Below are 62,761 nucleotides of genomic sequence, written 5' to 3'. Positions count from 1 at the left end.
TAACTTCTTGACTCCTGTACTCAGTACCTTGATTAATGAAAGCAAGCATTCCATAAGCCTTCTTAACCACCCTGTCTACCTGTGTAGCCACTTTCAGTGAGCCATGGACTTGCACCCCAAGGTCTCTCTGCTCTTCAACACTGTTAAGGGCCTTGCCCTTTAGAGTGTACTGCCTCTTGACATTAGTCCCACCAAGGTGCAACACCTCCCATTTATCTGGGTTAAACCCCACCTGCCATTTCTCTGCCCACATCTGCAACTGATCTATATCCTGCTGTATCCATTGCCAGTCTTCTACACTATTCACAACTCCACCAATCTTGGTATCATTTGCAAACTTACTGACCCACCCATCAACATACTCATCCAGGTCATTGATGTACATCACAAACAGCAGAGGTCCCAGCACAGATCCCTGCAGACCACCACTACTCACACGCCTCCAGCCCGAATTAGTCCCTTCAACCACCACCCTGTCTTCTGTGGTGTACAGTTCTGTCTTGTGTGCAGTTCTAGTTGCCACACTACAGGAAGGATGTCATTGAGCTGGAGAGGGTGCAGGAAAGGATGTTGCCGGGACTGGAGGGCCTGAGTTATTAGAAGAGACTGGATGAGCTGGCACTGTTTTCTGCAGAGCGTAGAAGGCTGAAGGGGAGACCTTGTAGAGATTTATAAAATCATGAGGGGCATCGATAAGGTGGATGGTCACATTCCCAGGGTCGGGGAGTCTAAAACTAAAGGGCAGAGGTTTAAGGTGAGAGGGGAAAGATTTAAAAGGGGACAGGAGAGGCAAGTGCTTTACACAGAGGGTGGTGGGTTTGTGGAATGAGCTGCCAGAAGATGATGTTGAGGCAGGTATAATTGCAAAGTTTAAAAAAATACTTGGGACAGGTACATGGGTAGGAAAGGTTTAGAGGGACGTGGGCCAAACACAAGCAAATGGGATTAGCTCAAGTAGGTACCTTGGTCGGCGTGGACAAGTTCAGCTGAAGGGCCTGTTTCCTGTTTAACTATGATTTTACTCATGTCTCCTACTTGTGATCTTACAGACCTTTAACATTGAACAATGTGTCTTATGAGGAGAGGTTGAGCGAGCTCGGGCTTTTCTCTTTGGAGAGGAGGATGAGAGGTGACTTGATAGAGGTGTACAAGATGATAAGAGGCATAGATCGAGTGGACAATTTCCCAGGGTGACAATGGCTAACACGAGGGGACATAATTTTAAGGTGATTGGAGGAAGATATAAGAGGGATGTCAGAGGTAAGTTCTTTTTTTTTTACAGTGGTGGGTGCGTGGAATGCACTGCCTGCAGAGGTTGTGGGGGCAGATACATTAGGGATATTTAAGATTCCTAGATAGACACATGAATGATAGAGAAATGGAGGGCTACGTGGAAGGGAAGGGTTATAGATCTTGGAACAGGATAAAATGTCGACACAACATTGTGGGCCAAAGGGCCGGTACTGTGCTGTAATGTTCTATGTATGTGCTGTGCATTCTATACAACACGTAGTCCTGTGTCACATAGGCACTTGGAGTCGTCAATAATTCACCTCCTGTGGCAGTGATTGGTATGTGATGCCTCAGTTAGCACAAAGTACATTATTTAACAAATGACAAATTCATGGCAACTTTAGCAAACTAAGCAGTTGCTGAATGCAGTGTTGTGAATCCGATGCTTTCAATAAAATCCCGCAATTTATGAAACTGTTCCTTTCCCCACATCTCCCCTAAATATCTTGGCAAACGTCTGCGTTTGGGATGTTGCTTCCTTGAAGGAACAGTTGTTTTCAAGCAACTTCAAAACAAGCAGAATTGGTTCTGTAGTCCATCAGAAGACATCTGTCACACAACCCGATCACATACAAAGATATTCCAGCAGGACATCACTGGAGCATTTAGAATGCCATGCATCGTAACGGTCAGACCTGCCAAGTTCATCAAATTAATTCTCATGAGGTTGTTGGGTAAACTTGTGCTTCTCTCTCCTTGCACTCGAATGTCATAAGTGGATTCCTGGACTAAAGGCCACAAAACCCCACATTAACAGAGGCAGGATTGATGGGGGATAGTTGTTTTTGGAGTGTGGGACAGAGTCCCAGTTAGAGAGGTCGGTGCTGCAAGGCTGAGATTCAGCATGTCCCCTTTGGTCCACACAAATTTTTATCGATGCACCATAGAAACCATCCTATCTGGGTGCATCACGGCTTGGTACAACAACTGCTCTGCCTGAGACCGCAAGAAACCACAGAGTTGTGGACACAGCTCGGCACATCACGGAAACCAGCCTCCCCTCCATTGACTCTGTCTACATTTCTCGCTGCCTCAGTAAAGCAGCCAACATAATCAAAGTCGCCACCCACCCTGGACATTCTCTCTTCTCCCCCCTCCCACCGGGCAGAAGATACAAAAGGCTGAGAGCATGTACCACCAGGCTCAAGGACAGCTTCTATCCTGCTGTTATAAGACTTTTGAATGGACCTCTCATATGCTAAGGATGGACTCTTGACCTCAAAATCTACCTCGCCGTGGCCCTTGCACCTTATTGTCTACTTGCACTGCACTTTCTCTGTAACTGTGACACTATATTCTGCAATCTATTTTCTATTTACTACCTCGATGTATTTATGTATGGAATGATTTGTCTGGATAGCATGCAAAACAGAGCCTTTCACTGTAACTTGGTACATAAAGCACTACAGCACAGAAACGGGTCCTTTGGCCCATCTGGTCCATGCGGCCTGGTTTTCTGCCTAGTCCAATCTACCTGCACCCAGACCATCTCTCTGCATACCCCTCTCATCCACGCACCTATCCAAACCTCTCTTAAATGTTACAATGGAACCCACATCCACCACTTCTGCTGGCAGCTCGTTCCACACTCGCACCGCCCTGAGTGAAGAAGTTCCCCCTCAGATTCCCCTTTCACCCTAAACCTATGACCTCTAGTTCTAGTCTCACCCAACCTGAGGGGAAAAAGACTGCATGCATTCACCCTGTCTATACCCCTCATAATTTTGTATACCTCTATAAGATCTCCCCTCATTCTCCTGCGCTCCAGAGAATAGTCCTAACCTATTCAACCTTTCTCTATAACTCAGGTGCTCAAGTCCCAGCAACATCCGTGTAAATTTTCTCTGCACTCTTTCAAGCTTATTGATATCTTTCCTGTAGGTAGGTGACCAGAACTGCACACAATGCTCTAAATTCAGCCTCACCAACATCTTGTACAATTTCAACATGACATCCCAACTCCTGTACTCAGTGCCCTGATTTATGAAGGCCAATGTGCCAAAAGCTTTCTTAGTACAACCCTATCAACCTGTGAGGCCATTTTCAAGGAATTTTTGACCTGTATTCCCAGGTCCATGTTCACCGGCACATCTCAGAGCCCTACCATTCACTATGCAGGTCTTACCCTGGTTTGTCCTCCCAAAATGCAATACCTCACACTTGTCTGCATGAAATTCCATCTGCCATTTTTCAGCCCATTTTCCCAGCTGGTCAAGATCACGCTGAAAGCTTTGATAGCCTTCCTCACTGTCCACTACATCCCCAATCTTGGCGTCATCCACAAATTTGCTGATCCAGTTTACCACATTATTATCTGAATCATTAACATCAATGATAAACAACAACAGACCCAGCACCGATCCCTGCAGCACACCACTAGTCACAGGCCTCCAGTCAGAGAGACAACCATCTACTACCACTCTCTGGCTTCTCCTGCTAAGCCAACATTGAATCCAATTGACTACTTCATCCTGAATGTCAAGCGACTTAACCTTCTGGACCAGCCTCCCATGTGGGACTTTGTCAAAGGCCTTGCTAAAGTCCATGAAGACAACACCCACCGGCTTTCCCTCATCGACCTTCTTGGTAACCTCCTTGAAAGACTACAAGATTGGTTAAACATGCCCTGCCACACACAAAGTCATGTTGACTATCCCTAATCAGGCCCTGTCTATCCAAATACTTCTATATCCTGTCCCTCAGAATACCTTCCAATAATTTACTCACGAATGACGTCAGGCTCACTGGCCTATAATTTCCCAGCTTATTCTTAAACAACAGAACAACATTAGCTATCCAGTCCTCCGGCACCTCACCCGTGGCTAAGGATGTTCTAAATATCTCTGCCAGGGCCCCTGCAATTTCTGCACTAGGCTCCCACAAGGTCCAAGGGGTCACCTCATCAGGCCCTAGGGATTTATCCACCCGAATTCACCTCAAGACAGCCAGCACCTCTTCCCTAATCCGGATACGGTCCATGACCTCACTAATCTTTTTCCTCAGTTCTATAGACTCTGTGTCTATCTCTCGAGTAAATACAAATGCAAAAAATTAATTTAAGATCTCCTCCATCTCTTTTGGCTCCACACATAGATGATGTGACAAGAACAGAACCAAAACCCAATCCAATGGACGGTGATGGTTGCATAGCGCAGTGGCACAGCCTCACGGCTCCCACGGCCTGGGTTTAATCCTGAAATCACATGCCGCCTATGTGGAATTTGAACATTCTCCGTGTGCTTTGCCTCTGGGTGCTCCCATTTCCTCCCACATCCCAAAGACGTGCGGGCCGCTAAGTTAATTGGAGAGACGAGACTGCAAATGCTGGAATCTGGAGCAACACACAAGGTGCTGGAGGAACTCAGCGGGTCAGGCAGCATCTGTGGAGGGAAATGGACAGTCAAAGTTTCGGGTCGAGACCCTCCACCTGGACACTTGCCCTGGTGTGTAGGTAAGTGGTAGAATCAGGGTGGAGTTGATGGGAATGTGGGGAGAATATAATGCAGTGAAAATTAATGAGGGACCAGTTTTGTCAAGTGTAAATAAAATGAAACTATTCACACTAACAGGAGTATTGTTAACTGGAAAACACACAACCAGAAGGGAGATTAGGTAAATATTCTGTTGGGGAATGAGCTGTTACGAGTCGAATGCCTGATAAGGTAAAAGCAGATTCAATAGCAATAGAGAAAGGGAACTGTAATAATATTTAACCATTAATGTCAGAGAAAGGACTTTCCACTGGCAGGATTGATAACTATCGACCTGACTGGCTGGTTTTGGTGTAACTGGCAGAACCACCAACGACAGTGAGTTCTGAACAATGTCAAAATAGAGTGCTGATACTTTTCAAAAGGAAACCAGAGCAATACAAAAGACAGGGGAATGGGCCGTTCTTTTCAAGCTGTGCCAAATGGCTGCCTGTACAATCAGGCCCGAATCTTAAAACGTGCAAAGGTGCAGGTGAGAATCAGACAGGACAAGACTTGGGAACATTAGACGACAGGGGGGAATAAAAAAAAGCAGAGTTGGCTGCTGGCAGGAAGGCATGAAGTAATGGAGAATTATTGTTAGTTGTTCATGTGGTGTTGGCGATATTGGTATTTATTATCCATCTCTACGGAATTAAACCACATTTGTTGGTCTGGAGTAACAAAACCCAAATTGTGCAGAGATGTTCCCTGAAGGACACGTGTGAACTAGCTGGGTTTCAGCCTCACCTTCATTGATACTAGCTTTTTATTCTGGATTTAATCACCTGAATTTCAATTCCCCACTTGCCATGGTGAGATTGAGATTTGTATCAATGGTCCAACTCCTACACGCAACCAGTAACAACTGCTGTGCTATCTTTCTCTGCCTATCATTGTAGGCGCAAGTTTACCACAATGTTCAATGTGCTTTAAGAGCTTTTCGGGACTGAGAAAAGCTTTGTGTGCATTCGGAGAACCAAGATAGGCAGCAGAATAAAGTATACACAGGTCTAAAAATAATTCATTTAAACATGCTTCAAGGAGGTAATCAGATCAGTCGGCTTTCCTGAAGGTGTATTCACTGATCAAGAAAATTCCACACAAACTTGCAAGTCAAGTGTGAAACATCCAGTAAATAGCAAGCTGCTATCAACAGTAAATCTTTCAAATGCCTTCTGGGAAATTGATTTAAACACAAGTTATTGTAACCGTACATTGCTAATGGAGTACATACACAGTTTGTTGTCTATTTCACTGTGGAAAAGGTTGTCGATTGTAGGTAGAGCAAAGTGATGAGGATAATTTCTGGAGCTCACACAATTGAACTTACATATTTGATCTGAGAAAGGATCAAAACTGCAGGATATAGATTATGTGGGTAAAAGTACAATTCTTTTGTCTTGTACAACCAGATGGATGGACCCTTGACCTCACAATCTACCTCATTGTGGCCTTGCACCTTATTATTGTCTGCACTTTCTCTGCAACTGTAACACTTTACTCTGCATTATTTTCCCTTGTACTACCTCAATGCATTGATGTGATGAAACGATCTGTATGGATGGCATGCAAAACAAAGCTTTTCACTGTATCTCAGTACATGAGACAATGATAAACCAATTTACTTGTATTTAAATGTTAACTAAATGCAACAACAAAAGTAAATCTATCAGAGGGTTAAATTAAACTTAGGGGTAGCTACCGTACAAACTTTCTGACGACTCCCACCTCTCCCCTCCACCCCCCACTCACGTATTTATCCATCTCCCTTTTGAAAGCAGTTCCAACCATTCTGAAAGACTATGGTCAAAATAACTGAAAACCATTTATTATGCCAGTAATAAACATTTGAGCAAACCACACTTTCACAAGTATCTGCAGCTTCATCCTAAAGCAAAAATTTTTTCTAGGACCTGCATTTTAAGAGTTCCAACTTGAGCTGATGCTTGAACCGTGAACTTGTCAGCAAGGGGCTGGCCATTTGGCAAACATTCGACACACGCAGGCCTGAAATCCTCACTGTGGAATGATAGGCCAGCACCGACTCAATGGGCCAAACGGCCTCCTTCTGTGCTCCAGCGATCGAATGGAAAGGGTTCCTCACCGCCACAGGCAGGATCATCATTGTTCCAAAGCCGGCCAATCAACCAGTGGGAATCTCTGCTGAAACGCAACCCATTCCGGAGTAGAACCCTCACTGCAGATGAACAAGTGGATCATTGAGAAGCCCAAAAATCACTTGATGGTTGGTTTCTGTTCCAAGATTTGTTATTTTACGCCATCTGAAAGTTCCACTCGCATTCCCGTCGATTAATCCACCTGACATGCCAGGAACGTTGCCTTTGGCGTAGCTGCCTTCTGAGACTCGTGTGCTTAAACAGGCTCGTCAAGGTGAAGGGGCACTGGCAGAGTTCATTTGCCGAAAAGAGTTTCTTCACTTCCTCAGCAGAGATCTGCAGTCACCCTCTACTTTATCTACGCACAGGACAGATCGTTCACTGAGAGTGGAGCGGAAACCAAACAACTGGAGGAACTCAGCGGGTCAAGCAATATCTGTGGAGGCAGAGACTGCAGCATCTGTGCCTTCATTCACCGATAGTTCCCAGGTGATTCTGCAAGCCCCATCACAGGCTCTGTCGAGGTCCTCACGCCAGTATCAGCCTCAGGTCTGAATATCGATAAATACTCCAACTGGGAAATCTCCCCATGCTCGAAGAGGTTACCTCCAAAGATCAAAGCTTCTCACTGAAGGCTCCACATGTCGACACTTCCTTATCATTAGGTGGTGCAGGGATGTGAGATTTCCTTCACTGACTGCTGTTGTGGGCTAATCTCGCTGAAATAACAACAGTGATTCCAGTTCTCTGGACAGGAGGCACTATGGAAAATATTGGAAGCTGCAAATTTTATAAGAGGCAGTTTTTCTTTTATCCTTTGACAAACCTGCCAAGGATGCCCCTTGTGATACTCCTGCTCTGACAGATGGATGATTGTCTGGCTCTTGCCTCAGGATTTGCTGGTGTTTGTAAAAATTATTTCGTCAATGCCCCGCAAAGAAGATCCATTTGATGTGTTGACCGGTGTTTCCAATATTGCGACAAAACTTCACATCAAACAAAAGTCCTTCCTGCGATGATCCAGTGAGAAAAGCGGAGACACAGTCAGTGCGAGGCAAGTTGGGCAAACTCCTTGGCTGGTTGGTCATAGGATGGTTTTTGGCCGGGAGCGGGGGTGGTGAAAAGAGAGGGAGTGGGAGGTAAACCACTCTATCGGCACATGGCGTACCCTGGGCTAGGGCAGGGAATCATAGATAACTTGGGGAAATGGTGATAGGTTAAATCATTTGACTGCAGTCACTGAAGGGAGTTGAAGTAGGAAACGGAGAGCAGATACCAGTCAAGAGCAAGGGCAAGGACCCAAGGCTCAAAGAAGGTGGAGTTTGACCCCGCAGCAGTTGGGGAGGGGGTAAGGAGGAGGCAGAGCCGGGGCAATTCCCTGGGGAGAAGTTTCAAGAGCCTGGTTGGAGATGGAGTGGGGGCTGTGACTGAGCTGCAGGGTGTCGGGGGGGGGGGGGGGGCAACTGCTGGTGGGTCTCAGTGGATGTCTGAAGGGGCTGAGGGATGGGGGTGGGGGGCAGTGACCGAGCCAGAGGCTGCCCACTCGCCCAGGTTGGAGACCCCCCCCCCCCCATTCCCCAGCCTTTGCCCCCTGAGCCCTCATTCAAGCTCCTCCAGCACCCCCCCCCCCCCCCGGGGTCGGGGTCCCCCCTCACGCCCGGGCCCGGACCCCCGGCCCGGCCGCTCAGGCCTCCTCGGGCTTGTCTGGCGGCGGCCCGCACGGCTGCAGCATCTTCTCCATCAGGTTGAAGCGGACCCGGGCCTTGGTTTCGTTCTCGGCCACCGCGAAGTAGTTGAGCAGGTCGAAGTGGCCCATGTAGGAGGCGTACGAGTCGCGGTGCTGGTTGACCAGCCACTCCCACTTGGTGGTGTCGGCGTGGCCCGTCCCGATGTACTTGGACTGCAGGTGCTCCAGCTGGCTGTGGATGTTGTAGCGGTCCGTCATGGTGCTGCCCGCCCGCCCCGCACCGCCGCGCTTCCCGCCTGAAACCCGAGGCCGCCCGCCCACCCGCCCCGCCGGAAAAACAAAGATGGCGCCGGCCGCCCGCTCCGCCGCGCTTCCCGCCCTGCGCCTGAGGCCGCCCGCCGGAAAACCAAAGATGGCGCCGGCCGCCTGCCCCGCGCCGCCGCGCTTCCCGCCGGAAAACCAAAGATGGCGCCGGCCGCCTGCCCCGCGCTCCCCGCCCTGCGCCTGAGGCCGCCCGCCGGAAAACCCAACATGGCCGCCGTTACCATGGCCACTCTCCCGCCCGCCTTTTTTTTTAATCTCAGCCTTACAAATTGCAAACCGATCCCGCCGAATACACACACTGGTTTATTTCAACGGGGAAATATTATTTGCGGTGGAGAAGGCTGATTTCTGAAAAAATAAAGTTAAGCGCATGCGCATTGGGACCGGTCACGCTCGCTTGCTCTCGGCTGCCCCCTCGGCTGGAAGACCGGTGGAGTGTGGAACTGCTCCTCCACCCCTCACAGCCCACGCCCGGCCCCAGGGACCCTCCCACGGCCCGTGCCCGGCCCCAGGGACCCTCCCACGGCCCACGCCCGGCCCCAGGGACCCTCCCACGGCCCGTGCCCGGCCCCAGGGACCCTCCCAGAGCCCACGCCCGGCCCCAGGGACCCTCCCAGGGCCCACGCCCGGCCCCAGGGACCCTCCCAGGGCCCATGCCCGGCCCCAGGGACCCTCCCACGGCCCATGCCCGGCCCCAGGGACCCTCCCACGGCCCATGCCCGGCCCCAGGGACCCTCCCACGGCCCATGCCCGGCCCCAGGGACCCTCCCAGCGCCCATGCCCGGCCCCAGGGACCCTCCCAGAGCCCATGCCCGGCCCCAGGGACCCTCCCAGAGCCCATGCCCGGCCCCAGGGACCCTCCCAGAGCCCATGCCCGGCCCCAGGGACCCTCCCAGGGCCCATGCCCGGCCCCAGGGACCCTCCCACGGCCCATGCCCGGCCCCAGGGACCCTCCCACGGCCCATGCCCGGCCCCAGGGACCCTCCCACCGCCCATGCCCGGCCCCAGGGACCCTCCCAGAGCCCATGCCCGGCCCCAGGGACCCTCCCAGAGCCCATGCCCGGCCCCAGGGACCCTCCCACGGCCCATGCCCGGCCCCAGGGACCCTCCCACGGCCCATGCCCGGCCCCAGGGACCCTCCCACGGCCCACGCCCGGCCCCAGGGACCCTCCCACGGCCCACGCCCGGCCCCAGGGACCCTCTCATGGCCCACGCCCGGCCCCAGGGACCCTCTCATGGCCCACGCCCGGCCCCAGGGACCCTCTCATGGCCCATGCCCGGCCCCAGGGACCCTCTCATGGCCCATGCCCGGCCCCAGGGACCCTCTCATGGCCCATGCCCAGCCCCAGGGACCCTATCATGGCCCATGCCCAGCCCCAGCGACTCTACCATAGCCCATGCCCAGCCCCAGGGACCCTCCCATAGCCCATGCCCAGCCCCAGGGACTCTCTCATTGCCCATGCCCAGCCCCAGCGACTCTACCATAGCCCATGCCCAGCCCCAGGGACCCTCCCATAGCCCATGCCCAGCCCCAGGGACTCTCTCATTGCCCATGCCCATGGTGAACCTCTTCTCCATCCTCTCTAAAGCTCCACATCCCTCCTGTAATGGGGCGACTAGAACTGAATGCAATATTCCGGGTGCAGCCTAAGCAGAGTTTTATAAGGCTAAGAGATAACTTCCTGCCTCTTGAGCTCAATGCCTCAACCAATAAAGGCAAGCATGCCGTACACCTTCTTTACCACCCCATCAACATGTGCAGCCTTATAAGGTGAGATAAGATTTCTTTATTAGTCACACGTACATCGAAATACACAGTGAAATGCATCTTTTGCGTAGAGTGTTCTGGGGGCAGCCCGCAAGTGTTGCCACACTTCCGGCGCCAACATAGCACGCTCACAACTTCCTAACCCGTACGTCTTTGGAATGTGGGAGGAAACCGGAGCACCCGGAGGAAACCCACACAGACACAGGGAGAACGTACAAACTCCTTACAGACAGTGTCCAGAATTGAACCCGGGTTGTTGGCACAATTAGTTCAGCACAACTTTGTGGGCCGAAGGGCCTGTTCTGTGCTGTACTGTTCTGTGTTCTATCTATGCCCGTCATGATTTTATACCAGGTGTAATACCAGCTGCAGCGATCAGACATCGCCTGCTGAGACCTAGGGCAACGGGACGCACACAATTTATGTCTTTTCTTGTGGCTGCAAATTCACGAAGTGATAGGAGGTTTGCTCTTGCTTTTCCCGGCTGTTAGAAATAGATGAGGTCCGGAAAATTACCAGACTAATTTCCGATCAAGGAACAGGCAATGGCAAGAGCCTGTTTGCTAATTTATGCAAATTATCATGCCTTCTGGGTGACGCAGGAAGAACAGTAACTACACTTTCTCCCCTATTTAGTAAATTTGGAAAGGCTGGAAAGAGATCACTAGTACTTAGTCTCTTTTTGAACGTTGAAGAAAAGGTGGTGGCTCGATCTAAGTGAAATGTATTTAGCGGAGAATGGAGGGCAGTGCGGCGGTGGAGAAAGGGTAAGACTATACTTTTAAGGATCATTTCTATAGTCTGCGACTGAGGAATTATGTACTTAATAGTCCGGTCTCAACACCATGAGGAATAACTGTGGCGTTTCCTCTTGACTGGGAAGCAACCTGCAGGCTTTGCTCTATGGAAGGGCTTGCAGGCATTGATGACTGTTCCCTTCCCCTACTGCTGGGGTTGTGGAGGGAGGAAATGCTGTCTGAGTGGTTTCTCTTTAACTTTGAAAGAACAGATGTCAACTATCCTTCCCTGCTGATGTTTCCCTATACTATTTAAACTCTGTCTCTGCTTAGTTGCAGTTCCTGAATCGATTTTATTGGTAACAGCAATTCCTGCATCTATTATGATGATATACTCTGAGATTGTGGTTTATGTGACCCTCATTATCGAAATAGAACCATAGCACAATACAGGCCCTTCTGCCCACCATCTTGTGCCGCCCTTAATTAATTGAGGTTGTGAAATGAAAATCTTAACAACTTCTCTTTTTGCCTTCCAATATAAGATGTGAAACTGAACTAACCTCCCTAGTAAGAAAAATGCTCTTTGCTCTGCCCGAAACTTGTTGGTCTCCCAGCACTGTGAGATGTCCGTAGGGGAATGCTGCCGGCTGGCACATTCCAGGCTGCAGGAGTACGTACTGAGGGACGCACTGAAGCTGGGCGCAGCCAACGCAAAGGCTCAGTGGGGAAGGACGACAGTTTAGGGTTCTTCTGCCACTGGAGAGGGAGGGGCGGGGACAGGCGAGAAAGCCCCTAAATATTGTAAATACGGGACCGGGAAGCTTCCAGGGAGCCACACGTGTGGCATCGGTGCTGTTTTCTATATAAAAAGGTAACACTAATGAATTTCGGTTCGTAAGCAGGCCCAGCCCCCGATCCTACCACGGCGGCAGTACACCTTCTTTAGGACAAGAGTGAGGAAAGAGGCATGCATACATTGCTGATCCTGCATCTATTCTGATGATAGACGCTTGAGGCCATATGTAACTCTAATTATTGAAATACAACTTGATTTCGTTTTCAGTGAGCATGGAACAAGAGGCAGGAGATTTCAAAGGAGGTGAGTCTCTGGGCTTTATGTTCATTTTCAGTGAGAAGGGCCCTTAAAGAGCCACACTTGCATATTGTTAGATTGGCTAATTGGCAGCAGCCAATAAAAAGCTGAATGACACCCAGGGCAGTGGTGTGCTCCTCTTGCATGATGTGGTAAGTCCAGTGGCCCTCATCACTATATCTGCGAGAAGTGCATCAGGCTGCAGCTCCTGACAGACTTAGGGAAATGGAGCTGGATGACCTTTGGATCATTCGGGAGACTGAGGGGTTACAGGGAGGCAGTCATACCCAAGAACAGTCAGACCCAAGCAGTCCCGGCTGCAGGAGTACGTGCTGAGGGACACACTGAAGCTTGGAGCAGCCAATGCAAAGGTTCTGTGGGGAAAGTCCACAGTCTGGGCTCCTTCCACTACCGCTGTTACGGACTTGGTGAATGTCCCTTTAAGATAGAGCTAGTAGTGTGTGTGGAGTGCTTACGTCAACAGAAGATAAAGGACGTAATGACGTTGTTGAAGAAGTCAGTCAAAGTCAGTCAGAGGAGAGAGAGAGAGAGAAGGGAGTGAGACACCAGCCTGCTAGTTTCTCTATCGATGGATGAGAAACAATAACTGTGTCTGTCACTGCAATCCATGTATGGAAATTGGGAGTAATCCGGTGGAGTTCACTTTGTTGCTGACCTGTAGGGGGAAGCAGGTATTTGTGTGGACGGCCATGATACGGATGCTTTTCGGGGTGAGGAAGTCACTACCGAATAAACACTGATGTTCGTTTGGGTTCCATCGTGGAACACTTGGATTTCGTAATTTCTCTCTATGTTCTCTCTACATCTACGTTTTATCTTCAGACAACGGTGGTTGTTGAAGATGCCTTTGCTCATGTTTCACCTTATGGCTTGCGGAACTGAACTTTAATAACCATTCCTGGACTTGGAGTTTGGGACTTTGCCACACACACACACGACGAGTTTAGTTTTGGGGTTAATGTTCAAGGTTTAACATTTTTACTTCTAACATTCTAACATTTTTACTTTTATTTTTCTTATTATCATAAGTAGTGATTAATAAAATAGTTTTTAACACTGAATCATGACTCAGTGTGTTTCTTTTGTTGCTGGTTCGTACACCGCACATGGAGGGGCTGGGTCAGGTGGGGAAGCCCCTCGAACAATGAAAGGGGATCACCCCAGGAAGCCACATAAGTGGCTATCATGCTATGGTTTTAAAAGAATATGTTGACACCACTGAATGTAACAACCATGAATGTAAAAGTTTTGAACTGTTTCTTCTTTTGTATATTTTTTATTATGAATAAAGTTTATTTTTGGAATAAAGTTTATTTTTGAAATAAAAAGTAAACTTCTATCAGGTCTCCCCTCAGCCCCTGCTGCTCCAGAGAAAGTTTGTCCAACCTTTCCTTATAGCTCATGCACTCTAATCCAGGCAGCAAACCTCTTTCTGTTTTATGAACAATACAAAAGTTCATTCAATTAAAAGCACTACAGAAAGATATATATGCATAACTACATCAACTATTACAATAATCACAACAACAAAAGAACAATGCACACGTATAACTGCATTAAAAGCTATGCAGATGTAAACTACAGCACACCATGTACAACGTCAGGTTAAAATACAGTTAACGCTGTCTACAACACACTCGATCCCCTGGGGGGGGCCCACCGGTCCTGGAATTCTGCCAGGGTGCCTGCGGATACCACATGGTACCTCTCCAAGAACACCAGGGTGAGGACGTAACCCCAGAAGAGGGCGGCAGGCAGTCAGTTCAGGCAGAATCCCTGTCTGCCCGTCACCTGGACCCCTGAATGGCCAGCTTGGCCAGGCCCAAGAGCAGACCGACCAGGAGATTCCACCCCCCAACCACCCCCCCCCCCCCCCCATGCCGTCTTCTCGCAGCTCCCATCGGGCAGGAGGTACAGAAGCCTGAAGTCCCCACACCACCAGGTTCAGGAACAGCTACTTCCCTTCAACCATTCGGTTCTTGAACCAACCTGCACAACCCTAATCACTACAGTTTAGCAACACTGTGACCACTTTGTACTGTTTATGTTTTTCTTGTGAGTGCTGCTTATCTGATGCTCTGTGCCTGTGATGCTGCTGCAAGTAAGTTTTTCATTGCACCTGTGCACACACGGACTTGTGCATCTGACAATAAACTTGACTTTGATTTTGATGATCCTGTAGGCTGTAATTCCCCAAGTACACATCCCAGTCCCGCTGGTGATGGTTATTTCCTCCGTCACCCTTTTAGACTGTGTGGCTAAACACAGCTCAAACGCCATCTATAAATTTGCAGATGACATCACTGTTGTTGGCAGAATCTCAGATGGCGATGAGGAGGTGTACAGGAGTGAGATAGATCAGCTGGTTGTGTGGTGTCGCAACAACAACCTCACACTCAACGTCAGTAGGACCAAGGAATCGATTGTGGACTTCAGGAAGGGGAAGTCGGGAGAACACGCACCAGTCCTCATTGAGGGGTCAGCGGTGGAAAGGGTAAGAAGCTTCAAGTTCCTGGGCGTCAGCATCTCAGAGGATCTATCCTGGGCCCAACACATTGATGCAATCACGAAGAAGGCACGCCAGCAGCTCTACTTCATTAGGAGTTTGAGGGGATTCGATGTACAGTGGAGAGCATTCTGACTGGTTGCATCATCGCCTGGTATTGAGGCTCCAATGCACAGGATCACAAGAGGCTGCAGAGGGTTGTAGACTGAGCCAGCTCCATCACGGGCACAACCCCCCCCCACCATCGAGGACATCTTCAAGAGGCAGTGCCTCAAGAAGGCAGCATCCGTCACGATGGATCCTCACCATCCGGGACATGCCCTCTTCTCATGACTACCATCGGGGTACAGGAGGTATAGGAGCCTGAAGACCCACACTCAGCGATTCAGGAATAGCTTCTTCCCCACTGCCATCAGATTTCTGAACGGTCCATGAACCCATGAACACTACCTCGTTCTTCTTTTTTGCACTATTTAGTTATGTAATTTATAGATTTTATGTCTCGCACTGCACTGCTGCCGCAAAACAACAAATTTTATGTCATATGTCAGTGACAATAAATCTGATTCTGATAAAGCTTGGTCCCTTAGACGAAGAGACGGGGGTATTTACATTGGGGAACAAGGAAAGGGCAGAGACTTTGAAGGAATATTTGGCATCTATCGCAAAACCATCACAGTGATATTAGAAAGAGATGGGACAGACTTCATATGTTGTAACTGGTTGAGGCCCGAGCACTGATCCTGGGAGGGAGGAACAGAACACAGTCATTACCTCTGGAGAGAGGTACCGGCCAAATTGCTGGGATGGTGAAGAAGCTGTTCCTTAGTCCGCATGTCCGGGCTTTCAGGCTCCTGTACCTTCTCCCAGAAGGTAGAAGAGAGAAAAGAGAAGGTCCAGGGTGGCAGGTGTCTGTGACGAATCTGTCAGCCTTCTTGAAGCAACGCACGGTGAAGACAGACTGGATGGAAGGAAGTGACGAGTCTGTGATGGACTGGGCAGTGTTTACCCCTCTCTGAAGGTCCCGTCAGTCCAGGGCAGAGCAGTTGCCATATCAGGCTGAGATGCAACCTGTCAGGGTACTTTCTGTAGCCCATCTGTAGATGTTCGAGAAAATCCTCGTGGACAGGCTGAATCTTCTCAGACGCCCAAGACAGTACACACGCTGACGTGCTTTCTTCATCACTGCATCAGTGTGGAGGGGCCAGGCATGGCTGCTGGCTGCCAGGGAACTTGAAGCTGTCGACCACCTCTACAGCAGCTCTGTTGATGAGGATAGGGTTGTGTTCAACCACCCCGGCCCCTCCTCCCTCCCCTTGGATCAACGACCAGCTTATTCGCCTTGCTGACGTTAAGGGCTAGGTTGTTGTTCTGGCACCAGGTCACAACGTTTGCAGTCTCTTTCCCATGCTCTGTCTCATCATTGTTGTTGATCCCGGCCTGTTAGAATGGCGTCATCGGCAAAGGTCGAGTTGGTGCTGTATTTGCCCACACGGTCGCGGGGGTACAGGGAGTAGAGCAGAGGTCCGAGCACAATCCAATCCAATCCAATTGGTTTATGAGGTGTTGCCAGGAGTAGAGAGGATTGTGAGTCACATAAATCCATCGAGGTTTCCCCAGCGTGTGCCAGACCAGGCTCAAGAGCTTGGTTTGTAAGGTTAACGTGGCAGTGTGATGAATATTCATCAGATGCATTCCAGCACAGCGGTGCGGCAGGTAGTGCAGCTGCCTCGCGGCATCGGGTTATATTCTGACCTCTGCTCCCACCCATCTGCTGTTTCCAAATTCTCCCCATGGACGCCTGGGTTTCCCCCCAGTGCTCCGGTTTCCTCCCACATCTCTAAAATGCGCCGGTAGGTTAGCTGGTGGCAGAAAATTGCCCCTAGTGTGTAGGTAAGTGGTGAAGGAATCACGGAGATGGTGGATGTGCGGAAGAGAGAGAAAGTTGCAGGGTGCAGAGAGATGGGGCGAAGGGGAAATGGGATTAATGGGAGCTAGCATGGACCTGATGGGCTGAATGTCCTCCTTCTGTGTTGTAGTCCAGGGAATATCACAACCAATGCATCCATTACCTTTGCAGCCTTGAGACCATTAAACCACAAGACAAAGGAGCAGAAGTCGGCCATTCGGCCCATCGAGTCTGCTCCTCCATTCTATCAGGAGCTGATCCATTCTCCCATTTAGCCCCACTCCCCCGCCTTCTCACCATAACCTTTGGTGCTCTGGCTACTCAGATACCTATCAATCTCTGCCTTCAATACACCCAATGACTTTGCCTCCACAGCCGCCAAATTCCACAGATTCACCGCTCTCTGGCTAAAGAAATTTCTCTGCATCTCTGTTCTGAATGGGCGCCCTTCAATCCTGAAGTCGTGCCCTCTTGTACTAGACTCCCCTACCATGGGAAACAACTTCACCACATCTACTCTGTCCAGGCCTTTTAATATTCAAAATGTTTCTATGAGGTCCCCCCTCATTCTTCCGAACTCCAAGGAGTACAGCCCAAGAGCCGTCAAACGTTCCTCATATGTTAACCCTCTCATTCCTGGAATCATTCTAGTGAATCTTCTCTGAACCCTCTCCGACGTCAGCACATCCTTTCTTAAATAAGGAGCCCAAAACTGCACACAGTACTCCAAGTGAGGTCTTACCAATGCCTTATAGAGCCTCAACATCATATCCCTGCTCTTATATTCTATTCCTCAGTAGTTTGCCTGGTACCTCTCTCCAGAGGTAATGACTGTGTTTTGTTCCTGCCTCCCAGGATCAGTGCTCGGGCCTGAACCAGTTCCAGTATATGAAGTCTGTCCCATCTCCTTCTAATATCACAGCGATGGTTTCGCGACAGATGCCAAATACTCCTTCAACATCTCTGCCCTTTCCTTGCTCCCCAATATTAATTCCCCTGTCTGAACCAGTCCCCTCTCTCACACCCCCTTCCCGGTGGCGCTGCCACGTTCTCGGACTCTTAACCCTCCCTTCTCTCGGTTATTGTCACTTCATCATTTCTTTTTTGCACTACCTCAGACTGCACTGCAGTCTCTGCACCCTTCTGCTGTTTTGCTCTCGTTGCTGTGTTTCTTGTTGCATTTATTGTTTAAGCTGTGAGCTTCACACGAGCAAGGAATTTCATTGCAATCCGGCGTATCTGACAATAAGCTCACCTTAATCTGAAGCCCAAGTCCCCCAGTTGCGTCCTCTTTAGCTGGTTGGAAGCAGCTAATCGGTCAGTGTAGTGTGATAATACAGGTTCTCTTTCAAGGTATCAATTTCACTTTAATATCACTTCAAAGAAAGCAGGAAAATGCATACATTGAGTTGTGGAAAAGTACGATGATTACCGTATAAAATTATTGAATCTGGTGCCAATATGCATTCATATTGCAAATCGGAACAGACACCACCAAGGAGAAAGAGCAGATGTTGTGGAAAGGTAACGCCGTACAGATGTTCTTTGGGAAATCTCGTCACTGTCTCTGTCAGTGACATTCATTCCAAGAGCAAGCACAAACAACATTCTGGGCATCGCTGGCAAGGCCAGCGTGTATTACCCATCCGTAATCGCAGCTGGTAGTGCTGCTGCCTCACCCCTCCAGTGACCCGGGTTCGATCCCGACAACATGCAGGGTCGGTGGGTTAATTGGCCGCTGTAAATTGTCCTTGGTGTGTGGGTGAGGGGTAGAATCTGGGGGGAGTTTCTGGGAATGTGAGGAGAATAAAATATGTGGTTAGGTGTGAATGGGTGTTTGAGTCAAGCAGTCATGATGCATCTCTATAGAACTCTGGTTAGGTCGCATTTAGAGTATTGCCTGCAATTCTGGTCACCTCACTACAGGAAGGATGTCGAGGCTTTAGAGAGGGTGCAGAGGAGGTTTACCAGGATGTTGCCTGGATTAGAGGGCATGTGCTATCAGGACAGGCTGGACAAACTTGGGCTCTTTTCTCTGGAGCGGTGGAGGCTGAGGGGTGATCTGTTGGAAGTGTATAAAATTATGAGGGGCATAGGTAGGTTGGACAAGCAATATCTTTTCCCCATTATTGAGAGATACAATACCAGAGGGCATGCATTTAAGGTGAGAGAAGATAGGTTCAGAACAGATGTGAGGGGTAGGTTTTTTACTCAGAGAGTGGTGGATGCCTGGAATGCGTTGCCTGATAGGGTGATGGAGGCAAATTCATTGGGGGCATTTAAGAGGGGCTTGGATGGGCACATGAATGAGAGGAAAATGGAGAGATATGGGCATTCTGTAGGTAGGGGGATGAGCTATGTCGGCACAACATTGTGGGCCAAAGGGCCTGTTCTGTGCTGTACTGTTTGATGTTAATAGGTGAGGGGGAAATGTGGGGGAATGGAACTGATGAGATTGCTCAGGCAACTGACATAATCTTGATGCTCTGAATGGCTTCCTTCCATAAGGAAGTATCAGAGTTCCAAAGGCTCATGATGTGCAGAGAGAGAATTTCAATCATTTCCATCTTGTGTGGACAACCCCTTGTTTTTAGACAGTGACCTCTTGTTCTAGATTCTCCCACAAGAGGAATCATCCTCTCCGCACCTACCCTGTCGAGACCCCTCATGATCCCATGTTTCAGTCAGTCCTCCCCCACTCTTCAAGCCCCAGCAACCATTCAGTCAGCAGCAACACTCACCAGTGGCTGGAAGAGTGCTGCCGGCATTGTGGTATATCACTTTACAAGCTGGCAGCAGAGATTGCACCTGCAAGACGAGCTGCGAGAAGTTGCACTAGGGAACGCAGTGTTAAAACTGATGCAGCGACTCTGTCTACACTTCTCACTGCCTCGGTAAAGCACCCAACATAATCAAAGACCCAACCCACTGTGGGCATTCTCTCTTCTCCCCTTTCCCATCAGGCAGGAGATACAAAAGCCTGAAAGCACGTACCACCAGGCTCAAGGACAGCTTCTATCCCGCTGTTATAAGACTATTGAACGGTTCCCTAGTACGATATTTATTTACTAATCAAATGTACATCAAAACACACAGTAAAATACGTCTTCTTGTGTTGCTAAGAATGTGCTGGGGGCAGCCCACAAGTGTCGCCACTCTTCCGGCGCCAGCACAGCATGCCCACAGCTCCTAACCCGTACGTCTTTGGAATGTGGGAGGAAACTGGAGCACCCGGAGGAAACCCACGCAGACACGGGGAGAACGTACAAACTCCTTACAGACAGTGGCCGGAATTGAACCCGGGTCGCTGGCGCTGTAATAGCATTACGCCAACCGCTATGCTACCATGGACTCTTGACCTCACAATCTACCTCGTTTTGACCTTGCACCTTATTGTCTGCCTGCACTGCACTTTCTCTGTAACTGTAACACTTTATTCTGCATTCTGTTATTGTTTTCCCTTGTATTACGTCAATGCACTGATGTGATGAAATGATCTGTATGGATGGCATGCAAAACAAAGCTTTTCACTGTACCTCGGTACATGTGACAATAGTAAACCAATATTAACAATTGAAATTATCTCTGAACCACACAACTGAAGATCTTGACTTTTATGGGACTTGGAAAGGATTATTAGGATGTCACACAAGGGCAGGAAAGCAAATTCTCAGTGTTCATTCTCGAAAAAGGATTGAAAATCCAGGGAAGCTGGATTCCACTTGCAGATGTGAAAGTTAAACATTGTAAAAACCAGAAGCTGTATGGACCACAGACACCAATGTCCATCCCTGAGGAATATGGTCGGGAGAGAGATTGGAGGTAGGATATCCAGTCATGGAACAAAAAAAAACTCAGCAGGTCAGGCAGCGTCTGTGGAGAGAGGAACAGTCAATGTTTTTGGGTCTGTGACCCTTTGTTAGACCCCAAAACATTGACCGTTTCTCTCTCCACAGATGCTGCCTGACTCGCCGAGTGTTTCCAGCAGTTTTGGTTTTTGTTTCGGATTTCTGGCATCTGCAGTTGTTTTTGATTTTCGTTTCCCATCGTGGGTTAGTGCAGTTTATACTTTATTCATTCAAGGGTCACGGGATTCACAGGCTGAGCCAGCATTTAGTTGCCCGTCCCGAACAGAGATCGGTGGAGTTGTGGACAGTGAGGAAGGTTGTCAAAGGATTCAGCAAGATATACACCAGGTGGGTAGAGAAGTGGCAGATGGTGTTTACTCCTGACAAGCGTGAGGTGTTGCACTTTGGGAGTGAAATGTAAAGTATACAGTAAATGGCAGGACCCTCAGGAGCACTGATGTACAGAGGGATGTTGGGGTGCAAGTCCATAGCTCCCTGAGGCAACACCAGTGGTGAAGAAGGCGTACGGCATGCTTGCCTTCATTGGTCAGGGTGTTGAGTATAAAAGTCAGGGAGTTGTGTTGCAGCTGTATACAACTTTGGTTAGGCTGCATTTAGAGTATTCCGTGCAGTTCTGGTCGCCTCATTACAGGAAGGGTGTGGAGGCTTTGGAGAGGGTGCAGAAGAGGTTCACCAGGATGCTGCCTGGATTAGAGAGTATGAGCTATGAGGAGAGGTTGGACAAACTTGGGGTGTTTTCTCTAGAGCACGGGGGAGACCTGACAGAAGTTTATAAAATTATGCGAGAGAGTCAGAATCTTGTCCCCAGGATGGAAATGTGAAATATTAAGAGGGCAAAGGTTTAAGGTGGGGGAGGGGGGTGTGAGTTTAAAGGAGATGTGTGAGGCAAGTTTTTTACACAGAGAGTGGTGGGTGCCTGGAACGGGCTGCCGGGGTGGTGGTGGAGGCAGATATGATGGTGGTGTGTAAGAGGCAATTAGACAGACACATAAACAGGGAATAGAGGGATAGGGATCATGTACAGTACAGACATGGTGGACTGAAGGGCCTGGTCCTTACTCTAGTGATCTATAGTCCCTGATGAGGATTAGTGCCTGAACTCCTTCCCCCCTTGCAAATTTCTACAGATGTACGGTGGAGAGCATTCTGACTGGTTGCATCACCGCCTGGTATGGAGGCTCCAACGCGCAGGATCGAAAGAGGCTGCAGAGGGTTGTAGACTCAGCCAGCTCCATCACGGGCACAACCCTCCCCACCATCGAGGACATCTTCAAGAGGCGGTGCATCAAGAAGGCAGCATCCATCACTAAGGACCCTCACCACCCAGGACATGCCCTCTTCTCGTTACTACCATCGGGGAGGAGGTACAGGAGCCTGAAGACCCACACTCAACGATTCAGGAACAGCTTCTTCCCCTCTGCCATCAGATTTCTGAACGGTCCATGAACCCATGAACACTACCTCGGTAGCGTAGCGCTACTACAGAGCCAGCGACCCGGGTTCAATTCCCGCCGCTGTCTGTAAGGAGTTTGTACATTTTCCCCGTGTCTGAGTGGGTTTCCTCCGGGTGCTCCAGTTTCCTCCCACATTCCAAAGACGTACGGGTTAGGAAGTTGTGGGCGTGCTATGTTGGCGCCGGAAGCGTGGTGACACTTGCGGGCTGCCCCCAGAACACTCTACGCAAAAGATGCATTTCACTGTGTGTTTCGATGTACATGTGACTAATGAAGATATCTTATTTATTTTGTAATTTATAGTAATTTTATGTCTTGCACTGTACTGCTACCACAAAACAACAAATTTCATGTCCTATAAGTCAGTGATAATAAACCTGATTCTGATCTCTCGTCTGTGTTAAGAGTGAATTTCAATACAAGTGTCTGTCAAATTTCAATGCAACACAAGGCTGCTGACCGCTGAGAGTGGAAAGGGGGGAGTACACCAGCGGTGGGAGCATCAAACCTGGAGTGAGAGGTTGACAGTGAGGAGGCAAAGGGTGGGCTTGACATGAGGAGGCATTCTGGGTGTAAGCTGCACTGGGAATCGTTAGCGACAGGGGCGAAATGAACACCAGCATTTGAAACCAGAAACCAAGTCAATGAAGTGATGAAACATTCGGATCCCATTATTGTCCCACACGTGATCAGATCACTGCCGGAGAGAGAAATCCATGCAGACAAAACAGAATTGCACTCTTTAGCACACCTGCAAAGAGCCACATTGAAACTTGCCTGATGTTTGTGCGATACTCCCTCGTGTGTTGTTTGTGAGCCTTTCCTACTTATTGTACAAGGCTGAGATAAAGTCAAGGAAAGCACAAAGTATCCGCTCAAAAAAAAAATGCTCAGCGGGTCGGGCAGCATCTGTGGAGGCAAAGGGACAGTCGACGTTTCGGGTCGAGACCCTTCACCTGGTCCAGACTGTCCCTTTGCCTCCACAGATGCTGCCCGACCCGCTGAGTTCTTCCAGCTTTGTGTTACTCCAGATTCCAGCATCTGCAGTCCCTTCTGTCTCCAGAAAGTATCTGCTACTGATTTAACCCGTGCACAGGTGTAGTGTGTCAGACTCCGTCCTGCCAGGATGGATTAAGAGCTTTACTGAGGGCCGTGTCAGTTCAACTCCCTGCAACTCCGCTTCCTAACTTGCATTCTTCTCCAGAAGGTGTTGACTTTTCTCAAGGGGTGTGGGCTTCGCAGGCGGAGCCAGCGTTTAATTGTCCGTCCCCTGTTGCCCTTGAGAAGGTGGTGGTGAGCTGCCTTCTTCAACCGCTGGTGTCCGTGAGGTGTGGGTGCACCCACAGTGCTGTTGGGGAGGGAGTTCCAGGGTTCTGACCCAGCGACGGTGAAGGAACGGCGATATATTTCCAAGTCGGGACGGTGTGTGGCTCGGAGGGCAACTCCCAGGGGGTGGTGGTCCCCGGGCTTTTGCAGCCCTTGTCCTTCTAGCTGGTAGAGGTGGTGGGCTTGGAAGGTGCTGTCTGAGGAGTCTCGGTGAGTCGCTGCAGTACATCCTGTAGATGATACAAACTGCTGCTACTGTGCGTCGGTGGTGGAGTGGGTGTGGACGGGGTGCCTGTCAGGTGGGCTGCTGTGTCCTGGATGGTGTCGAGCTGCTTGAGCGTTGTTGAAGCTGCCCTCACCCGGGCAGGTGGAGAGTGTTCCCTCACACTCCTGGCTCCAGCCTTGTAGATGGTGGACGGGCTTTGGGGATTCAGAAAGTGAGGTACTCACTGTGGGATTCCCAGCCTCTGACCTGCTCTTGTAGCCACACTGTGTGTACAGCTGCTCCAGGTCAGTTTCTGGTCAGTGGTAACCCTAGGATACTGACAGTGGGGGATTCAGTGATGGGAATGCCACTGAGTGTCAGGGAGTGAGAGCTGGATTGTCTGTTACCGGGGCTAGCCAATGGTTTTATTGTTTGAGTATTCTCCTGGATGCTTCCCCTTCATGTAGAACTCTGCAGCCTGTCCTCGATCCCACAGGGAGTCCCCGCACTGCTAACCCTCATTGCCTCTCAGTTAGACAAGGCTTTACGATTCTCATCCTTGGTTTTAAATCCTTTCATAGGCACACCGTCCTGACTTCAATCACTGCTCACCGGCTGGCCATCCCGACAGCTCCCCGGACCCTGAGCCCTTCCCAAACATCCGCCCCTCCCACCACTCCTTACACCCCGCCCTTGGTCACCTCACCCACTACCACCCCATGCGGCAGGCAGTCAGATCATTTTTGATAATGCTTTTCATATTTCATATTGACATGGGAGGCCATTTGGCCCATTGAGTCTATTCTAGCTGACTGAGCAAACCACCCCCCCACTTATTTTCCCTGAAACCCATTCTCCCCACATTCCCATCAACTCCTCTCAGATTCTACCCCTCACCTACACACAAGGGGCAGGTTACAGCAGCCAGTTAAACCTACCAACCAAATACATGTCTGTTGGGACATTTTGCTGTGTTAAAAACACAGCATAACTACATTGTTGTTGGAGGCTGCTCCCAGACTGCCTCTCATGTCCACACCACACCCGTCTCCACCGGGGGACTACAGTCCATGGGCCATCCTGTTACCCAGTGTTGGGATATCCACTCGCCAGTGTAGACTGGGTCATGGTGGAGAAGCACCAATCAAATCCCGTCTCACCATGACACATTCATCAGGAACTGCCTTCGTCATCCCTCACCCCCTCCCCCCCCAAGTCCCAACCAAACCTTATTCCCATCGTGACACTGCTATCCTCCACCACCAGTAGACAGTCTCCCCACACACTAGGGATCAAACCCCATTGCATCACCACATTTGTCTGTATCAATGGTGCTGAAGTGGAGATGGTTGAGAGCTTCAAGTTCCTAGGTGTAAATATCACCAACAGCCTGTCCTGGTCCAACCACGTAGAGGCTACAGCCAAGAAAGCTCACCAGCGCCTCTATTTCCTCAGAAGGCTAAGGAAATTCAGCATGTCCCCAATAACCCTCACCAATTTTTACAGAGGCACCACAGAAAGCATCCTATCCGGATGCATCACGGCTTGGTACGGCAACTGCTCTGCCCAAGACCGCAAGAACTTGCAGAGAGTTGTGGACACAGCCCAGCACATAACAGAAACCAGCCTCCCCTCCATTGACTCCATCTACACTACCCACTGCCTCGGGAAAGCAGCCAACATAATCAAGTACCCCTCCCACCCCGGATATTCTCTCTTCTCCCCCTCCCACCGGGCAGAAGAAATAAAAGCTTAGAATACGTACCACCAGGCACAAGAACAGCTTCTATCCCGCTGTTACCAGACTCTTGAACAATAAAGGTGAACTATTGATCTCTCAATCTACCACATCGTGGCCCTTGCACCTTATTGTCTGCCTGCACTGCAATTTCTCTGTAACACTATATTCCGCATTCTGATTTCCTTTTGCGGCATCTCGATGTACTTACGTATGGAATGACCGGTCTGAATGGCACACAGAACGAAAGCTTTTCACTGTATCTTGACACACATGACAATAATAAAGCAATTACCAATTCCATCAGGAGCGCTGAGGTAACATTTTGAGTTTCCCATCCAGCGTTAGATATTCCTGCAGAAAGCTTCTCACTCCGATGTTCCTCAACGATTTGAGGATTTACATGCAGTTCTGTTTTTCCCTCAGCTTTCTCATTGATAAGTCTGGTCAGTTCGGCCTAATTTCCCATCCAATCCCTGGAGCCTCCCCGGTATGAAGACTCCCTTAATCCTGCTACAGGAGAAAAAGCCCTTGCTTGTCAGAAAGCAAGCAGCAGTGAGCCCTTTCCACCACCGACTGGGCTCCATCTGATAAGGAGAGCGAGATAAGTGGTCTTCAGCTCAATGCAGAGATCCTTCGGGGTCTGTGGTCTCCTTGGCTCCCTTTGCCCAGTGAGGTTTGAAGGCAGGGGCATCAGCAAGGGCTTCTTGCTGCTGCCAAGTATCCAGGCGTTGCCCCCGTCCCTTGGGGAAACCAACAGCCTGAGCAATGAGGGGCAGGTTGGTGATGGCGCACATGGTTGAACAGTCTACTTGTATTTACAGTCGTACGAGGGGGCAGGCACTCAGGTGAGGTATAGAGGGGGTTGGGGAGCCACAGCCCTGTGTGACCCTTCACTTCCCTCCCTATTCTGGGGGTGGGGTGGGGGGGGAAGAGGTTGGGAAGGGGCAACATTTTCACACAGAGGGTGGTGGGTACATGGAACGAGCTGCCAGACGAAGTGGTTGAGGCAGGTAGGTACAATAACAACACTTAACGGGTACGTGGACAGGTACACAGACAGGGAAGGTTTAGAGGGATATAGGCCAGATGCGGGCAAATGGGACTGGTTTAGTTGGCATGGACCAGTTGGGCCGAAGGGCCTGTTTCCATGCTGTCTGACTCAGTGACTCGACGAGCGTGTCCTGCCCACTCTCACAAGCGTGTTGAGATACAAAGGGTAACGTGCGGAGAAGGCGACCATTGCAGGCGAGTTAACTGGTGACCAGCTAGTTCTGGAGTGGGTCACCCCCCCCCCCGCCGGCAGTGATCACCGCTAGCCTGCTTAGGCGGTCACAGCCCGGTGGTGACCTGGGTGAGCTCGGAGCTGAGGTCGTCTCCAGGGTGGGGCTCCAGGGCTGACCGCACTCCTAGTCATACCTGCTGGTTAGTCCTGTCGGCTGTGTGGACGGTGGAGGGGTGCTCCTGAGCCTGGCTCCTCGCCCGCTTGGAACCCTGGTAGGGCAACGAGGAGGACGAGGGCAGGCAGAACTCCCGGAAACACCGCTTGAAGTTCTCGTCCAGGTAGGCGTAGAGCACGGGGTTGAGGCAGCTGTTGGTGTAGCCCAGGGCAATGCAGAAGTGCCAGGCCACCATGTCCAGGACGGTGGATGGGATCTTCACCAGAGCCCTCAGGATGACGTAGATGTGGATGGGCGTCCAGCAGACAATGAAGACCACCACCACAACCAGCACCATCCTGGTGATCCGCCGCAGGTTCCTGTCCTTCCCCTTGGAGCCTGACAGGATCCGGACGCTCTTCAGCCGGAGGATCATCAATCCGTAGCACACCGTGATGATCAGGATGGGCATGACGAAGGCGAAGATGAAGACGCAGATCTTCAGGAGGTTGTCCCAGTACCAGTAGGGATGTGGGAATTTCAGCGTGCACTCCAGCTCCCCTGAAGTGGGAAGGTGCGGGGAAGGGAGGAGTAGGGAAGAGGGATCAAGACAAAAGGTGATCACATTCCAGCCAGATTAGATTACTTAGATTGAGATTAGTTTAGATTAATTTAAATTAGATTCAGATTGGTGAAGCAGCCAGCATAATCAAAGACCCCACCCATCCGGGTCATTCTCTCTTCTCCCCTCTGCCATCAGGTAGAAGATACAGGAGCCTGAGGGCACGTACCACCAGGCTCAAGGACAGCTTCTACCCCACTGTGATAAGACGATTGAATGGTTCCCTTATACGATGAGATGGACTCTGACCTCACGATCTACCTTGTTGTGACCTTGCACCTTATTGCACTGCACTTTCTCTGCAGCTGCGACACTTTACTCTGTACTGTTATTGTTTTTACCTGTACTACATCAATGCACTCTGTACTAACTCAATGTAACTGCACTGTGTAATGAATTGACCTGTACGATCGATTTGCAAGACAAGTTTTTCACTGTACCTCGGTACGTGACAATAATAAACCAATCCCAATACCAAATTCAGATTAATTTAGATGAATTTAGTTTATATTAGGTTAGATTTAGTTTAGATTAGATCAGATTAGAATTAGATTCAGATAGTTTAGATTCAGAAAAACTTAGTTCAGATTAACAAAGCCAGGGAGCACACAGCACAGAAGCAGACCCTTCGGCCCATCTAGTCCATGCCAGTCATGCTGTAAGGTCAGTCCTCCAGAGAGTGAACCCGAGGAAAGCATCTGGCCCGATGGTGTCCCTGGCCGTGAGCTCAGGTCTTGTGCTGATCAGCTGGCGGGAGTATTTGCAGACATATTTAACCTCTCCCTGCTTCAATCTCAGGTTCCCACCTGCTTTAAGAAGACCACTATCATCCCGGTACCGAAGAAAAACAAGGAACATGCCTCAATGACTACCGACCGATGGCTCTGACATCCACCATCATGAAGTGCTTAGAGAGGCTGGTCATGGCACACATCAACTCCAGCCTCCCGGAAAACCTCGACCCACTGCAAGTCGCCTATCGCCGAAACAGGTCTACAGCGGATGCCATCTCCCTGGCCCTACACTCAGCCCTGGAGCATCTGGACAGTAAAGACGCCTACGTTAAATTATTGTTTATTGACTACAGCTCTGCCTTCAATACGATAATTCCAAGCAAACTCATCACCAAACTCCGAGACCTAAGACTCAACACCTCCCTCTGTAACTGGATCCTTGATTTTCTGACCAACAGACCGCAATCAGTGAGGATAGGCAGCAACACCTCCGGCACGATTATTCTCAACACTGGTGCCCCACAAGGCTGCGTCCTCAGCCCTCTACTCTACTCCCTATACACTCATGACTGTGTGGCCAGATTCTGCTCTAGTTCAATCTACAAGTTTGCAGATGATACCACCGTTGTAGGCTGTATCTCAAACAGCGATGAGTCGGAGTACAGGAAAGAGATAGAGAGCTTAGTGGAATGGTGTCATGACAACAACCTTTACCTCAATGTCAGCAGAACAAAAGAGCTGGTCACTGACTTCAGGAAAGGGGGTAGTGTACATGCACCTGTCCATATCCGTGGTGCTGAGGTCGAGAGGGTTGAGAGCTTCAAGTCCCTGGGAGTGAACATCACCAATAGCCTGTCCTGGTCCAACCACATAGATGCCACGGCCAAGAAAGCTCACCAGTGCCTCTACTTCCTCAGGAGGCTAAAGAAATTTGACATGTACCCTTTGACACTCACCAACTTTTATCGATACACCACAGAAAGCATCCTATCTGGATGAATCCCGGCTTGGTACAGCAACTGCTCTGCCCAGGACCTCAAGAAACTGCAGAGAGTTGTAGATCACGGACTCCAGCCTCCCCTCCACGGACTCTGTCTTTACCTCTCACTGCCTTGGTGAAGCAGCCAGCATAATCAAAGAACCCACCCACCCGGGTCATTCTCTCTTCTCCGCTCTCCTATCAGGCAGAAGATACAGGAGCCTGAGGGCATGTACCACCAGGCTCAAGGACCCAGCTTCTATCCCACTGTGATAAGACTATTGAATGGTTCCCTTATACGATGAGATGGACTCTTAACCTCACACTCTACCTTGTTATGACCTTGCACCTTATTGTTTACCTGCAATGCACTTCCCTGTAGCTGTGACACTTTACTCTGTATTCTGTTATTGTTTTACCCTGCACTACCTCAATGCACTGTGTAATGAATTGATCTGTACGAACAGTAAGCAAGACAAGTTTTTCACTGTACCTCAGTATAAATGACAATAATAAACCAATACTAATAAACAACCTGACCTTCTGCCAATTCCCATCTACCTGCACCCGGACCATATCCCTCCAAGCCCCTCCCATCCACGTACCTATCCAAACCTCTCTTAAATGTTACAATGGAACCCACCTCCACCACTTCTGCTGGCAGCTCGTTCCACACTCGCACCACCCTCTGAGTGAAGAAGTTCCCCCTCAGATTCCCCTTTCACCCTAAACCTATGACCTCTAGTTCTAGTCTCACCCAACCTGAGGGGAAAAAGCCTGCATGCACTCACCCTGTCTATACCCCTCATAATTTTGTATACCTCTATAAGATCTCCCCTCATTCTCCTGCACTCCAGAGAATAAAGTCCTAACCTATTCAACCTTTCCCTATAACTCAGGTCCTCAAGTCCCAGCAACATCCGTGTAAATTTTCTCTGCACTCTTTCAAGCTTATTGATATCTTTCCTGTAGGTAGGTGACCAGAACTGCACACAATGCTCTAAATTCAGCCTCACTAATGTCTTGTACAACTTCAACATAACATCCAAACTCCTGTACTCACTGCCCTGATTTATGAAGGCCAATGTGCCAAAAGCTCTCTTTACGACCCTATCTACCTGTAGTGCCACTTTCAAGGATCAGTATTACCAGGTCCCTGTGGTCTACCACACACCTCAGTGCCCTACTGTTCACTGTGCAGGTCTTACCCTGGTTTGTCCTCCCAAAGTGCATCACCTCACACTTGTCTGCATGAAATTCCATCTGCCATTTCTCAGCCCATTTTCCCAGCTGGTCAAGATCACGCTGAAAGCTTTGATAGCCTTCCTCACTGTCCACTACATCCCCAATCTTGGCGTCATCCACAAATTTGCTGATCCAGTTTACCACATTATTATCTGAATCATTAATATAGATGATAAACAACAACGGACCCAACACTGATCCCTGCGGCACACCACTAGTCACAGGCCTCTAGTCAGAGAGACAACCATCTACTACCACTCTCTGGCTTCTCCTGTTAACCAACTTTGAATCCAGTTGACGACTTCATCCTGAATGTCAAGCGACTTAACCTTCTGGACCAGCCTCCCATGTGGGACTTTGTCAAAGGCCTTGCTAAAGTCCATGTAGACAACATCCACCACCTTTCCCTCATTGACCTTCTTGGTAACCTGCTCGAAAGACTATAAGATTGGTTAGACATGACCTGCCATACACAAAGCCATGTTGACTATCCCTAATCAGGCCCTGTCTATCCAAATACTTCTATATCCTGTCCCTCAGAATACCTTCCAATAATTTACCCATGACTGACATCAGGCTCACCAGCCTATAATTTCCTGGCTTATTCTTAGAGCCTTTCTTGAACAACAGAACACCATTAGCTCTCCTTCAGTCCTCCAGCACCTCACCCATGGCTAAGGACATTTTAAATATCTCTGCCAGGGCCCCTGCAATTTCTGCACCAGCCTCCCACAAGGTCCGAGGGGACACCTCGTCAGGCCCTGGGGATTTATCCACCCTAATTCGCCTCAAGACAGCCAGCGCCTCCTCTTCCGTAATCCGGATACGGTCCATGACCTCACTACACTTTTGTCTCAGTTCTATAGTCTCTGTGTGTGTCTCCAGAGTAAATTAGATTAGTTTAGATTCAGATTAGATTTGATTCAGATGAGTTTAATCATCATATACACCAGGGTGCAATGAAATTCCTTGCTCGCATGAAGCTCACGGAGTAAACAGTGTACACGGTAATAATACAGCAATAAACGCAGCAATGAGCACTAAACAGCAGCATGGAGTAGAGACTGTAGTGCAGTCTGAGGTAGAGCCAAAAGAAATGGTGAAGTGATAATTACTGAGACAGGGAGGGTTCAGAGTCTGAGAACATGGCAGCACCACCAGGAAGGGGATGTGAGAGAGGTAACTGGTTCAGGAGTCTGACAGCAGTGGGGATGAAGCTGTTCCTGAGTCTGGACGTTCGGGCTTTCAAGCTCCTGTATCTTCTCCCAAAAGGTAGCCTCAAGGAGGAGGCATCCATCACCAAGGACCCTCACAACCCAGGACATGCCCTCCTCATCGGGGAGGAGGTACAGGAGCCTGAAGACTCACACTCAACGATTCAGGAACAGCTTCTTCCCCTCCGCCATCAGATTTCTGAACGGTCCATGAACCCATGAACACTACCTCACTATTCCTCTTTTGCACTATTTGTTTATTTTTGTAATTTATGGTAATTTTACGTCTTTGCACTGTACTGCTGCCGCAAAACAACACATTTCACGTCATCTGAGTCACTGTCAATTAATCTGATTCTGAGAAAAGGGTTACTGAGTGTTGCATCCTCTCTACACAGTCCAGGGGACCATCACACCAAGGACTGCCAATGAATGGAGACCCCAGTCCTGGAGTCTTGACCTGAAGGACCCCAAACCCAACTGTTCCTGTGCTATGAACCCCTCCGAGATGAGCCACATCCCAATCCGACACAGCTTGCGTTCCCAGTCCCAGGAGCACCCATGTTTGCAGTTAACCATAGAACCATACAGCACAAAACAGGCCCTTCGGCCCACCATATTGTGCCGTCCATCAAACCACCCTCACACTATCCAACCCTTTCCTCCCGCATATCCCTCTATCCCACATTCCTCCATGTGCCTATCCAACAAACTCTTGAACCTGTCCAATGTATCAGCCTCCACCACCACCCCAGGCAGTGCATTCCATGCACCAACCACTCTCTGGGTGAAAAACCTCCCCCTGACATCTCCCCTGAACCTCCCACCCATAACCTTAAAGCCATGCCCTCTTGTCTTGGGCATTGGTGCCCTGGGAAGGAGGCGCTGGCTGTCTACTCTATCTATTCCTCTCAATATTTTACATACCTCTCTCATGTCTCCTCTCATCCTCCTCCTTTCCAGTGAATAAAGCCCTAGCACCTTAAGCCTCTCCTCATATTCCATACGCTCTAATCCAGGCAGCATCCTGGTAAATCTCCTCTGCACCCTCTCCAATGCCTCCACATCCTTCCTATAATGTGGCGACCAAACCTGGAGGAATGGGGAGTTGAGAGATGAGATGGGCTTGGTGCTGGCTGGGGGTGTGGCAGGGCTTGGGGACGGGTGTGGGAGCTCCTTGCTCCAAGTGGAGGACTTTCAGCCATGAGGAGCAGACATTGGATGCGTGACACAAGAGGTGGGCTAGTGGGGAGTGTGGCTGGAGGACTCGTCCAACAGGGAGAGGAGAGGCAGGGGGTGTAAGGGCTTAAGTAGGTATAGTTACCTTCCCAAACCTGGGCTCAGGACCTCTGCGTGGAGTAAGGGGTTTTTGGTGGAGCCTTCAAAAGCTTTCCCCAGCCCCAGGGCTCAGATTTCCCCAGGGTTGGGACCCATGCCCTGGACCATCCAGTCTCTGACCTGACTGACATGTGACAAGAGTTGGGGATGGTAAATTGGTAAATAGATTTATTATTGTCACATGTACCGAGGTACAGTGAAAAACTTTGTTTTGCATGCTGTCCTTACAGATCATTTCATCTCGTCAGTGCTTTGAGGTAGTACAAGGGAAAACAATAACAGAATGCAGAATAAAGTGTCACAGTTACAGAGAAAGTGCAGTGCAGGCAGACAATAAGGTGCAAGGTCATAACAAGGTAGATTGTGAGGTCAAGAGTCCATCTTATCGTACTAGGGGACCGCTCAATAGTCCTATAACAGCGGGATAGAAGCTGTCCCTGAGCCTGGTGGTACGTGCTTTCAGGCTTTTGTATCTTCTGCCCGATGGGAGGGGGAGAAGAGAGAATGTCCAGGGTGGGTGGGGTCATTGATTATTGTTGGCTGCTTTACTGAGGCAGTGAGAATTTTGGCTGCTTTACTGAGGCTGGAGTATTGGTGGGGAGGGTTTAGAAGGGACAAGAAGGAGACACATTGAAACTTGTAAAATGCTCAGGACTGGATGGATGCAGGGGGATGTTCCCAATGGCAGGAAGGCTGGAACCATGGACCACAGCCTAAGGATAGTGGGATGGACCATTTAGGACTGAGATCCGGAGAAGGTTCTTCACCCAGAGAGTGGTGAAGCTGTAGAATTCTCTCCCCTGGAGACCAGTTGAACGATAAGGGTCTGGGGAGAAAGTGAGAGCAGAGGAGTGAAGTTCATCAGTTGCAGTCATATTGAATAGCAGGGAAGCCTCAAAGGCCTCAGATCTGTGTGGCCAGTTTCTGCTCTAACTCCATCTACAAGTTTGCAGATGACTCCACTGTAGCCGGCCATATCTCAAATAACGATGAGTTGGAGTACAGGAAAGAGATACAAAACTTAGTGACATGGTGTCATGACAACAACCTTTCCATCAATGTCAGCAAAACAAAAGAGCTGGTCATTGACTTCAGGAAAGGGGGCGGTGTACATGCACCTGTCTACATCAACGGTGCTGAGGAAGAGAGTGTTGAGAGCTTCAAGTTCCTAGGAGTGAACATCACCAACAGCCTGTCCCGGTCCAACCATGTAGAAGCCATGACCAAGAAAGCTCACCAGCGCCTCTCCTTCCTCAGGAGGCTAAAGAAATTCTGCATGTCCCCCCTTTGACACTCACCAACTTTTATAAATGCACCATAGAAAGCATCCTATCTGGATGTATCACGGCTTGGTACGGCAACTGCTCTGCCCAAGACTGCAAGAAATTGCAGAGAGTTGTGAACACAGCTCAGCGCATCACGGAAACCAGCCTCCCCTCCTTGGACTCTGTCTATACCTCTCATTGCCTTGGTGTAGCAGCCAGCATAATCAAAGACCCCACCCACCCGGGTCATTCCTTCTTCTCTCCTCTTCCATCAGGCAGAAGATACAGGAGCCTGAGGGCACGTACCACCAGGCTCAAGGACAGCTTCTATCCCATGGTGATAGGACTATTGAATGGTCCCCTTATACGATGTGATGGACTCTTGACTTCACAATCTACCTCATTATGATCTTGAACCTTACTGTCTACCTGCACTGCACTTTCCTGTAGCTGTGACACTTTATTCTGCATTATGTTATTGTTTTTACCCTGTACTACCTCAATGCACTGATGTAATGAATTGACCTATACGATCGGTATGCAAGTATTTCACTGTACCTCGGTACAAGTGACAATAATAAACCAATACCAATACCAATGGGCTGAATGGCCTCATCTGCTTTCGATGTTTCTGTTACACAGAGTGCAAATAGATTAATGCATGTGGGGTCTGCGGTGACCTGGTCGATTGGATTCAGAATTAGCTTGTCCATAGGAGACAGAAGGTAGTGGTGGAGGGTGTTGTCCTGACTGGAGGTCTGTGACCAGTGGCGTTCCACAGGGATCCGTACTGGGAACTCCGTTGTTTGTGACAGATACGAATGACTTGGATGAAAATCCAGATATCCCATCAGCTGGAGGGTTGTGAATCTCTGAAATTCTCTCCTCCAGAGAACGGTGAGTGCTCTGAATCAGGAACCGGGATAGAGAGGGAATGAGGAGTCAAATGTAGAACAGTCCGGCACAGGAACAGGCCCTTCGGCCCACCATGTCTGTGCTGAACAGGATGCCAAATTAAGTTAATCCCCTCTGCCGACATATGATACATATCCCCCATTCCCCGCCTGTTCATGTGTCTGTCTAACAACCTCTTCAAAGGCTCTATCGTATCAGCCTCCACCACCACCCTTGGCAGCACATTCCAGGCACCCACCGCTCTCTGTGTAAAACACTTGCCTCGCACATCTCCTTTAAACTTTCCCTCTCTCACCTTAACTGCATGTCCCCTAGTATTTGACATTTTTACCCTTGGAAACAGATACCAGCTGTCTATATCTATGCTTCTCATGATTTTATAAACCTCAATCAGGTCTCCCCTAAGCCTCCACTGCTCCAGAGAAAACAACCCAAGTCTGTCCAACCTCTCCTCATAGCTCATGCCCTGGTGAACCTCTTCTGCACCCTCTCCAAAGCCTCCACATCCTTCCTGGAATGGGGTGACCAGAATCGAATGCAGTAGTCCAGATGTGGTCTAACCAGGGTTTTATAAAGCTGCAATTTAACTTGAACGCAATGCCCCAACCGATGAAGACAAGTGTGCTGTACGCCTTCTTTACCACCCTATCTACTTGCACGGCCACTTTCAGGGGGCTGTGGGCTTGGACCCCAAGATCCCTCTGTACATCAATGCCATTAAGGGTCCTCCATTAATTGTGTCCTTTACTCTTACATTAGACCTCTCAATGTGTATCATCTCACACTGGCCCGGATTAAGCTCAGGGCAGAACGGGATTCACGAAGCTCAGGAGCCACGGCAACACTGAGTGGTGGAACAGACTACTTGTGAACAGGGAGCAGGAGGGGCGGTTCATCCAACCATCTCAGTGACCCCGAATTTGGCCAGAATGTTGCGTGCACCCCTCCAGGGAGCTCACGACCCCACCCCGGTGGGGTCACTCACCTCTGCTGACCATCGTGTTGGCCATTATCATCACGGGCAGGCCAATGGCGGATGACAGGATCCAGATGCAGACATTGATGATCTTGGCGTTGTGCGGGGTGCGGAAGTCCAGGGCTTTGACGGGGTGGCAGACGGCGATGTAACGATCCATGCTCATGGTGGTCAGGGTGAAGATGCTGGTGAACATGTTGTAGTAGTCGATGGACATGACGAGCTTACACAGCAGCCTGCCGAAGGGCCAGGACCCCATCAGGTAGTTGATGTTCTGGAAGGGCAGGGTGCTGGTGGCCAATGCGTCTGCCAGGGCCAGGTTGAAGATATAGATGTTGGTAGCGGTTTTCATTTTGGTGTATCTGCAAGTGAACGGAGGCAGGAGAAGGTCAGACCAGGAGGAACTAGTCCGTCCAGGAGGGATGGGTCAGTCCAGCAGGGACAGGTCAGACCAGGAGGTCAGTCCAGGAGCGTTGGGTCAGTCCTGGAGGGATGGGTCAGTCCAGGAGGGATGGGCCAGTCCAGCAGGTCAGTCCTGGAGGGATGGGTCAGTCCTGGACGGATGGGCCAGTCCAGCAGGTCAGTCCTGGAGGGATGGGTCAGTCCTGGAGGGACGGGCCAGTCCAGCAGGTCAGTCCTGGAGGGATGGGTCAGTCCAGGAGGGACGGGCCAGTCCAGCAGGTCAGTCCTGGAGGGATGGGTCAGTCCTGGAGGGACGGGCCAGTCCAGCAGGTCAGTCCTGGAGGGATGGGTCAGTCCTGGAGGGACGGGCCAGTCCAGCAGGTCAGTCCTGGAGGGATGGGTCAGTCCTGGAGGGACGGGCCAGTCCAGCAGGTCAGTCCTGGAGGGATGGGTCAGTCCGTCGGGCAGCATCTGTGGGGGGAGAAGGAATTGCCGATGTTCCAGGTCGAAACCGTGAGTCAGGTCCAGCATCTGCAGCGCCTTCTGTCTCCACTAAAGTAGGGAAGTCAAGTGGGGTCGGTGCAGATGGGCGGAAGGGTCGGCAGGGACGTGATGGGCCGAAGGGCCTGTTTCTGCGCTGTATCACTCTATGAAGAGGGTGGCAGGAACTACGAGGCCACGGGAGGGAGTGGGTGGGGGGGGGGGTGAGACGGGGACGTGCGTTCACGGGCAGTGAACCCACCGTCAGGACCGGGGTGGGCGACCCCCGGAGACAGGAGTTTGTGGAGTCACTTCGGGGAGCCGCAGTCCCGCGTCCGGCCGGCGGGTGGCGGCGCCTGAGCGCCCGGTGCGGGCGGCGGGGGGCGAGCAAAATCCCGACCCGGGAGCGCCCGGACGGGGCGAGAGCCGGCAAGAACGGCTCGGAGCACGCCGCCGGAGCGGTGCAGATCACGCCTGGCACCCCGCACCGTTGCATTCTCCTTCGCCTGGACTAAATGCATTGGTCAAAGTGAACGCAGTGGGCGCGCATTCTGCAAACGGGGACATGGGGGATGCATTGAAGTTTTTTGGGGGGTTGCAGGGGGTGGGAGCGATTGCATTTGGAAGGCAGTTGGGTCTGGTGTCTTACCTGATGATGACAAACATAACGAGGACATTGCCGACCAAGCCCAGCACACACACGATGGAGTACAGGGCCGTGATGATTATGGAACTGATGACTGAGGAGGGGGTATTGCCCAGGAGGCTCTTCTCCGTGCGGTTGCACCGGGGTAAGGACCCCTCGGGGCACGGGGCGGAGGAGTCGTCCAGGCTGGAGTTGTCGGAGGTCCCGGGACCCTGGCACCAGTGGGAGCCGTTGGCAGCCAGCGCCAGGCAGGTCTGCAGGAGCAGGTCCATCGCCAAGCGTCCCACCTCCCCGGGGCAACGGAGGCGACCTCGCTGCAGGAGGAGGTGGGTGCGGGGGCTGGCGAGAGGGAGGGGTGGTGGGGGAGCTGGAGGGAGTGTGGGGGCAACCGGCTGGGTGCAATCTCCTCCCCCGCCAGCCACCAGCCCGGGCCGGGCGAGGGGTTCGCTGAGGAAGCAGCGGGCAGAGTCTCCGCCGCAACCGCTCCGCCCTCTCTCCAAGCGCACGGTCCGCGCTCGCCGCCCGCCTCTCGCCGTTTTATTGGCTGGCGTGACGTCAGAGTCCCCCCTCCCCCTCCCCCCGGCCACACTCCCCACCCCCCCTCCCCTAAACCCAACCCCGACCCACCCTGTGACCGGCCAGAGAGAGGAGGGAGAGACGGGAGGCTGGGCGGGAGGAGCTGACCAGCGTGCTGAAAGGGAGCGGGAGCCAGGAGCTCAGGGCGGACGCTGGACAGATATTACTGGACAGACGTCACTAGACAGATGTTACTGGACAGATGTCACTAGACAAGTGTGCTGGACAGATGATACTGGACAGATGCGCTGGATGAATGTTACTGGACAGATGTCAATGGACAGATGTTACTGGACATGTCACTAGACAGGTGTGCTGGACAGATGTTACTGGACAGATGTCACTAGACAGGTGTGCTGAACAGATGTTACTGGACAGATGTCACTGGACAGGTGTGTTGGACAGATGTTACTGGACAGATGTCACTGGACAGATGTCACTAGACAAGTGTGCTGGACAGATGATACTGGACAGATGTCAATGGACAAATGTTACTGGACAGATGTCACTAGACAGGTGTATTGGACAGATGTTACTGGACAGATGTTACTGAACAGATGCGCTGGACAAATGTTACTGGACAGATGTCACTAGACAGCTGTGCTGGACAGATGTTACTGGACAGGTGCGCTGGACAGATGTTACTGGACAGTGTGCTGGACATGAGACTGGACAGGTGCACTGGACAGATGTTACTGGACAGTGTGCTGGACATGACACTGGACAGATGTCACTGGATTGGTGCACTGAAGTAATGACTTTGGGCTGATGGGACTACACTGCTTTGTTCTTCCAACTGATAACTGACTGCCCATTGTGCCTTGCTCAGAGTGGCAATGTCAATGTCCAGCTGCCTGCGTTCCTGAGCTGAACCAGTGGAGCAACCTTCAGCGTCTCTCACTGTGCATGACATTCCAGTTCCAAAGTTTCACACCGAAGAGCAGAGGTTGTGCATGGTTTCACGGGACGAATAGCACAGAGTTGACAGCACAGCAAGATGTGGACAGGGTTGTAGCACAGGGAGCAATTTCACATTCAGCTGTCTTAAAGCAAAGTCAAGTCATTCTAGAGAGCTCCACATACCCGTGAGTAACCTGCATAAAGTTTAGCGGCAGACTAGTTAATGTGGTGACCTCCGGTGCTGTTCTATCATGGTCAGTCCGGAATGCAACTGATAGGAATTTGACATGAATTCCCACTGGAGTCTCAGTCTGGCCGGATACTACAGCCACTGGACTAGATACAGATGAGGTGTTATGTCACTGTCCTGACAGTGATGATCCATACAGAGTAAACATAAGTTATTGATAATTTGATCATTTAGAGGGGAGACGCTTAAGAAAAAAATTCATAAAGAAATTGCTAAATTGCAAAAGAAGTTTAAAATATTATGAGAGGCATGGATAGGGTAGACAGTCAGGGTCTTTTCCCCAGGGTGGAAATGTCAAGTACTAGGGGACATTATTTTAAAGTGAGGGGGGAAAATTTAAAGGAGATGAGCGGGGCAAGTTTTTTACACAGAGACCAGTGGGTGCCTGGAACGGGCTGCCAGGGGTGGTGGTGGAGGCAGTTACGATAGTGGTGTTTAAGAGGCATTTAGACAGACACATGAATATGCAGGGAGTGGATCACGTGCAGGCAGGCAGAAGAGATTAGTTTAATTTAGCATTTGGCACAGACATTGTGGGCCGAAGGGCCTGTTCCTGTGCTGTACCGTTCTGTGTTCTATGTTCTATGTCCAATGGAAGTTTGAACTCCTGTAACTCTGTTGCACCTTCTGGCATCTCAGGGAAACACTTTACAGCTAATGACGTACTTTTGATGTACGGCTACTCTTGTGGTTTAGAAAACTCAACAGCCAACTAATGGGTAGCAAAACACACAGGGAATCTGCCTCATTTTAGTCCGGTTCACGAGGAGAACTCCCTTGTACGCTCTTAAGGGCAAGACCCTAAAAAGTGTTGAAGAGCGGAGAGACCTTGGGATGCAAGTCCGTGGCTCACTGGAAGTGGCTCCGCAGGTAAACAGGGTGGTTAAGAAGGCTTATGGAATGCTTGCATTTATTAATCAGGGTATTGAGTACAGGAGTCAAGATGTTGCGATGCATCTCTATAGAACTCTGGCTAGGCTGCATTTAGAGTATTGTGTGCAGTTCTGGTCGCCTCACTATAAGAAGGATGTCGAGGCTTTAGAGAGGGTGCAGAGGAGGTTTACCAGGATGCTGCCTGGATCAGAGGGCATGTGCTGTCAGGAGAGGCTGGACACACTTGGGCTCTTTTGTCTGGAGCGGCAGAGGCTGAGGGGTGATCTGTTGGAAGTGTATAAAATTATGAGGGGCATAGATAGGGTGGAGAAACAATATCTTTTTCCCATTACTGAGTAATCCAATACCAGACGGAATGCATTTAAGGTGAGAGGGGGTCAGATCAGAACAGACGTGAGGGGTAGGTTTTTTACTGAGAGAGTGGTGGATGCCTGGAATGCGTTGCCTGATAGGGTGGTGGAGGCAAATTCATTGGGGGCTTTTAAGAGGGGCTTGGATGGGCACATGAATGAGAGGAAAATGGAGGATATGGGCATTCTGTAGGTAGGAGGGAATAGCTATGTCAGCACAACAATGTGGGCCGAAGGGCCTGTTCTGTGCTGTACTGTTCGATGATCTGTGTCTGAAACTGCAGAAATACTTCCATCCAGCTAGGAAGCTCTAGACCCCAGAGTGGGGTTTGAACCCACAACCTTCTGACTCTGAGTGCTACCAACAGATCATCAGTTAATTCTTTGCAAAGTTCCCTACCCTCCCGAACCTCAGTGAGCTGCCTTTTTGTCTTTCCATGTGTTCTCTAACCTGCCAATACTTTCTGTTTTCATCCTTCTGCTATGGATTGCTTCTCAACGGTTCCCATGGAAAGTCTCACAAAACAAAGGGCTGCAGATGCCGGAATCTAGATAAAAAACACGACGACGCTGGAGGAACTCAGCAGGCCGGGCAGCATCCGTGGGGAAAAGCAGGCGGTCAACGTTTCGGGTCAGGACCCTTCTTCAGGACTGAAGATAGGAAAAGGGCGAGCCCAATATATAGGAGGGAAAAGCAGAGCAGGGATAGGTGGACAAAAGAGGGGAGGTGCGGTGGGCACAAGGTGGTGATAGGTAGATGCAGGTAAGAGATAGTGATAGGGAGGTGTGGGGCAGGAGGGGAGAGCTGATCCGCCAGGGTATGGGTCAGAGGTAAGGAGAGAAAGGAAAAAAAAGGTAGATAAACGAGAGAGAGGCTGGGGAAGGGAAGAAGAGGAGCGTGGTGGGGGGGTGGGGGGGGTGTGGGGGGAAGTGGGGTGGGGGTTACTTAAAGTGGGAGAATTCAATGTTCATGCTGTCAGGCTGCAAGGTTCCAAGATGAAAAATGAGGTGGTGTTCCTCCAGCTTGCGCTTGCAATTCTCCTGGCAGTGGAGGAGGCCGAGGACCGACATGTCAGTGGTAGTGTGGGAGGGGGAGGTGAAGTGACCGGCAACGGGGAGATGCAGGTCGCGGTTACGGACGGAGCGCAGGTGTTCTGCGAAACGGTCACCTGGTCTGCGTTTGGTCTCGCCGATGCAGAGGAGGCCACAAATTTTCACAGGGTCTTTTCCCTGGAGTGTCAGAGGCTGAGGGGGTGACCTGATAGAAGTTTATAAGATTATAAGAAGCATAGACAGCACAGATTGTCGGAATCTTTATCCCAGGGTGGGGGTATCAAAAACAGGGGTTTAAGGTGAGAGGAAGGAGATTTAAAGGGGATCTGAGGGACAAATGGAATTGAACTTAGGAGCTGAGAGGTATTGTTGCAGCTATATAGGACCCTGGTCAGACCCCACTTGGAGTACTGTGCTCAGTTCTGGTCACCTCACTACAGGAAGGATATAGAAGCCATAGAAAGGGTGCAGAGGAGATTTACAAGGATGCTGCCTGGATTGGGGAGCATGCCTTATGAAAGCAGGTTGTGTGAACTCGGCCTTTTCTCCTTGGAGCGACGGAGGATGAGGGGTGACCTGATAGAGGTGCATAAGTTGCTGAGAGACATTGATCGTGTGGATAGTCAGAGGCTTTTCCCCAGGGCTGAAATGGTTGCCACAAGAGGACACAGGTTTAAGGTGCTGGGGAGTAGATACAGAGGAGATGTCAGGGGTAAGTTTTTTACTCAGAGAGTGGTGAGTGTGTGGAACGGGCTGCCGGCAACGGTGGTGGAGGCGGATACGACAGGGTCTTAAGAGACTGTTAGATCGGTACATGGAGCTGAGAAAAATAGAGGGCTATGGGTAAGCCTAATAATTTCTAAGGTAGGGACATGTTCGGCACAGCTTTGTGGGCCGAAGGGCCTGAATTGTGCTATAGTTTTCTATGTTTCCACAGTGGAACTCACTGCCAGAGGAGTTGGTGGAGACATTTAGACAAGGCATAGAAAGATCCAGAACCTTCTGTCTTATGAGGATAGGTTGAGTGAGCTAGGGCTTTTCTCTTTGGAGAGAGGGAGGATGAGAGGTGACTTGATAGAGGTTTACAAGATGATATGAGGCATAGATCGAGTGGACAGTCAGAGACTTTGTCCCAGTGCAACAATGGCTAACACGAGGGGGCATAATTTTAAGGTGATTGGAGGAAGGTATAAGGGTGATGTCAGGGGTAAGTTTTTTTACACAGAGAGTGGTGGGTGCGTGGAACGCACTGCCGACAGAGGTTGTGGGGGCAGATACATTAGGGACATTTAAGAGACTCTTAGATATACACATGAATGATCGAGAAATGGAGGGCTATGTGGGAGGGGAGGTTTAGATAGACCTTAGAGCAGGATAAAATGATGGCACAACATCGTGGGCCAAAGGACCTGTACTGTGCTGTAGTGTTCTATGTTCTATGTAGAACCTAATGCAGGCACAAAGTTCAGCGTGGACGAGGTGGTCCCATCTCTGTCCTGTACAACTGTGTGACTCTACAGTGGGACTTCCTGAGGCAGTCTTGAGAACCTTGTAAAGGTCTGGATTTGTTGCAAGGTCCCTCCTTCCCCTTTAGAGAAACTACAGTAGGTGGTATTGTGGACAGTGAGGGAGGTTATCAAGAATTGCAGGAAGTGGTTGAGGCAGGTATAATTGCAGCATTAAAATGACAGTCCGACAGGTGTATGGATAGGGAAGGTTGAGAGGGATATGGGTCAAATGTGGGCAAATGGGACTGGTTTAGATGGGATACAAGAGATCCTGCAGATGCTGGAATCTGGAACAACACACACAAAATGCTGGAGGAACTCAGCAGGTCAGGCAGCATCCATGGAGGGAAATAAACAGTCGACATTTCAAGTTGAGACCCTTCATCAGGACTGAGATGGGGATCTTGGTCGGCATGGACCAGTTGGGCCGAAGGGCCTGTCCCCGTGCTGTATGGCTCTGTGACCCATTCACAGGACTTGAACATCACAGACAGGTCCCATGTTACTGTCCACTTGGAATTGGCTACTGAACTGGCTACTGAAACTACTTGCGGTGGGCAGGTTAGAGTTAATGGCATCAGTAGGTTGGGAGTCACATGTAGGACAGGCTCTGTGAGGACAATAAATTTCCTTCCCTGGAGGACATTGATGAACCAGATTGGCTTTATTACAACAATCCACTGTTCTGTCATTTCCAATGCTGAAACTAGTTTAATAGACAGCTTTATATTCCAGCAGTTTTATATTCCAATGTTGAAGCTGGTTTTATTTCACTACTTAAATTTAAGATCCCCGGCAGTCCTGCATGTGGGTCAAACTCACATCTGTCAAGCCATGGCCCAGTGTTCTGTGTGCTGATCAAAAGAGGCTGCAGAGGGTTGTAGACTCAGCCAGCTCCATCACGGGCACAACCCTCCCCACCATCGAGGACATCTTCAAGAGGCGGCGCCTCCAGAAGGCGGCATCCATCACTAAGGACCCTCACCACCCGGGACATGCCCTCTTCTCGTTACTGACCATCGGGGAGGAGGTACAGGAGCCTGAAGACCCACACTCAGCGATTCAGGAACAGCTTCTTCCCCTCCGCCATCAGATTTCTGAATGGTCCATGAACCCATGGATACTACCTCGTTATTCCTTTCTTTTTGCACTATTTATTTATTTATAGTGATTTTTGTGTCTTGCACTGTACCGCTGCCACAAACAGCAAACTTCACGGTGTATAAGTCAGCGATAATAAACCTGATTCTGATTCTGAACTTAACCACTGTGTTACTCGTGGGTCATGGTCTGTTAAAGAAATGTGTGTGTGGGAAGAGTGTGGATCCCTGTGTAGTCCGTCTGAGTGAAGCAGTCTGAGGATCAGCTCTTTGGAACCCAAGCGATGAATCTCTCCCCCCCACCGTTCTCCCATTAAACGTCCTCCAATAACAACAGAAAATGCTATTGTAAATGAAAATCAAATAAACTGCGGATGTTAGAACACAAACAGAGAATGCTGGAAAAACTCAGCAGGTCAGACAGCATCTGTGGAGGGAGAAACAGACGTAACATGTCAGGTTGAAGACAAAAGTTCTAAAGAAGGGTCTTCGACCTGAAATGTTCACCCTGCTTCTCGCCCCACAGACGCTGCCTGACCTGCTGAGTGTTTGCAACATTTCCTGTCTCTATTTCAGATTCCCAGCAGTTTTTTTTTCCCGATTATCCTCATTTTCCACACTTCAAGAAGCCATTCGGCCCACCAAGAATCTGCCGGCTCCTGGAGCAATCCCATCAATCCCGTTCCCCCCCCCCCCCACTTTATTGCCTGCAAGCTTTTCTTTCTCACAAGCCCATCAACCTGCCCCAGATTTTTCCAGCCACCTACACCGGAGCTGATTTACGGTGGACAGCGGGCGGACTTACCGACCCGAACGTCTGGGGGATGTGGGAGGCAAGTGGGGAATCCGGGGAGGAATGGGGGGGGGGGGGGTCCAGGTGATCGCAGGGAGAAGGTACAAACCCCACACAGTCCCCGTCCCTGACGACACTGACGGGAGTTTTCAGGAGGAGCGGAGAGATGAGGAGAACTTGCTTTATGAATTTCTATCCCCTGGACAGATTCAAGAGCAGCTTTGGAAAGGAAATTGGATTACTACTTTATCTGGAAAATTCACAGGGCAATGAGGAAGCAAGGGTGGCGCAGCGGGTAGTGCCTCTGTCTCACAGCGCCAGAGACCTGGGTTCAATCCCGACCTCCACTCCTGTCTGTGTGGAGTTTGCACACTCTCCCTGTGACCGCGTGGATTTTCCCTTGGGTGCTCCGGTTTCCTCCTGCATCCCAGAGATGCACTGGTGGGGTAATTACCCCCTGATGTAGTTAAGTGGCAAAATAATCACACGAGGCTGAATGAGCTCGTGACTGGGTAAGTCGCAGGGGTGCAGGGGAATGAGGAGGGGGGGATGAGACTGGTGGGATTGTACCCCTGGGAGCCAGCACGGAACTGAGGGACTGAGTGGCCTCTTTCTGTCTTAATAAGTAAGAGCGATGCCATTGTGGGGTTGGGGGTGGAACTAAGTAGTTGTCCTCTTGGCAGTGATCAAAAACTTGGCACAAGTGGTGCAGCGGGTAGTGCCGCTGCCTCACAGCTCCAGGGGCCCTAGTTCGATCCCGACCTCCGGTGTGGGGTCTGCACCTTCTCCCTGTGACCGCGTGAGTTCCTCACCCCCCGGGTACTCCGGTTCCCTCCCACATCCCAAACGACGTGCGGTGTCGGTGGGTTAATTGTCCGCTGTAGATTGCCCCCGGTGTGTGGGTGAGGGGTAAGAATCTGGGGGGGGGATTTGATGGGAATGTGGGGAGAATAAAATGGGTTAATGTAGGATTGGTGTAAAGGGGTGGTTGATGGTCAGTGCAGGTTCAATGGGCTGAAGGGCCTGGTTCTATGTTCCAGTGAGAACAGTTGCATGTGGAATATGTGGGGTCACAGGTTGACTCTGTGGTAAAGAAGGCATACGGTGTACTCTCCTTCATCAATCGTGGAATTGAATTTAGGAACCAAAAGGTAATGTTGCAGCTATATAGGACCCTGGTCAGACCCCACTTGGAGTACTGTGCTCAGTTCTGGTCACCTCACTACAGGAAGGATGTGGAAGCCACAGAGAGGGTGCAGAGGAGATTTACAAGGATGTTGCCTGGATTGGGGAGCATGCCTTATGAAAAAAGGTTGAGTGTACTCGGCCCTTTCTCCTTGGAGTGACAGAGGATGAGGGGGGACCTGATAGAGGTGTATAAGATGATGAGAGGCATTGATCGTGTGGATAGTCAGAGGTTTGTCCCCAGGGCTGAAATGGTTGCCACAAGAGGACACAGGTTTAAGGTGCTGGGGAGTAGGTACAGGGGAGGTGTCAGGGGTAAGTTTTTTACTCAGAGAGTGGTGAGTGTGTGGAATGTGCTGCCGGTAACGGTGGTGGAGGCAGATACGATAGGGTCTTTTAAGAGACTGTTGGATAGGTACATGGACCTGAGTAAAATAGAGGGCTATGGGTAAGCCTAGTAATTTCTAAGGTAGGGACATGTTCGATACAGCTTTTTGGGCCGAAGGGCCTGTATTGTGCTGTAGGTTTTCTATGTTTCTATGTTTCTATAACGTTCCTGCATTGGTTTGGAGAGAAGAGGGGGAGGGTTTGATGTTAATGTAATAACCCTCGGACTGACCCACCTGCATCTCAGGCAAAAAATAGGGACACAATTTTGTAAAAAACAGATTGAAGAATGTCTGCTGTTTGACTTGGACCTCACACTGGGATACTGAACGTTCACCAGAGTGCAATGAAGAAGGGAGAAAGAGCCAAACTTTGTACATACTTTAGCATCATGTTTGGCATAGACATCGTAGCCCAAAGGCTCTGTTCCTTTCTAAGCTCTTTGTTCTTTATTCTTTGTTCTACATCTTTTGTTTGATGCGTGATTGAGGAACATTTGATGGCTCTGGGCCAGTTCTCGATGGAGTTCAGGAGGATGAATTGGAATTGGAATTTGTTTATTATTGTCACATGTACTGAGGTAAAGTGAAAAACATTGTTCTGCATGCCACCCATACAGATCATTTCATTGCACAGTGCATTGAGGTAGTACAAGGGAAAACAATAACAGAATGCAGAATAAAGTGTTACAGTTACAGAGAAAGTGCAGTGCAGGCAGACAATAAGGTGCAAGGCCATAATGAGGTAGATTGTGAGGTCCAGAGTCCATTTTATCGAACTAGGGGACCGTTCAAGAGAGAATGTCTGGGTGGGTGGGGTCTTTGATTATGTTGGCTGCTTTACTGAGGCAGCAAGGTTCAGAGTCCATGAAGGGGAGGCTGGTTTCTGTGATACGCTGGGCTGTGTCCACAACTCTCTGCAGTTTCTTGCGGTCTTGGGCAGAGCAGTTGCCGTACCAAGCCGTGATACATCCAGATAGGATGCTTTCTATGGTGCATTGATTAAAATTGGTGAGGGTCAAAGGGGACATGCCGAATTTCTTTAGCCTCCTGAGGAAGTAGAGGCGCTAGTGAGCTTCCTTGGCCGTGGCGTCTATGTGGTTGGACCAGGACAGGCTATTGGTGATGTTTACTCCTAGGAACTTGAAGCTCTCAACACTCTCTTCCTCAGCACCGTTGATGTAGACAGGTGCATCCGCACTGCCCCCTTTCCTGAAGTCAATGACTAGCTCTTTTGTTTTGCTGACATTGATGAAAAGGTTGGTGTCATGACACCATGTCACTAAGCTCTCTACTCCTTCCTGTACTCTGACTCATCATTGTTTGAGATACGGCCCACTACGGTGGTGTCACCCATGAACTTGTAGATGCAGTCATGAGTGTACATGGAGTAGAGTAGGGGGCTGAGATCACAGCCTTGTGGGACACCAGTGTGGAGAATAATGAGGGGAGATCTCATTGAAACCTATCAGATACTGAAAGGCTTGGACAGAGTGGATGTGGAGAGGATGCTTCCATTAGAGAAAGTGCAGAGCAGGCAGAGAAAGTGCTAGGACCATGATGAGGGAGATTGAGAGATATTTATCGTACGAGATCTGTTCAAGAGTCTTAAAATTCATCCCTTCCCCACCCTTCTGCAACTTCAACTTTTCCTTCTTCCCAGTTCTGATGAGAGCCTTCGACCCGAGAGGCTGAGCCTGTTTCTCTCTCCACAGGAGCCGTTTTCCCTGGGGTCACCATATTCCACCGAGCTCAGGAAGGAAGGACCATCACTCACCTCGGCCAAGGTGCCAGGGACAGCTGGAGAGGCCCTGGAATTTTCCGTGATTCCTTAGGGGAGAGAAGACAGATTTTAACCTCAATGGCTCAGACAGAACTTGCTCCCCCCACAGTGCGGCACACCCTTACCAATTCACTGAATTTTTGTTGGGCAGAATCTGTACCTGCCGGTATACAAGGGAGGGACTTAGAGTCATAGAGTCACAGAGTCATACAGCACAGAAACAGGCCATTCGGCCCAACTGGTCCATGCTGCCCAAGATTCCCATCTAAGCTGGTCTCATTTGTTCATGTCTGGCCCAAGTCCCTCTAAACTTTTCCTATCCACGTATCTGTCCAAGTACCAGGAAGTCAAGATCTCCTTAAGAGATTACACCAGAGCGAGACTCATGGAATTTCCAAGGATAACAAATATTGTCTGGCGTTTGGGTCACAGATTGAGCAATGTTCTCTTCAGCATTAGATCCAGGTTGAATTGAATGGGCCTGTCCTGTTCCTATGTTCCTGTCATCCATCTACAGAACGTTATACAGTTGGCGTGGGATCGCGCGTAAAACTCTGTTTTGAATTTATTCATGTTTATAACTTTGCTACATTACTTTTGACGCTGTTCTTTGTAACGCCAAGTCTGTCCTGTTACTCCAGGAATTGTCATTGTATCTGTGGCACCGGTTGCTTGGATACTTGTTTCCATGATAACAAGGCATGTTTCCTTTCTTCCAACTTAACATCAGGACAAAAAGACATCGCAAGGGAGGGAGAAGTGCTGGATTTCCATGAGTTAAGGTCCAGCCATTAATGTTCAGTTACAGAGACTGTGGGCTTCTGTGCAATGGATTAAACAAGGGATGAATTAAGTGTACACATTGCAGGGCACGTTCCTCAGTCCAGACGAAATGTCGAATGTCCATTTCCCTCCACAGATGCTGCCTGACCCGCTGAGTTCCTCCAACACTTTGTGTGTTGCTCCAGATCCCAGCATCTCCATAAACAACTTCAACCCTCAGTGAGACACACCCCTCACTGTAAGACACCCTCAACACTGTATAACCCACCTAAACCCTCAATGAGACACACCCCTCACTGTAAGACACCCTCAACACTGTATAACCCACCTAAACCCTCAATGAGACACACCCCTCACTGTAAGACACCCTCAACACTGTATAACCCACCTAAACCCTCAATGAGACACACCCCTCACTGCAAGACACCCTCAACACTGTATAACCCACTTCAATTCTCAAGCGGTTACGTGCCTCTACTTTCTAAGAAGGCTAAAAAAATTCAGCATGTCCCCATTGTTCCTCACTAATTTTTATCAATGCACCATAGAAAGCATCCTAACTGGGTGCATCACGGCTTGGTACAGCAACTGCTCTGCCCGGGACCGCAAGAAACTGCAGAGAGTTGTGGACACAGCCCAGTGCATCACGGAAACCAGCCTCCCCTCCATGGACTCTGTCTACACTTCTCACTGCCTCAGTAAAGCAGCCACATAATCAAAGACCCCACCCACCCCGGACATTCTCTCTTCTCCCCCCTCCCATCGGGCGGAAGATACAAAAGCCTGAAAGCACGTACCGCCAGGCTCAAGGACAGCTTCTATCTCGCTGTTATAAGACTATTGAATGGTTCCCAAGTACAATAAGATGGACTCTTGACCTCACAGTCTACCTCGTTATGGCCTTGCACCTTATTGTCTGCCTGCACTGCACTTTCTCTGTAACTGTAACACTTTATTCTGCATTCTGTTATTGTTTTCCCTTGTACTACCTCAATGGACTGATGTGATGAAATGATCTGTATGGATGGCATGCTTAACTTTTCACTGTACCTTAGTACATGTGACAATAATAAACTAATTTACCAATTAATTTCATTTATAGAATATAGAACAGTACAGCACAGGAACAGGCCCTTCGGCCCACGATATCTGTGCCAACCACAATGCCAAATTAAACTAATCCCTTCTGCCTGCACGTGGTTCATATCCCTCCATTTCCTGTGTGTCTGTGGTTCTAGACACCATTTCTGTTTCTTTTGTCTTCTTCCTGTGGTTTATTTGCAGGTTAATTCCTTTCAGATCAGCGATGCCCCCGTCGGATTGAACAAAGGAGGTAGCGGGGTGATCCGATGGAGGGACTTAAAACCACCAAGCAGGTAGATGAGCAGGTACTAGGGGACATATAGTAAAGGTGACAGGCACGAGAAGCAAAAGTGACCTCGAGCCATAGAGTCATACAGCAAGTACACAGGCCCTTCGGCCCAACTGGTCCATGCTAAGCAAGGTTCCCATCTGAGCTTGTCACATTTGCCCAAGTTTGGCCCATATCCCTCTAAACCTTTCCCATCCATGGACCTTCCGAAGGTCTTTTAAATGCTGTTAATGTACCTGCCTCAACCACTTCCTCTGGCAGTTCGTTTCATACACTGACCACCCTCAGGGTGAAAAGGTTGCCCCTCAGGTTCCTATTAAATCTCTCCCCCCTCACCTTCTGCCAGTTCCTCTGCCTCTGCCACATGTTCCCATGACGAGGCTTTCCATTCCTGGACACTTCAATTCCACATCCCACTCCCACACTGACATGTCTATCCACGGCCTCCTCTACCGCCACGTTGAGGCCAGGCGCAGGTTGGAGGAACAACACCTCGTATTCTGCCTTGGGAGTCTCCAACCTGACGGCCTCAACATCGATTTCTCTAACTTCCGGTAACCCCTCCCCTCTTCCCCCCCACCCTTGATTTCCCTCATTCCAGTGGCCCCCTGCCGCCTCCCCTCTCCCCTCTCCTGCGCTCATGACCTGTCCATCTATTCCCCACCTCCTTCCCTTTATTCCATGGTCTGCTGTCCTCTCCTACTGGATTCCTTCTTCTTCAGCCCTTAAACCTCTTCTACCTATCACCTCTCAACTTCTTGTATCACTCCCTTTACTCTCCCCTCCCGCACCCACCTACCTGCCCCCCTCACCTGCATTCACCAATCGCCTGCCGGAGTGTGCTCCTCCCCTTCCCCCACCTTTTTATTCTGCCTTCTGCCCTCTTCCTTTCACGGTAGCGTAGCGGTTAGCGTCACGCTATTACAGCGCCGGCAACCTGGGTTCAATTCCGGCCGCTGTCCGTAAGGAGTTTGTACGTTCTCCCCGTGTCTGCGTGGGTCTCCTCCGGGTGCTCCGGTTTCCTCCCACATTCCAAAGACGTACGGGTTAGGAAGTTGCGGGCGTGCTATGTTGGCGCCGGAAGCGTGGCGACACTTGTGGGCTGCCCCCCAAAATCACTACACAAAAGATGCATTTCACTGTGCGTTTCGATGTACATGTGACTAATAAAGATCTTACAAAAAAGGGTCTCAGCCCGAAACATCGACTGTTTATTTCCCTCCATAGATGCAGCCTGACCCACTGAGTTCCTCCTGCATTTTGTGCAGTTCCAACCTTTATCTCTAAATCATTTTTTGATATTATTGATTCTAAAATTCGTTCATCTATATGGCATAATAAAAACCCAAGGTTAAGTAAGAAATATTTACAGAAATTAAAAAAGGATGGCGATATGGCTTTGCCTAACTTTAGATTTTACTATTGGGCAATTAATATTCGAAACAGTTTTTTGGACACAAGATTTAGATGTAACTCAATGTCCACGATGGGTGTATCTTGAGCGTGAGTTAGTGCAAGGGTTTTCATTGGCTTCTATCTTAGGGGCCTCGCTCCTCTTTGCACTTACTAAATTGTATAAACAAATGATTAATCCAACAACTAAACACACAATACGAATATGGTTTCAATTTCGTAAATGTTTGGACTGAATACATTTATCTTATCAAGTCCTATTCCATCGAATTTTTTTCTTTCAACCATCTAGAATTGATCGAGCTTTTCTTTTATGGAAAACGAAGGGAGTAACATGTTTTCGTGATCTATTCGTTGATGGCTGTTTTTTGTCTTTTGAACAGCTGTCTAATAAATACAATTGCCTGGATCACATTTTTTTTAGATATTTACAGATTAGAAACTTTTAAAATGTTACTCTACCTACTTTCCTGATATTACATCCAATTGAAATTACAGAAAAATTTTTCAGTTTTAACCCTTATCAGAAGGGCTTGATAGCAATAATTTATGATTCGATAATGAAAATACGTTTAGGGATACCGGATAAAATCAAGAATGAATGGGAAAGAGAACTTCAGATACGTCTACCTGTAGAGACATGGAAGGAAATTCTTCAGTAAGTTAATATCTCTTCAATGTGTGCTAGACACTCTCTAAAACAGTTTAAGGTGGTTCATAGGGCCCATATGTCTAAGAATAAGTTAGCTTGCTTTTACAACCATATAAATCCTATCTGTGATAGATGTAATTTGGAGGTGGTTTCCCTGACACATATGTTTTGGTCCTGCCCTCTTTTGGAAAAGTATTGGAAAGACTTTTTTGATATCATTTCAGTGGTATTGAATATTGATTTACAACCACATGCTATTACTGCAATTTTTGGGTTGCCAGTGATGGATTCTGGCCGTTTATCTGCCTCAGTTTGTCGTATGATTGCATTTGTTACATTAGTAGCCAGAAGATCCATTCTATTTAAATGGAAAGATCCTAAACCTCCTACTACATTACAATGGTTTTCCCAAACTATAACATGTTTAAACTTAGAAAAAATTAGGAGCGGTACTGTTGATCCTTCAGTTAATTTTGAAGAAACTTGGAGCCCATTTATCCAGCATTTTCATATGATGTAAGCTGACCTTTTCTGAATCCTTCTCAATAATCTTCTGTTCGAATATAGAGGAGCGGAGTTAATGACATAATTATTTTTTAATCGATGAAATATGACAGCCCAGCTTTTGTTTAGTTCTTGGTTAGTTTTTGTTTATTATTGCCATTCATTTTGTTTTGTTACTTTTTTTTAGTTTGGAGTTTTTTTTCTCATATAATCAAATTTCTTTTAGATCTTTTTCATGTTCAATTATTAAGAGATTGGGAGGTTCAGATTATAAATTTTACTCTCTATGTCTGTATACATTAACTGTTATTACTGTAATCCCGATCTCTTTGTATAATTACTGTTGTTATGTATACTAATTTGAAATTAATAAAAAGGTTGAAAATGAAAAGCATTTTGTGTGTGTTCTCCAGATTCCAGCATCTGCAGAATCTCTTGTCTCTACCTCTTGGTCTTGGTTCCCCAACCCTGGGAAAAAGACAGTGTGCATACACCCTATCTATGCCCCTCATGACTTCATACATCTCAATAAGATCACCCCTTGTTCTCCTACACAGCAATGACAAAAGTCCCAACCTGCTCAACCTCTCTCCATAACTCAGTCCTTTGAGTCCCGGCAACATCCTCATAAATCTCCTTTGTGCTCTTTCTGGCTTAATGGCATCTTTCCTGTAGCAAGGTGACCAAAACTGAACACAATACCCCAAATGCGGCCTCACCAACACCTTGTACAACTGCAACATAACATCCCAACTCCTGTACGTGGTGCACTTTACACAGTGAGTGCTTTGGATGTGGGGGTTGGTGGAGGGAGAGCCAACTGTGGCATTCAGCAAGAAGTATTTGAAGGCAAGGGATTTGCAACTATTGGGAGTGGGTGCAGGCTCACTTGGCTGAATAGTGTCTTTCTGTGCCTCAAGCATTCTGTTCTTCTCGATGCTGCCATCAGGCAGGAGGTACAAGGGCCTGAAGACCCACACCTCAAAGTTCAACAACAGCTTCTTCCCCACTGCCGTCAGGTTCTTGAACCCACCTGAAAAACCTTCACACTACCTCGGACTATATTTCATTTTCTCTCTCTCAAGTTGCACTAATGCTGTTAAGTTGTTGTGTAAGTTATGTATAAGTTTTATTAATTTAAGGTTATGTTATGTTTGTCATGTCTGTAACGGACTGAGCTGCTGCTGCAAAAAGATCATTTTCACGGCATTTATACCCTGGGTATGTCTGCCTACGACAATAAACTTGAACTTAAATTACCTATGATTCCATTTTCTCCCTCCAAACTAAACCTTGTTCATAAACTTTGAAATTATACAATGCAGGATGTTTCTCTCATATCATTCACTGTGCCAAGTGTGCCATTACACTCACATTATGTTCAAACAACATCAACTTTTCATCCTCAAGCATTGCAGCCATGAGCTATTCGAGAGGCTGTTACAGAGACCTTCCCCACAGAGGCTGCACTGAGCTTCAGTGCATCCCTCATCACGTACTCCTGCAGCCTGGGATGTGGCAATCGGCACATACCTGGCAAGGGAGAGACCGTGATCAGAAAGGCAGTTCTCCCCACTCAAGCGGCTACCTGATGAGAGCTTAACCTGCTGACACAGAGGAGGATCCTAATGCTGACTGGGAAACCAGTCTAACTCCTCTGTTCAGCAATCACATCAGGATGGTGGCAGCAACGAGCACCTCGGGAGGACGGATCTGCAACACGGTCCAACTGACGGTGAAAGATCTCAGTGAAGGGAACCCTTTCACGTGGGACCTCTTCATTAGAAAGGTCTTGTTGGATACTTACAAGTTTGAGGTGAAGGACATCTACTGCCTCCAGTACTTCGTGGGTAATGAATACTTCGACGTTACCTTCAAGCACCCTCAGCACATACTCCTGCAGCCTGGGATGTGGCAGTCGGCAGCGTTCATTGACAGACGCCTCCTTACACTGGAAGAACAACGGGTTTCAGTCACACCTTTCACTGAGGTGATGACCTTCCAACAGCAAACCTGCGCCATGTACAGCAAGCCCGTCCTTGGGAGAGGGGGCACTGCTCCCACAGTCCCAATCCTTGTTGCACCTTGTCTGGCTACCCTAGCCAGTTCTCAGCACACACTCTAGCACCTCCGAACCAGTTCCCTGGCACCTGCAGTTGCTCAGACATACAACGTAGTGAACATAGAACATAGACCTGACGGTGAAGGGGACGGGGGGATGGGGGGTCGGTTGGGCCAGTTGTCATAGAGTCAGAGAGTCATACAGCACAGAAACAAGCCCTTCGGCCCAACTGGTCCATGCCGACCAAGATCCTCATCCAAGCTGGTCCCAGTTACCCAAGTTTGGCCCACATCCCTCTAAACCCTTCCTATCCATGTACCTGTCCAACTGTCTTTTAAATGTTGTTATTGGCATCTCATTCCATAGATGGATACCACCATTTGTGTGTAAAAAGAAAGTTGCCCCTCGGGTTCCTATTAACTCTTTCCCTTCTCACCTTAAATTTATGCCTTTTAGTTCTTGATTCCCCAACCCTGGGTAAAACACTGTGCACATTCACCATGTCCCTCCACAATGGACACCATCTCCCTGGCCCTACACTCAGCTCTGGAGCATCTGGACAGTAAAGGCACCTACGTTAGACTATTGTTTATTGACTGCAGCTCTGCCTTCAATATTATAATCCCAAGCAAACGTCACCAAACTCCGAGACCTGGGACTCAACACCTCCCTCAGTAACTGGATCCTTGACTTTCTGACCAACAGACCACATTCAGTGAGGATAGGCAGCAACACCTCCGGCACGATTATTCTCAACACTGGTGCCCCACAAGGCTGCGTCCTCAGCCCTCTACTCTACTCCCTATACACTCATGACTGTGTGGCCAGATTCTGCTCTAACTTCATCTACAAGTTTGCAGATGATACCACCGTTGTAGGCCGTATCTCAAATAACGATGAGTCAGAGTACAGGAAGGAGATAGAGAGCTTAGTGACATGGTGTCATGACAACAATCTTTCCCTCAATGTCAGCAAAACAAAAGAGCTGGTCATTGACTTCAGGAAAGGGGGCGGTGTACATGCACCTGTCTACATCAATGGTGCTGAGGTTGAGAGGGTTGACAGCTTCAAGTTCCTGGAAGTGAACATCACCAACAGCTTGTTCACAAGATCACAAGACAAAGGAGCAGAAGCAGGCCATTTGGCCCATCGAGTCTGCTCCATGAGCTTAAGCTAATACTATTACTATCTAGCCCCAATTTCCAGCCTTATCCCCATATCCCTTGATACCTTGACCAATTAGATACCTATTAATCTCCTCCTTAAACGCCTCCAGTGACTGGGCCTCCACAGCTGTATGCGGCAAAGAATTCCACAAATTCACTACTCTCTGGCTAAAGAAATTTCTTTTCATTTCTGTTTTAAACCAGTACCCTCTAATTCTAAGATTGTACCCTCTAATCCTGGACTCACCCACCAGGGCAAACAGCTTCACCACATCTACTCTGTCCAGTCCTTTCAACGTTTGAAATGTTTCTATGAGGTCCCTTCTCATTCTTCTGTACTCCAGTGAGTACAGTCCAAGAGCCGACAAACGCTCATCATAAGTAAGCCCTTTCATTCCGGGAATCATCCTCGTAAATCTTTTCTGAACCCTCTCCAACATCAGCACATCCTTCCTAAGATACAGGGCCCAAAACTGCGCACAGTACTCCAAATGAGGCCTCAACACTTCCTTACTTTTATACTTTATACCTCTCGAAATGAATGCCAACATAGCATTCGCTTTCTTGACCACCGATCTGACCCGGTGGTTAACCTTTAGGGTATCCTGTACGAGTACCCCCAAGTCCCTTTGTACTTCTGTACTTTGAATTTTCTCCCCATTTAGGTAATAATCTGCCCATTTATTTCTGTTTCCAAAGTGTACAACTGCACATTTCTCAACATTGAATCTCATCTGCCATTTCCTTGCCCATTCTCCTAAACTATCTAAGTCTCTCTGCAACCTTCCTGTCTCCTCAATACTCTCTACTCCTCCACCCATCTTGGTGTCGTCTGCAAACTTAGCCACAAAACCATTTAGTCCATCATCCAAATCATTAATGTACAAAGTAAAAAGAAGCAGCCCCAACACCGATCCCTGCGGAACATCACTAGTAACCGGCAGCCAACCAGAACAGGATCCCTTTATTCCTACCCTTTGCTTTCTGCCAACCAGCCAATGCTCCACCCGTTCCAATATCCCACCTGAAATCCCACGAGCTCTCATCTCATTAATCAGTCTCTTGTGAGGCACCTTGTCGAAGGCCTTTTGAAAGTCTAAATACACAACATCCACAGCCTCTCCCTTATCCACCCTACCTGAGATTTCCTCAAAAAACTCCAATAGGTCGGTCAGGCAGGATCTTCCCTTCAGGAAACCATGCTGGCTTGGGCCTATCTTGCCTTGTACCTCCAAGTATTCCATAACCTCATCCTTGAGGATTGATTCCAATAACTTACCCACCACCGATGTCAGACTAATAGGTCTGTAATTTTCTTTATGCTGCCTCCCACCCTTCTTATACAGTGGAACTACAACTGTTCTGGTCCAAGCATATAGAAGCCACAGCCAAGAAAGCTCACCAGCACCTCTACTTCCTCAATAGGCTAAAGAAATTCGGCATGTCCCCTTTGACACTCACCAACTTTTATCGATACACCATAGAAAGCATCCTATCTGGATGTATCACGGCTTGGTACAGCAACTGTTCTGCCCAGGACCACAAGAAACTGCAGAGAGCTGTGGACACAGCCCAGCGCGTCATGGAAACCAGCCTCCCCTCCATGGACTCTGTCTATGCCTCTCGCTGCCTTGGTGAAGCAGCCAGCATAATCAGAGACCAGACCCACCTGGGTCATTCTGTCTCATCTCCTCTGCCATCAGGCAGAAGTTACAGGAGCCTGAGGGCACGTACCACCAGGCTCAAGGACAGCTTCTATCCCATGGTGATAAGACTATTGAACAATTCCCTTACACGATGAGACGGACTCTTGACCTCACAATCTACCTTGTTTGACCTTGCACCTTATTGTCTACCTGCAATGCACTTCCTCTGTAACTGTGACACTTTACTCTGTATTCTGTTATTGTTTTACCCTGTACTACCTCAATGCACGGTGTAATGAATTGATCTGTATGATCAGTATGCAGGAATAAGTTTTTCACTGTACCTTGGTACAAGTGACAATAATAAACCTATACCAATACCAATACCCTCCACTGAAATCCTCTTCACATATTCGTTCTGTCCTTCAGAGCTCTCTGCTACCCACCCCATTGTGATTATGTTCTCCTGGAAATTTCTTTTGAACGTAATTACATTAATCCCAGACAATTGTTCTGGTCCCTTTGTCTTTTGAGCAGGTTCAGTCATTGATACTCTCCCACAGACGGGGGCGACTTGATTTGCTGAGCGGTTCCAGCATTGTCTGTTCTTATTGCCGTTTGACAAATTGCCACATGCGAGAACCACCGGCAATTGGAACCTGCTGGATCAAGCAGCAGCATGGCTAAAAAAATCCAACAAGAGAATGAAAGCAGACTGCAATTTATCTTTCCGACTGGCGGGAAGTTTACAGTGGTGTTCCCCAGGGAACCGTTACTCTGCGCTTACGTATTGGTAACCTGGATGAACATATTGCGCACCAGTCAAAGGTCTTTGATAAAACACCACCTAACAGGCTAGTTTATCAAATGTGCATTAACTTTGCACTAATTCATCCCTTGAGATGAAAATGTTATGTTTGCATTGTGATGTATTGAGCTACAAAGTGAAAGGAAGGATATGTCAAGCTTTAAAGGTTGCTAAAGTATGTCATGCATTGGAAACTTATCATATGTTGGCATAGAAATGGGAAATGTATCAGCTAGTCCAGAGGGTAGTAGAGTCATCCCATGGAAGGAGTGGAGAAAAGAGCTTAAAAACCAAAGTCAAAGTCAAAGTCGAGTTTATTGTCATCTGCACAAGTCCGTGTGTGCGCAGGTGCAATGAAAAACTTACTTGCAGCAGCATCACAGGCACAGAGCATCAGATCCACAACGTTCACAAGAAAATCATAAACTAACAATATAGATTATACAAAATTATACAAAACTATTGTTGAACATTGAGGTGTGGGTCTTCAGGCTCCTGTACCTCCTGCCTGATGACAGCATTGAGAAGAGGGCATGGCCCAGGATGGTGGAGGTCCCTGATGATGGATGTCACCTTCCTGAGACATCACCTCTTGTCGATGTCCTGGATGGTGGGGAGAACTGTACCCGCGATGGAACTATCTGAGTCCCACCACTCTCTGTAGCCTCTTGTGTTCCTGTGCATTGGAGATTCCAGACCAGGCCGTGATGCTACAGGTCAGAATGCTTTCCACTGTATATTTGCAGAGGTTTATCAGACTCTTCGATGCCATGATGAATCTCCTTAAGCTTCTGAGAAAGTAGACACACTGGCTCGCCTTCTTCATAGTTGCGTCTAAGTGGGCCTGGGAGAGATCCCCCGAGATGTTGGCACCCAGGAACTTGAAGTTGCTCACCATTTCCACCACAGACCCTTCAATGAGGACCGGTGTGTGTTGGCCTGACTTCCCTTTCCTAAAGTCCACAATCAGTTCCTTGGTTTTGCTGACATTGAGCACAAGGTTGTTGTTGCGACACCACTTGACCACCTGACCTAGCTCACTCCCATACGCTTCCTCATCACCATCTGTGATTCTGCCAACAGTGGTGTCATCAGCAATACCTCTCCCACAGTGTATAAAGGGTAGTCAGGGTCAGAGACACCTCCGAGCCTACCTACGATAGGACTTTTTGTGTGTCCCACCCTTATTATTTCTCCCAAAGTACATCACCTTGCACTTATCAGAGTTAAGTTCCATTGCTCTGCCCCTTACCATAGATCAATGTTATTCCATTACCCTGTACTGGTCCAACCATGTAGACGTCTCGGCCCTGTAAGCTCACCAGCACCTCTACTTCCTCAGGAGGCTAAAGAAATTTGGCACGTCCCCCTTGACACTCACCAACTTGTGTCGATGCACCGTAGAAAGCATCCTATCCGGATGCACCACGGGTTGGTATCGAAGCTCCTCGGCCTGGAACCGCAAGAAACTGCAGAGAGTTGTGGACACAGCTCAGCACATCACGGAAACAGCCTCCCTTCCATGGACTCTGTCTATACCTCTCACTGTCTTGGTGAAGCAGCCAGCATAATCAAAAACCCCACCAACCCAGGTCATTCTCTCTTCTCCCCTCTCCCATCAGCCAGAAGATATAGGAGCCTGAGGGCACATACCACCAGGCTCAAGGACAGCTTCTATCCCACTGTGATAAGACTATTGAACGGTTCCCTTATATGACGAAATGGACTCTTGACCTCACAATCTGCCTTGTTATGACCTTGCACCTTATCGTCTACCTGCAATGCACTTCCCTGTAGCTGTGACATTTTACTCTGTATTCTGTTATTGTTTTACCCTATACTACCTCAATGCACTGCGTAATGAATTGATCCGAATGAACGGTATGCAAGACAAGTTTTTCACTGTACCTCGGTACAAGTGACAATAATAAACCAACACCAATACCATTATTCTGTAGACTACAGCTATGCTCCTCACTATCAACAACATCACCGACTTTCGTGTCATCTGCAAATTTACTAACACCTCCTACATTCATACCCAAGTTGTTAACATATATAGCAAACATCAATAGCCCTGCATTGACCTCAGAGCTACACCGCTGGTCATAGGCTTCCAGTCATAGAACCACCTTCCACCCTCTGCCTCCTGTTGTCAAACCAGTTTCAGATCCTATTTGCCGACTTGCCCTGGATCCCATGGGCTCTAACCTTTTGGACTAATTTCTTTGTGGAACCTCGTTAAAAGGCCTTGCTGAAGTCCTGTAGATGACACACAGTCATAGATTTATGGACTAATACAGCACGGAAATAGGCCCTTCAGCCCAACTTGTCCATGCCAACCAAGATACCCATCTAAGGAGGTGCTACCTCAAGAAGGCAACATACATCATCAAAGGTCCCCACCATCCAGGCCATGCCATCTTCTTGCAGCTACCATTCAGCAGGAGGTACAGAAGTAGTGAGTGGAATGATACAGGGGTCGCTGCTGAGCCCGCAACTGTTTACGATATCACAATTTGGAAGAGAGGATCAAGTGTAGCGTATCTAAGTTTGCTGATGACACTAAATTGAGAGGAAAAGCAAATTGTGCAGAGGATGTGGAGTGTCTGCAGAGAGATATAGATAGGTTAACTGAGTGGGCAAGGGTCTAGCAGATGGAGTAGAATGTTGGTAAATGTGAGTTCATCCACTTTGGAAGGGAAAATAGGAGATGAGATTATGATATAAATGGTGAAAGATTGTAGCATACTGTTGTGCAGAGGGACTCGGGAGTGCTTGTGCATGAATCGCAAAAGGTTGGTTTGCAGGTGAAACAGGTTATCAAGAAGGCAAATGGAACGTTGACCTTCATTGCTGGAGGGATTTAATTTAAGAGCAGGGAGGTTATGCTGCAACTGTACAGGGTACTGGTGAGGCTGCACCTGGAGTACTGCGTGCAGTTCTGGTCTCCTTACTTGAGGAAGGATAGACTGGCTTTGGAGGCAGTGCAGAGGAAGTTCACCAGGTTGATTCCAGAGATGAGGGGGTTACTCCATGAGGAGAGATTGAGTTGCCTGGGACTATACCCGGTGGAATTCAGAAGAATGAGAGGGGATCTCATGGAAACATATGAAAGGAATAGATAAGATAGAGGGAGGAAAGTTGTTTCCACTGGTAGGTGAGACTAGAACTAGGGGTCATAGCCTCAAGATTCATGGGAATAGATGTAGGACGGAGATGAGGAGAAACTGCTTTTCCCAGAGAGTGGTGAATCTGTGGAATTCTCTGCCCAGGGAAGCAGTAGAGGCTGCCTCATTAAATATATTTAAGACACAGTTAGATAGATTTTTGCACAGTGGGGGAATTAAGGGCTATGGGGAAAAGGCAGGTAGGTGGAGCTGAGTCCATGGACAGATCAGCCACGATCTTATTGAATGGCGGAGCAGGCTCGATGGGCCAGATGGCCTCCTCCTGCTTCTATTTCTTATGTTCTTAAGCCTGAAGTCCCACACCACCAGGTTCAAGACCAGCTACTTCTTTCAACCATTTGGTTCTTGAAACAACCTGCACAACCTAATCACCACAGTTTAGCAACACTGTGACCACTTTGATCACTTTGCACTAAAATGGACTTGGATTTTTTTATTCTAATTATGTTCTTTCTTTTAAAATTTGTGTTCAATTAATGTTTAATTTATGTTTTTCTTGTGAATGCTGCTTGTCTGATGCTCTGTGCCTGTGATGCTGCTGTAAGTAAGTTTTTCATTGCACCTGCGTACACATGGACTTGTGCAGATGACAATAAACTCCACTTTGATTTTGAAGCTAGTCCCATTTACCATAGAACCATAGAACAATACAGCACAATACAGGCCCT

At 49.0% G+C, this 62,761-nt stretch overlaps 3 protein-coding genes and 1 non-coding gene across 4 annotated transcripts; 2 read left to right on the top strand and 2 right to left on the bottom strand.

The window, feature by feature from the left end:
* Nucleotides 1-6,567: 6,567 nt before the first annotated feature.
* sf3b5 (splicing factor 3b, subunit 5) lies at nucleotides 6,568-8,899 on the bottom strand. Its single transcript, XM_052012852.1, has one exon. The coding sequence runs from the start codon at nucleotides 8,826-8,828 to the stop codon at nucleotides 8,568-8,570; it is 261 nt and encodes an 86-aa protein (XP_051868812.1). The 5' UTR covers nucleotides 8,829-8,899; the 3' UTR covers nucleotides 6,568-8,567.
* A 365-nt stretch (nucleotides 8,900-9,264) lies between these two features.
* Nucleotides 9,265-10,319, top strand: LOC127568031 (basic proline-rich protein-like). The gene is made up of 2 exons (XM_052011279.1): nucleotides 9,265-9,329; nucleotides 9,407-10,319. The coding sequence occupies exons 1-2, from the start codon at nucleotides 9,265-9,267 to the stop codon at nucleotides 10,317-10,319; spliced, it is 978 nt and encodes a 325-aa protein (XP_051867239.1).
* A 1,112-nt stretch (nucleotides 10,320-11,431) lies between these two features.
* Nucleotides 11,432-11,647, top strand: LOC127568976 (small nucleolar RNA U3). The gene has a single exon (XR_007956109.1). It is a non-coding gene; the product is annotated as a small nucleolar RNA U3 (small nucleolar RNA).
* Nucleotides 11,648-20,213: 8,566 nt separating this feature from the next.
* On the bottom strand, nucleotides 20,214-38,099 carry oprm1 (opioid receptor, mu 1). The gene is made up of 3 exons (XM_052011018.1): nucleotides 37,722-38,099; nucleotides 36,200-36,552; nucleotides 20,214-27,463 (listed from the first exon to the last, which is right to left on the bottom strand). The coding sequence occupies exons 1-3, from the start codon at nucleotides 37,988-37,990 to the stop codon at nucleotides 26,937-26,939; spliced, it is 1,149 nt and encodes a 382-aa protein (XP_051866978.1). The 5' UTR covers nucleotides 37,991-38,099; the 3' UTR covers nucleotides 20,214-26,936.
* Between the last annotated feature and the right edge of the window lie 24,662 nt (nucleotides 38,100-62,761).

Source organism: Pristis pectinata, chromosome 3 (genome assembly GCF_009764475.1).
Source record: "Pristis pectinata isolate sPriPec2 chromosome 3, sPriPec2.1.pri, whole genome shotgun sequence".
Classification (NCBI taxonomy): Eukaryota; Metazoa; Chordata; class Chondrichthyes; order Rhinopristiformes; family Pristidae; genus Pristis; species Pristis pectinata.
Note: the sequence above shows the minus strand (reverse complement) of the source record. Positions and strands in the feature narration are given on the sequence as shown.

Excerpts from the sequence above, each read along its gene's own strand:
- sf3b5 (XM_052012852.1), bottom strand. The coding sequence starts at position 8,828 with ATGACGGACCGCTACAACATCCACAGCCAGCTGGAGCACCTGCAGTCC.
- LOC127568031 (XM_052011279.1), top strand. The coding sequence starts at position 9,265 with ATGCGCATTGGGACCGGTCACGCTCGCTTGCTCTCGGCTGCCCCCTCG. Across the intron at positions 9,330-9,406 it reads TCGGCTGGAAGACCGGTGGA|GGACCCTCCCACGGCCCACG; the intron begins GTGTGGAACTGC and ends GCCCGGCCCCAG.
- oprm1 (XM_052011018.1), bottom strand. The coding sequence starts at position 37,990 with ATGGACCTGCTCCTGCAGACCTGCCTGGCGCTGGCTGCCAACGGCTCC. Across the intron at positions 36,553-37,721 it reads GTTATGTTTGTCATCATCAG|ATACACCAAAATGAAAACCG; the intron begins GTAAGACACCAG and ends GTTCACTTGCAG. Across the intron at positions 27,464-36,199 it reads CAACACGATGGTCAGCAGAG|GGGAGCTGGAGTGCACGCTG; the intron begins GTGAGTGACCCC and ends TTCCCACTTCAG.